The 72,089-nt window shown below is 37.5% G+C and overlaps 5 protein-coding genes across 8 annotated transcripts; 2 read left to right on the forward strand and 3 right to left on the reverse strand.

Moving 5' to 3' along the window:
• The first annotated feature begins 24,754 nt into the window (after nt 1-24,754).
• On the forward strand, nt 24,755-28,244 carry LOC113303178 (protein REVEILLE 7-like). 2 transcript variants are annotated; one of them, XM_026552201.1, is made up of 6 exons: nt 24,755-25,077; nt 25,667-25,801; nt 25,903-26,014; nt 26,130-26,191; nt 26,358-26,771; nt 27,141-28,244. In XM_026552201.1, exons 1-6 carry the CDS (start codon nt 25,066-25,068, stop codon nt 27,915-27,917), a joined length of 1,512 nt encoding a protein of 503 aa, XP_026407986.1. In that variant the 5' UTR covers nt 24,755-25,065; the 3' UTR covers nt 27,918-28,244. The 2 variants fall into 2 exon arrangements, with proteins under 2 accessions (XP_026407986.1, XP_026407988.1); XM_026552203.1 differs by lacking the exons at nt 24,755-25,077; nt 25,667-25,801 and having other exon boundaries at nt 26,130-26,255.
• Nucleotides 28,245-39,014: 10,770 nt separating this feature from the next.
• Nucleotides 39,015-40,820, reverse strand: LOC113306988 (organelle RRM domain-containing protein 6, chloroplastic-like). Of its 3 annotated transcripts, none has more exons than XM_026555925.1 (4): nt 40,698-40,820; nt 40,270-40,338; nt 40,010-40,116; nt 39,015-39,425 (listed from the first exon to the last, which is right to left on the reverse strand). In XM_026555925.1, the coding sequence occupies exons 1-4, from the start codon at nt 40,804-40,806 to the stop codon at nt 39,405-39,407; spliced, it is 306 nt and encodes a 101-aa protein (XP_026411710.1). In that variant the 5' UTR covers nt 40,807-40,820; the 3' UTR covers nt 39,015-39,404. The 3 variants fall into 3 exon arrangements, with proteins under 3 accessions (XP_026411710.1, XP_026411712.1, XP_026411709.1); XM_026555927.1 differs by having other exon boundaries at nt 39,015-39,587; XM_026555924.1 differs by having other exon boundaries at nt 39,015-40,116.
• A 290-nt stretch (nt 40,821-41,110) lies between these two features.
• On the forward strand, nt 41,111-44,094 carry LOC113303179 (expansin-A13-like). The gene is made up of 2 exons (XM_026552204.1): nt 41,111-41,785; nt 43,425-44,094. Exons 1-2 carry the CDS (start codon nt 41,181-41,183, stop codon nt 43,732-43,734), a joined length of 915 nt encoding a protein of 304 aa, XP_026407989.1. The 5' UTR covers nt 41,111-41,180; the 3' UTR covers nt 43,735-44,094.
• A 3,396-nt stretch (nt 44,095-47,490) lies between these two features.
• On the reverse strand, nt 47,491-48,264 carry LOC113306089. Its single transcript, XM_026555071.1, has one exon. It carries the CDS (start codon nt 48,262-48,264, stop codon nt 47,491-47,493), a length of 774 nt encoding a protein of 257 aa, XP_026410856.1.
• Nucleotides 48,265-53,527: 5,263 nt separating this feature from the next.
• On the reverse strand, nt 53,528-58,152 carry LOC113303546. The gene is made up of 7 exons (XM_026552577.1): nt 57,500-58,152; nt 56,327-57,318; nt 55,544-56,254; nt 55,014-55,456; nt 54,431-54,927; nt 54,236-54,335; nt 53,528-54,040 (listed from the first exon to the last, which is right to left on the reverse strand). The coding sequence occupies exons 1-7, from the start codon at nt 57,535-57,537 to the stop codon at nt 53,558-53,560; spliced, it is 3,264 nt and encodes a 1,087-aa protein (XP_026408362.1). The 5' UTR covers nt 57,538-58,152; the 3' UTR covers nt 53,528-53,557.
• Nucleotides 58,153-72,089: the final 13,937 nt, after the last annotated feature.

Here is a 72,089-nt window from a genome sequence, read left to right on the forward strand (position 1 = left end):
TAGTAAAATAAAACCTTACCATTGAAGCCCATAACTCAAACACCTTCATCACTGCAGGGAGGTGGGCAAAGAGAAAGAAGTAAAGTCTTCTTGGTCCATATGCTTCTTGATAGTAAAGAAATTCCTTCTTCTACATATGAAGCTAAGAAATCCATCGATATGTTAGGGTTGAACTATGCGAAGATACATGTATGTCCTAATGATTGCATACTATACAGGAAAGAGCATGAAAAGAAAGAAATATGTCCAACATGTGGGGAATCAAGGAGCGCAAGGGGGTGCCTGTAAAGGTTTTGTGGTATTTCCCGATCATTCCACGACTGAAACGTTTATTTTCGGTGAAGTACATAGCAAGAAAATTGATATGGCATGATCGTGATAGAAACAAATATGGGTTGCTGCGTCATCTAGTAGATGTTGAAGCATGGAAGGCGATTGATGAAAGATACCCTGATTTTGCTGAGGATCCTAGAAATATTCGCTTAGGAGTGTCAGCTGATGGAGTGAATCCATTTCGTGGTAAGAAGAAAAATTATAGTTGTTGGCCTATCTTACAGTGGTTTACAACCTTCCTCCATGGTTATGCATGAAGAGAAAATTCATGATGCTCAAGGACCGAAAGAACACCACTACAAGAGATCGCTGCTTTGTAAACATCATCACCACATGGTAAAATACGAGGGTTAAGGATTTCATCATCACCACATGGTAAAATAGGAGGGTTGGGGATTTCATTATCCGCGGTTAATCCGCATCCGGAACGTACAATCCGTCGATCCGTAGAGGTCAAATCCGCGGGTGATTGGGATGGTCACGGTTCAATTTTCTTGTATGTACACCTTTCATCATCCACCACGTGTACAGAAAGAGACACGTGGAAGGCATGCAAAACATGATAACAAGCATCTCATCAGAAGATGCCACCGGTCAGCAGATCTGACGGTCAGGGACAGAGGATCACAGAGGTATGATGGCTTAGAGGAGCACCAGATAATACCCCTTGGGTGTTAATACACCCAATCCCGAGGAAGATCCCAGATCAACGGCTGAGAGGAAGTTTGACTGACACAGATGTGACCAGACAAAGAGACACTTGTCTGACACGAACAAACATCCATCTACCCGCATTAAATACCAATGAGATATACACGTGTCAATCAGCTCGTGGAAGAGGCGAGGATAACCCTTCGTATTCAAGCTTAGGCCGCAGCATATGCCGAAGACCTCTGCGTAATGGGCACAAAGCACAAGAAGATAAGATTACAACGGCACCTCAGAAGTAGGACCCACGTTCCAACCCTATAAATACCCCTCTCCACTAAGAGAGAAGGGGTCGACCGATCCAGAGAAAAGATAGGAGAATATAGGAGAGAGAAATATGAAGAGTAAGTGATCCCCCTACTTCCACAGACCTATGTGTACTCTAAAGTCATTTGACTATCTTTGTAATCATTCAATACATAGTGAAACACCAACCCCGTGGATGTAGGCCTTAGTGCCGAACCACGTAAATTTTTGTCTCATTTATATTTCAGCACTTTACATTCAGCATTGAACGTCATGTGCTTTACATTTATGTTTGATTCTCTGTTTACCCCTTTTTATACGAACATTATTCATGATAATATTCGACTAGACAATGACAAGCCCGAAGGCTTAGAGTCGATAAATCGATATAATCATCCCCTTTACATATACGATGTGTGATTTCAGAATTAGAATGTATGCGAATATTGTTTGTGAACACGTGGATGGCTTCGAGATTTATGTGTTCACAATCTGGCGCTAGAAACAGGGACTTTGTCCCGGTAAAAGATTTATCTTATCCTGTGATTTCACCTTAAACGCGCATTATGGTTGTTCCCTATTCTGGGTTCAGCGTGCTTTCAAAACATTTTTTATTCTGGGTTCATGGTCTTCATTTTCACAAACACCATTTCAAAGCAGACAAATCCACGGCTATCTATCACAGATTTGCACGTGAGGCGTTTTTCTTTTAAAACTAAGACTTAATAATCCAGATTCATGAGTTCTCGCTACGGATCTGCCTTTTCAAGAGTTTTCCTTTTCAAAATTAGTCTGAAAACAGGGTCCATGATTGTTTATTAGAGGATTTGTATTGCGAAAACTAGACCGATGGAGTCTTTATGTTTCTCTTTTATTAAGGCCCTTGGGCAGCTCATTTCCTTTTATTCCACAAATTTTGCGGATATGAATGGCACTAACCCGATCCTCGTGGATATCTTTGGTTCTCATCAAAGGAGACACTGAGGATTACCCCGGTCATGACCCGAAGCAAGCAGAAAGGAGACAAAGCTAAAACAGCTACTCATAGGCAGGATGCTGCGGAAATCACCTCACCTATGAACACTAACTCCATTGCAGCCGCGGCTCTCAAAGCAGCAGCCACAAAGAACAATGCAACTGTTGCGGCCCTCCAGGCTACAGAAGCTAACAAGACTTTGGTTTCAAACCAAATCCATCAACAAAGAGAAGGGGTGGCAGAATCTATGACACATCAACCCGCACATCCACCAGTCTTCGGAATGCCGTCAACCAACGGTCAGAATCAAACCATACCAGTGGTTTTAGTACCGCGGGTGGAAGCTCAACCGAGGGGACCAAACTTGGAGATACCAAAAATTGAAGCTGATCCTCTACCATCCTTAATACACATAGTAGACGAAGGGGGAACTATGGCCGTAGGGGTACAAGCCGGAACTCCCAATCAGGGATCAAACCAGTCCCACCGACTGATGGTAGAGCTCGAAGAATTGAAAAAGAGCCAGCAGGTCTACGCAGATGCCGTAGCTCTTCTGTCCAGAGAGAACCAAGACTTGAAAGATAGGATTGCCCAAAGCACGAAGACTATCCAACAACTGGACGAAGCAAATTCTAAGGGACCAGAGCCTGATCCAGACCGAAGAATCATCCTAGAAAACGCCGCTAGGGGAAGCAGTGCATCCGATCCGGAATATGCCGCCGAAGACTTAGACTATTATGACAGTGAAGATCGAAGAAAGAAACGCTCAACTGAGCATGAGAACGTGGGACATTACCGCGCAATGGAAGAGCTGCGTGATAAGATGATGGCTGAGATCAGGAAGTTAAAAGCCAGACAAGGAGGAGGAAGGATTGAAGAGGTGATGAAAGAAGCTAACTCCACGCCCCTAACTCATCGCCTGGAAAATACCCCCATTCCGTTAAAGTGCCCTGTCCCAACTTTTGAATGCTATGACGGATCCAGTGATCCCGCAGCACATATCCGGTATTATAATCGTATCTTATCCCGATGGAGTCAAAACGACGCCGTCCTCTGTAGGTATTTCCCATCAAGTCTGAAGGGATTGGCTTTGTCTTGGTTTGACAACCTGCCACCTGATTCCATCAACTCCTACGATCAACTTGCAGAGAAATTCTTGAGAACCTACATGTACAACAAAGCTGTCAACACCGGAATGGATAAACTTTTTTCTCTGGCAATTGGTTACAAGGAGAACACGAGGGAATACACCAACAGATGACACAAGATCTGCCAAGCCATAGGGAGTGTGGATCCCGTAGTAAGCATCAACTGCTACAAGTGGGGATTAGACCGAATGAGTCCACTATTTGTTGAGATCCACGGAAGCGTACCTAAGACAGAAGGAGATCTTCGAATAATTATTGAGAAGTATGCTCGTCTTGAAGAAATCCAGCGTGAGAACCCGAGGGCACAAACGCAGAGGTCTCACCGTACCAATTCCGCAGAACAAACCAGCGGGGCCAAAAGAAATAGCTCAGTGGAACGACCGCACGAAGATAGGAAGGAACGAAGAGATGAACGACAAAAAGACGATCGAAAATTCGAAGATCAGGTTTACACGAAGCTCAATGCTAGCTACGCTCGGATCTTGCGAGAGATCAAAGGAAGGGAAAATTTGGAGTGGCCGTGGTCTAAGGGAAAACACCCCTAAGGACCGAGAAGTCTAAAGATTACTGTGAGTATCATTGCTTCAATGGACACCAGACCGAGAAATGCAAAAACCTCAAAATAATGATCCAAAAATTGATTGATGCTGGCGAACTCAAGCAATACATACGAAAGGAGTCACCGAGGACAGATCCAAACGAACCAAGCAAGTCCAACTTCCAGAGGGAAACCGCACAATCAACACCATCTCGTGTTCCGAAGCCGCAGGGCCCTCACTTACAGCGCAGATAGGAAAGAGGCTACGAAAGCAATTCGAAGACCACTGCGAATTATATAAGATTGATGGCGTAGAGGTGGACGAGCACGAAGAGTGGATGGACGCACCTATCATCTTCGATACTGAAGATATCGAAGAAGATATGGAAGACCATAACGATCCCTTGGTCCTCACACTACCAGTGGCCGGATGTAACCTCAAAAAGATCCTCATCGACGGGGGAAGCTCAGTGAACGTTCTATTCTACGACGCCTTCAAACGGATGAAGCTCCATGATGAACAGCTGATGACCTCTTATTACACCATCTACGGGTTCAACGGAGCGCCCACAAAGCCATTGGGAGACATCGTGTTGCAGGTGAACGCCGGGCCCATGAAAGTAGAAACACGATTCAGCGTGGTAGACGCCCCATCCCCCTATAACGCCATTATTGGACGAAAGTGGGTACATAAACTCAAGGGAGTGGCAGCAACTTACTACCAATATCTCAGGTTCCCTACACCCGAGGGAGTAATGGAAATCAAGGGAGATCGGGTCTCTGCAAAAGAGTGCCAGGCCACTCAGGATCGTATCAACAACGAACAGGAAGAGCAGCGAAAAACCCGAAGGATCAAAAATAAAGAAGCTGCGAAAGAAAAGGCCATAGACCTGTTCCTCAAGGAAACCGCAGGGAAGGGCTTGACAAAAGATGATAATGTCCTTAACACAGAGGCAAGTACTTCAGCAGCCAACGAAGGAAGAAACATACCAAATAGCAATTAAAGAACGTCCCAGTCCTTGGGGACCCGAAGCCGGTGTTCACACCAGTGGAGCCCGTAAAAGAAATCAACATAGGAACGGAAGAAAACCCGAAGATGATCAAAGTAGGGACCATAATGGACGAAAAAGAGAAGATTCCTTAACCAAATTACTTAAAGAATACGCGGATGTATTCGCCTGGAAGTTAGGAGACATGCCGGGGATTGATCCAAAATAATCCAACACGAGCTGCGCATCAAACCAGGCACGCCACCTTTCAGGCAGAAAATAAGAAAAGTTGCACCAGAGTATCATAAGGCAAGTAGAAAAAGAACTTCGGAAACTACTAGAAGCAGGCTTCATCAAGGAAGTCAAATACCCTACATGGATCTCCAACATGGTCGTCGTTCCTAAGAAAAATGGAGGGGTTAGGATATGCATCGACTTTACTAACCTCAACAAGGCATGTCCAAAAGACAGCTATCCCCTACCGAGCATAGATCAACTGGTTGAAGCAGTGGAAGGGTACGAAGAGCTGTCATTCATGGACGGATATTCTGGTTACAACCAAGTAGCCCTGGCAGAAGAAGATCAACTACACACAGCATTCTACACCCCGCATGGCCTTTATTGCTACACTAGAATGCCCTTTGGACTTCGAAACGCAGGGGCAACTTACCAGAGAATGGTCGATGCTATCTTCAGCCATGGATTGGTAGTACCCTAGAAGTCTACGTTGATGACATGCTCGTCAAAAGTAGGCTGCGCAAAGATCACCACCAGGACCTGAGAGATTTTCGAAGCAATGAGGAAACATCACATGAAAGTAAATCCAGAAAAATGCACTTCGGTGTCACCTCAGGGAAATTCCTCGGATATCTGGTAACAAAAAGGGGTATTGAGGTAGACCCCGCGAAGATTCAGGCCATAGTGGAAATGCCATCTCCGAAGAATTTAAAAGAAGTGCAAAAGCTCAATGGGTCCTTAGCAGCCTTGGGCAGATTTATTGCCCGATCCTCGGACAAATGCAAACATTTTTTCAATATTCTCAAAAAAGGGAGTAAGTTTGAATGGACCGCAGAATGCGAAGAAGCCTTCCAAAGAATCAAGGAATACCTGGCTTCAATTCCAATCCTGCAGAAGCCTGATCCTGATGAGGTTTTGGCATTGTACATAGCAGCGACAGAAGACGCAGTTAGCGCAGTGTTGGTCAAAACCAATACGAAGATAGAACACCTATCTATTATGTCAGCAAGACCCTCAATTCTGCGGAAAGGAATTACACGAAGATCGAACAACTCATCCTGGCATTAGTATGGGCTACTCAAAAGCTGAGAACCTATTTCCTAACTCACTTCATCCGCGTCCCATGCAAAGCACCACTGGAAGCAGTCCTCAAAAGCGCGGGAAAAGTAGGTAGAATAGCCAAGTGGAACACCCACCTGGACCAATTCAACATCATTCATGAAATTCAACATTCCCAAAAATCCCAAGTTTGGCGGATTTCTTAGCAGACCTCCCCCTGGACAACGATGAAGAGATTAGGGGAATACCAGAAGCCGACGAGGAAAGCAAGGATCCAGTTGATGTCCTCGAACCCGCGAGTCAAAGACAATGGGAAGTCTTCGTTGATGGTTCCAAAAATAAGGAAGGGGCAGGAATAGGCATTGTCATCACCACCCCAACTGGAGAAAGGATCGTACAGGCACTCAGGTTAGAATTCAAAGAGCATACTAACAACATCGTCGAATACGAGGCAGTCGTACATGCCCTCCGCTTAATAATAGAGATGGGGGTAACTGATGTAAGACTGACAAGTGATTCGCAGCTTGTCATACGGCAAATAGGGCTCGAATACAATGTGTACGACGACACCCTCTCAGCTTACATGGCCTTGGTCCAAACATTGGCATCACAAATTCCGAACATCAAGTTCCCGGCACTTATGCAGAAGGGATCTCAGGCACGCGGATGCCCTAGCATATATATCATCCATGCTGAAGGACAAGAGTATCGAAGCTATCAAAATAACAAGGGTATACGAGCCTTCGATTGCATCACAATTTTCCTTTGCTACAAATCAAGATACAGTGGAAGAAAATATCGAAGATCAGGTGGGAGAAGACATCCGTGACGATTTTGACGAAGAAGATATCCTGTCAAGAGCAAATCAAGACGAAGATTTCAACAACGAAGATGATTGGAGAATGATGATCCATGCGTTTCTCAAGGATGGAACCTTACCCGCGGATCACAAACAAACCAGGAAAATACTCTCCAAAGTAGGAAGATATGATCTTCGGGATGGGTCCTGTACAAGAAATCTTTCCTCGGACCGTTACTACGTTGCTTATCCAGGAAAGAGGGGCATCGAATTCTAAACGACATCCATTATGGTGACGCAGGAATCATAGCGGCATGAGATCACTAGCCGACAAAGCAAAAATGCAAGGATATTACTGGCCCACAATGATACAAGATGCTGCAAGAATGTCCCGACGATGTGAAGAATGTCAGCGTTTCGCCAAAAAGATACACGCACCAGCAACAACGTTGAATTCTGTGGATACGTGGCCATTTGCAAAATGGGGCATAGATATCGTTGGGCCTTTCATCGAAGGATCAGGGAAAAGACGATTTTTGAGTAGCCACGGACTACTTCAGTAAATGGGTGGAAGCCAAAGCCTTAGCCAGGATCAGAGACGTGGACGTGTTTACTTTCATATTCCAAAACATTATTGCAGGTTCGGCATACCAGCGGAAATCGTGTCCGATAATGGTAAACAATTACAGGGGAAAAAACATAGACATGCTCTTCGACACTTTCAAAATAAGGAAAAAACAAGTCCACCCCCCTCAAAGCAACGGACAAGCGGAAGCTACTAACAAGACCCTCGCCCTTATCCTCAAAAAGCAATTAGACGAACACAAGGGGCGATGGTGTGAACAGCTACACAATGTATTATGGGCATACAGGACAACACGAAGATCTTCCACTGGGGAGTCCCCATTTCTACTCACTTATGGAGATGAAGCAGTCATCCCAACAGAGATCCTCATGCAAACCACAAAGACCGAAGCATGGGAGAAAAATCTCACAACAGACATGATGTTAGAGAGACTGGACGACCTGGAAGGAAGGAGGGAAGCAACATTGCAAAAGATGGAAAATTATCAACGGAGACTAGCGAGAGAGTACAACAAAAAGGTTAAGCTTCGAAATTTTGTAGAAGGGCGGTATGTGCTAAGAACAATCCCGCAGTATCAACGAGAGAAGAAATGGGAAAGTTATCACCTACATAGGGAGGACCTTTTATAATACGCGACATTGCGGGAAACGGTTCCTACTATCTTCGCAATCTGAAAGGCGAGGTCCTCCGTCACCCTTGGAATGCTAAATGGCTCAAACCGTACTACCCATAGGAGCACCGCAGCTTTGCATCTGCGTGGAGAATACCAGAAGAAGAAGGCAGCGTAACCGCTTTACATGTTTCTATCGCTGGACGAGGAGTAGCAGGCCTCAACCTATCAATCAAACAAAATTTTTGGGAAATCTTCAAGCAAACGAAATGGTCAAAAGGCCCGCTGGGTGAACGCATGTACATTACATAATAAATTAACAATATTGGGGAAAGTAGTTAATCTACAATCTCTCAGGGCTCCCCTATCAGTGTCTATGAGTGTAAGACCAGGGGGAAGGCACCCAGCAGAAAGAGATACCCAACCAATTTTAAGGCAGCGGGTCGACGGAATGGGTGCATGTAAATATTTCAAATAAGCATTCCATATCCTAGAACGCTGCCTCGGCCCCCACCGTTTGGGAATCCTCTGGCCCAGGATTCGCCAGCGGGGTGACAGGTCTCAAGACGATCACGAAGGTATTTACCTTCGGTGTCGCACCCAAACACTCTCAACTTTTTACAAAGCAAGTTATTTCTAGTTTAACACTTCACAATACTTAAAATAAAAATGAATTGATAACGCAGGTATGCCAAAAGGATGATCCATTTCATAAAGAGTTGATTACAAGTTCAGCAAATAAGATAAAGCAGGAAACACATCAAAAAATGATCCGAAATTATATAATCAACAAGGATCAACTTTCTATGACTAATAAAAGAAATCTACTTGGACGATACAGCTCCATCAACAGGGTTGTCTCTGCGAGATGAAGGTACGCTACCACCTGAAGAAGGCCCAGAAGAACCAGGCAAGGGCGCGGGAAGGGGACGACGCGGATAATTCTTGACAAGACCATGTTCGACTTTAAGATCAAGTTCAATCTTATCTAGGACTTTGTTGGTCTCTTCAGCCAACTGACATCGAGCTTTATAAGTGATAACAGCGGTCCGCTGGTTGGCCTGAGACAACAATGCAGATAGGCGTTCCGCCTCTTTGGAGGCAATCTCCGCTGCTTCCTCACGAGACGCGGCCAACCCTTTGAAATAGTTGGCTTGTCCTTCCTGCTGCACTAAGGCAGATTGAGTTTTTTAAGCTCATCATTTGCTGCGTGAAGCTGTCCCTCGAGTGCTGAAAACAAGAAATACCAAGGGGTTAAAACGAAGAAATAACAGAATCACACTCGATAAAACGAGGTTATACCTTCGACATTAGCCGAAGCCTCTTCATACTCATTAACAACTGCGTCCCGAGCCTCATCAAGAAAGTCATATTCGTCGGATAGTTTCTTATAATCCGTTTGAAGGTTCGTAAGAGCAAATTGACTCGCGTCTAAGTCTACCTGCTTCATTGAATCCAAGTGACGAAGATGGTTGACTTCGTCATTCATCTCCCCCATCCTTTTATGGAGTCGATACACATTCACTTCAAGATCTCTTTCAGATCCACTTGGCGAGCAACATCAGCTCGAGACGCTGCTAGGGCTTTACTAAGAGCACCAACCTCAGCCCTAGCATTATCTCTTTCCTCGGAAAGATGCAGCATACTATCCCTAACCCCGGGGCCTAAGAAAGAACGAGCCTGTTGTAACTCTCCTTCCAAAAAGCGCACTCTAGCCTCTAAGTCCGAAGCATGTCCTCGAGCATCACGCAGGTTGTCACGCGTCCATAGCAGCGTACCATTAAACAGACACGGTCATGATTGTACTTATTTGCATATCAACCATCAGTGTTCGCTTTTCACGCCACTCAGCTGCTAAGGCGTTGTGCTCATCAGCACGAGCATTCCACTTTACGGCTTCGCTTTTCAACTTACCCACCAACTCTGCAATGCGGGATTTCTGTCGTTCCCTTTCTTTCCGAAGCCATATGAGCTCGGGGACTCCACCCACTGAAGATAGGGTGGGGAGACTGAGACAGAACACCAAAGTACAAATAGGGAATCACGAGGAGTAAAAGACCAATAAAAAATACGAACCTGTGAGGGACGATACATTTCTACGAGCTTGCTCCAATTCGTTGCGGACTATAGCAAGTTCCGAACGGAGACTCTCCTCAGCATTACCAGCCGCTCCTTTTCCTTCAGGCGACCCTTCAGTTCACTTATTTCCATCTCGGCCGCAGATAGTTCTTCTTCTCTATGACGAAGCTTAGCCTCCAACTTTAAAGACTTTGCTTTAAAGAATTGGTATAGAACATGGTTACAATGTTCGCTCCTCATCATCTATGTCACAAACAACAAACATTATTATACCCAAGGGATCGGATATCGCGAAGAATACAATGTTCGTATATCATGAGGGAATCAGTACAAGGATTTACCTCTAAGACACGCTGCTGGGGAAAACCGTATTGGTACCCATCAGCTATGGCCATCATATCAGCAACAGAGGAGGGAGGGTCAACCACTAGGTTAGCTTCTGAAGCTCTCAGATTCTTCTCCCACATCTCAGCAACGCGGACTTCAGAAGACACTTGCATCATCTGACGAGTATAAGCGTCAGAATTCTTCTCACCAGGGACCACTGGGGCAGGGTTGGGGACGAACATCATATTTTTCTTCTTAAGCCAAGCCAAAATGGCATCTTCGCCTTCAGGCATTAGCGAGTAAGGGAAATCCTCTGAAGGAGATTCAACCGCAGACTTCCCTTTGGCTGTTCTCCCCTCACTCGCGCAAGTCTCGACATCACCAGCCTCAGTATGACCACCGGCGTTTTCATCTGGGTGGTGCATCTTCTTTACCAATATCCCCAAGCACATCCCAATCATCATTTGGGGAAAGCAATGAGAAGTCTTCGGCAAGACCCATGGAAGCATTCACATCAAAGGATTCCCCCGCGGAATATATCCTACCAAAAGAAAATTCAGGGGAAATAACGGGAAGAGTACCCACACCAACAATATTATCGCCAACATGGGAAGATCCACCCCCACCAGTACCACCAACGGTAACATTACCCTCAGACTCACCATCACCACACGCGGAAATTTCTTCTTCACCATCACCATACCGGCAACTTCTTCTTCACCATTACCACCTTCTTCATCAGGGTGAGAAGTATCGGTACGCTCTTCTCCATCGGACATTTCTTCATCCTTAGCATACCCTTCGTTTACAGGACTCGTAACCTCCTCATAAACCTCAGCCTCACCGGTAACCACAGTAGAAGATTGTTTGGTCCAAGTTTCTTCTTCTTCGACACCTAAAAACCAGTACACATCCCCACAAAGGCTCATTTTTTCCCTCACTTCAAAAATGAAAATTATTTCAAGCAAGGAAAAAGGGGCAAATAGAATAGAGAATATAAGAAGAAACTATACCTTGGCAGCAGCAGCACTCTTCGGTGGATGGGTAGTACCAGAACCCTCCTTCTCATCTCCATCAATGACATCAAGAGCGTAAGGAAAATTCATGCCCGCGAAATTCGGACGCCAAGGACAGAAATCTCCATAACGAGCAGGAGGAGTTTCACGAGGCTTGCTGTTTTCAGAAGGACGCCAACCGCGCGGACCAGGAATCCAACCATAAGCCCAAGGACCAACTACCTCAATAACAGTAGCATGCCATTCATAATCATGGTCACGCTTAATCCTTTCACGAGCAGGAAAGAGTTTCCGTTTAGCAGATCCCTCAGTACCAGGAACATACTTCAGCTTGGCATCACTCACCTCACTCAAAAGACGAATTTCACCACGGGAGAGCAGCAATTACGAAGACTAACACTCCACGGCTTACGGTTTCTACTGTTGACATAATCCCCAAAGGAACTGTTAAAATTCTGAGGAGTGTACCACTCTCTCTCAGCAGGATTTGGAACATAGCAGGTCATCATAGTCTCTCCCTTGCTTCGCAGGTAACATTCCTTCAGTGAACGAAGATAATTCCCAGATAGTTGTGACACGGAACGATTATGAGTGTTTGTGGAAGAGCCTTCGCGACTAGCCACACGTCATAATAAAAGGAGTCACCCGACTTATATAGGGGCAACATGAGACCCGCCTCGAAGGCTCCAACCGTAGTCAATAGATGAAACTCGTCAAACTGATACTTAGCAAGGAGCTCGTAAGTGATATCATCGTCAGGGGCATAGAAGCGAACCTCAAAAGCTTGAAGCTCATGTTTTTCCTTGAACATCTCAAGATCAATATGCTTGAAAGTGACCTTCTTCTTACCAACTGAAATGCTGCGTATCACGGGGACAGTTTCTTCTTCGTCTGCGGAATCAGAAGTAGGACTCAATTCCGAAGCTTTCCTTTTAGAAGGAAGATTTTTGGACGGATCAGCTCTCGACATAGTACCCTTGGAGTACTTCCCTTTGAAAGAAACCGTGGGAGGAGGCGGCAAAGATTTCTGCGGAGGCACTGAAGGAGGAGCCATAGAACGAAGGGGTTGAACATCCAATGTTTCATTACGAGGAGGAGGAGCCCGCGTACTCCTAGAGTCATCACGAGGGGGAGCCTGCGTACTCCTAGAATCTTCACGAGGACAAGAAGGGGAACGGTTAACAGCATACCTAGACCCAGAAGGACCCGTCGGCACATCCCTTTTCTTAGTAGGAACAACCTTCGCACCAGAGGAAGATGAAACCCTATGACCCCGAGGATCCGATTGCGAAGACTTGTAAGGACCTTCCCCAAGTGGAGATCTGTCAGAATCTCGACGCGGAGGGGATCTTGGCGGACTAGACGGCGGGGTTTGGTAAGGATCCCGCGGACGATCAGACATATCTACAAGGAGACACAAAAACAGTTTAGATAAGAATACGAGGAGATCACTAAAGATCAAAAAACCCATAATTGATGGTTCATCCGGATAAACATTAAAAACCCTAAGAACTAAAAATAACCAGAAATACTCCATCAAACTCCAGGGATAATACTTAGATACAGACTCACAGACTTTGTAACAAAGAACAGGGGCAAGCATATATGCTTCGACATGTGTGTTCTTCATCACAAATCCAAGAATACAACAGCAGGAAACAAACGGGTAGATACATAGATAAATCAATGATGAGCAGCTAATGAAAAGCCCCATACCTGTATAGAAGAGGACGAAAAGCACCAACCACAGTCGAAGAAAGGAGGATCGGAGATATCAAAAGCTAGTTGTATGCGATACAGGGGCAACAACAGTCGAGAGCGAAAGAGACAGAAAATTGAATGCTGTTATCTTCCTCACAAGAATGACGATAATAAATGACTAAAGAACAAGAATAGAAAACAAAGAAAGGATGAATACTGACAAGAAGAGGATGAACACTGACAAGAAGAGGATAAAAGTTTTTTTTTCACATTCTCTTTCCTATTTATAAATCTAGAGAAGACAATAACTGTCCCTCGTACCAAGGAGCAGTTATAGGGAATGTTAATGCAAAGTGGGAAACGTGCCCGTATTTATAGGGGAAGTTATTTCAGGAGAGATAAAATGGGTAGGACGACCTTTCTTCTTCTAAATTGCAAAATGCGCCCAAGTCAGAAGAAGAGGGGCAAATTGTATGTACACCTTTCATCATCCACCACGTGTACATAAAGAGACACGTGGAAGGCATGCAAAACAAGATATCAAAACATGATAACAAGCATCTCATCAGAAGATGCCACCGGTCAGCAGATCTGACGGTCAGGGACAGAGGATCACAGAGGTATGATGGCTTAGAGGAGCACCAGATAATACCCCTTGGGTGTTAATACACCCAATCCCGAGGAAGATCCCAGATCAACGGCTGAGAGGAAGTTTGACTGACACAGATGTGACTAGACAAAGAGACACTTGTCTGACACGAGCAGACATCCATCTACCCGCATTAAATACCAAAGAGATATACACGTGTCAATCAGCTCGTGGAAGAGGCGAGGATAACCCTTCGTATTCAAGCTTAGGCCGCAGCATATGCCGAAGACCTCTGCGTAATGGGCACAAAGCATAAGAAGATAAGATTACAACGGCACCTCAGAACTAGGACCCACGTTCCAACCCTATAAATACCCCTCTCCACTAACAGAGAAGGGGTCGACCGATCCAGAGAAAAGATAGGAGAATATAGGAGAGAGAAATAGGAAGAGTAAGTGATCCCCCTACGTCCACAGACCTATGTGTACTCTAAAGTCATTTGACTATCTTTGTAATCATTCAATACATAGTGAAACACCAACCCCGTGGATGTAGGCCTTAGTGCCGAACCACGTAAATCTTTGTCTCATTTATATTTCAGCACTTTACATTCAGCATTGAACGTCATGTGCTTTACATTTATGTTTGATTCTCTGTTTACCCCTTTTTATACGAACATTATTCATGATAATATTCGACTAGACAATGACAAGCCCGAAGGCTTAGAGTCGATGAATCGATATAATCATCCCCTTTACATATACGATGTGCGATTTCAGAATTAGAATGTATGCGAATATTGTTTGTGAACACGTGGATGACTTCGAGATTTATGTGTTCACATTTCTAAATCCGAAACTTTGACGGTTTGGTTGCGGGTGACCCCTAATCCGCAACCGTCCGTCCGTTGCACACCCCTAACCCTTATACACATAGGAATAGTTCTCGCTATATCTATCGGCTCGTTGTGTGAATAAAAATCCTTTGGATACTGAGATTTTTCCATTGTTTTTTGTCATAGGGATTGCCTTAAGCGAGAAGAAATAAGAAGCAATTTTAGCAAAAATTATGGGTGGCTAACGAAAAACATAAAATTTGCATCTAGCTACCGTACTTTGTGACAAATAAAACTGCACCGCAGCTTGAGAAAACATGGCATGGGCCAGAGAAAAATATCTAATGTTTCTTGGCTTGGAACAAAAAAGACGATCGATCACACTCCCAAAGTATTTTTTTTTGAAGCAAAAGATGAATTTATTCAAGAATAACTCATGACAAAACATGAGAGGAGTCTACAGAGATTATTGGGTATATTCTTGTATATTTGCATATATTCACTTACTTGTCTTAAGAAGATATTCACCTCTTTTAGAATATCTTTAGAATATTGTTGTAACCCTAACTCCTTTATATAGGAGTCTTTGTTATCAATGAAAACACAATTGAATCCTTTCTCGTTTTGTTCTTTAAGTTATCTCGTCTTGTCTTAGGTTATAGAAACCTTCATGGTATCATGAGTCCGGTAACAATGTCTAGTATTTTAACTTCAACTTCCTCTTCACCAAACAAACAATCCTCTATATATGCTCTCGCTTCCAATGATGGACCAGGAACTATCATCACACATGTAGTTCTCAAAGGATCAAACTATGAAGAATGGGCTAAAGGGTTTCGTATTTCTTTGGGTGCGAAAGGCAAGCTGGGTTTCATTAACGGTAAACTCTCGAAACCTTCTGATGATTCTTCTGACCTGGATGACTGGTGGACTATTAACTACATGATCGTTGCCTGGATTTTTAACACCATTGATCCAGTTCTTCGTTCCTCAATTTCTTATCGTGACACCGCCTTTGATTTATGGGAAGATATCAGGCTTTGTTTTTCTCTTGGGAATGGAATAAAAAATTTTCAGCTTAAATCTGATGTCGCCGGTTGCAAACAAAAAGATGGAGAGTCTATCCAAGACTATTATGGGAGGTTGAAGAAACTCTGGGATGACATCAATGACTTTGATGCCTTACCTTCGTGTAAGTGCTCAGGTTGTACCTGTGATCTTAATCTCACTCTACGTACTCGACGTAACAATGATCAGGTACGTGAATTTTTAATGGGTATTATACCCTATTATGCTAATGTTCGTTCTAGTATTTTGGGCACCGAACCACTTCCGTCTCTGCACACTGTGTATTATCGTCTCATTCAAGAGGAAGAGGTTCGATCTTATACTCATCCGAAGGAGGATATCGTTTCTCAAATGGCTTTTCTTGCTCACGGCAATAAGCCACAAGGATCGAAATCAGGAGCTGTTAAAACTCAGTTGAAGTGCACCTATTGTGGTCATAATGGAAATCTTGAGGATCGATGTTGGGAGAAGCATGGGTATCCAGATGGTCGCCATCCCAGACGTCCACCTGCAGCTTATCTCAAAACCGAGTCACCAGTTCAACGTACTCAACCAGCAGCTAAGGCAAACGCTGTCGTTGGTGAGATGCCAACTACAAATCCTGTTCGTCTCTCTGGTAAGCGTAGTCACATATGGATTGTTGACACAGGAGCCTCCAATCATGTTTGTTGTGATGACACTGTGTTTGAATCTTGTCATAATATTAGTCCTCTTCAGGTTGTCCTGCCTAATGGTGTCAGCATACAAGCAACCAAAATTGGCATTGTGCAGTTAAATGATTTTCTTATATTGCACAATGTGCTGTTTGTTCCTCAATTCACATGCAATCTTCTCTCAGTTTCTCAACTTTTATCTTCATCGCATGCTACTCATGCACAGAAGAATAATATAAGTGTTCAATTCACTAACTCTGAATGTGTTATACAGGACCATACTTTGAGGACGAGGATTGGTATGGGTAAGCTCATGGATGGGATGTATTGCTTGATGGGGAAACCAGCTCGTGTCAACGTTGTGTTAGAGAAGACTGCAACAGAATTATGGCACAAACGGCTTGGTCATCCTTCTATCCAAGCCTTGAAGTCTCTACCTCAAATTGGTTGTGTTGATAGTCAGTTAGATTTTCATGCTTGCGATATCTGTCATAGAGCCAAGCAAACTCGTACTTCGTTTCCATTGAGTAATAGTAGGGCAGTTGATTTATTTGAGTTAATTCATTGCGACGTTTGGGGGCCTTATCATCCAAATCGTGCCTGTAACTCAAGATATTTTTTAACCATTGTTGATGATTTTTCTAGATGTGTTTGGGTGTATTTGATGAAAACCAAAGATGAGGTACCTACCTTGTTAACAAACTTCTTCGCACTAGTTGAAAGACAGTTTACTCGAAAGGTTAAGACTTTACGCAGTGATAATGGAACTGAGTTCAAAGGTCTCGTTTCTTATTTTCGAAACAATGGCATTATTCATCAAACCTCTGTCGTTTAAGACACCACAGCAAAATGCTAGGGTGGAAAGAAAGCATCGTCACATTCTTAATGTGCTCGTGGGCTACGTTTTCAAGCATCCTTACCAATCGACTTTTGGGGAGAATGTGTTCTTACTGCTGCCTACTAATTAATCGAACCCCTTCTCGTGTTCTTCACTTCAAGACGCCTTATGATCTTCTTATGGTTCGGCTCCATCTATTCACTCTCTCAGGGTTTTTGGATGTCTCTGTTACGCAAAAAACCTCAATCCTGGTGATAAATTTGACAGTCGCAGTCGTCGTTGCATATTTTCGGCTATCCATTTGGAAAGAAGGCCTGGCATCTATTTGATCTTGACACAGGTCATTACTTTCAGTCTCGAGACGTACATTTATTGAAGATACTTTCCCGTTGGCAGATAATGATGAGCTTCTGAAACTGCACTCACTGTATTCTGATGCGGTCAGTGATTCAGTTACTAGAAATTTCTCTGACGATCATTTGAAGCTGACTCCAAATGCACATGTATCTGGTGGTTCTTCTTCCGCTGCTACTCTCTCGCCTGTTGACATGCATCTCCACAGACTAGTTCTCATATTCGTCAGTCTTCTTGGATGATGCACAACACACAGCACATATGCTGAGAATGATGCACATATTGATTCAGCACCTGTTCTTCTTCTGCGTCTGGTACAGAAGTTGTTACTCCTTCTCTCACGGAAAATACGGATAGTCGAGATCATCGTAATATAGTTGCAGACGAGGAACTTGGCGGGGTAAACGTACAAAATTTGAGAACGTAGGCACAAGGATTTTGTCCAATGCAGGGTGTTTCAAAACAATCTAACACGACCTTGTCCCCTGCAGTCACCTATACCAGTCAAGTCCTCAGGTACTCCCTATCCTATAACTCATTTTGTGAATTGTGATGCATTTTCTACTGCACATCGTTTTTTTGTTGCAGCTATTTCAAATGATGTTGAACCCAAATCATTTAAAGAGGCAATGGCTGATCCACGATGGCGTCAGGCAATGCAGGATGAAATTGCTGCACTTATTTCCAATGGTACATGGACAATTGAAGATTTGCCTGCCAACAAGTCTGCAATTGGTTGCATGTGGGTTTTTCGCATTAAGCGAAAATCTGATGGCTCTGTTGAGCGTTACAAAGCCAGATTAGTTGTTTTTGGAAATCATCAACAGGAAGGAATTAATTTCACTGAAACTTTTGCTCCCACAGTAAAGATGGTAACTGTACGAACTCTTCTTGCGGTTGCTGCAATAAACAACTGGGAGTTAGTTCAGATGGATGTGCACAATGCTTTTCTTCATGGGGATTTAAATGAAGAAGTCTATATGCGACTTCCTCCTGGTTTTAGTAAGGGATTATCTGGCAAAGTTTGTAGACTTCGTAAGTCATTGTATGGTCTACGCCAGGCTCCACGGTGTTGGTATGCTAAGCTAGCAGCTGCTTTGCGTACATATGGGTTTTCTACCAGTGCTTCTGATCACTCGTTATTTCTTTATCGTCATGGGAATATTATCATGTATATTCTTGTATATGTGGACGATCTTGTTATTGCTGGTAACAACACAGCTGCTATTCGAAATTTCAGGAATATCTAGGCAGATGTTTTCACATGAAGAATTTGGGAAAATTAAAATACTTTCTAGGCATTGAGGTAGCTAGAAGTTCCAAAGGAATTTTCCTTTGTCAGCGCAAATATGCTCTAGATATATTGACAGAAACAGGTCTTCTTGGTTCAAAACCAGCTAATACTCCCATGGAAGAATCATAGGCTGGCTCTTGCCTCAGACCAACCTATGACTGATCCTGCTCGTTACAGAAGGTTGGTAGGGAAACTGATTTATCTTAATCTTACACGGCCGGATCTGTGTTATTCTGTTCATATTCTTTCCCAGTTTTTACAACATCCAACTCAATCACATTGGGATGCTGCACTTCGAGTTGTGCGTTATTTGAAATCTAGCCCGGGGCAAGGTATTTTACTTCGTGCTGATTCCAAGTTAGTTCTTGATGCTTATTGTGATGCAGATTGGGCTAGCTGTCCACTTAGTCGACGTTCACTCACGGCACACTTTATCTTTCTCGGGGGTTCTCCTATATCTTGGAAAACGAAGAAACAAACCACAGTTTCTCGTTCTTCAGCCGAAGCAGAATATCGTGCTTTGGCTTCCACAACTTGTGAAATCATTTGGTTAAAAGAGTTATTACAGAATTTTGGTATAGGACATACAAAACCAGTCTTGATTCATTGTGATAGTCAAGCAGCGTTACATATTGCTAATAATCCTGTCTTTCATGAACGAACAAAGCATATCGAGATTGACTGTCACTTTGTGCGTGACGAAATACTTCGAGGTACTATTCGTCCATCTTATATTCATACTACCTCTCAACTAGCTGATATTCTGACTAAAGCCTTGGGACGTCAGCAGTTTCAAACTCTTCTTCTCAAGATGGGCATTTCGACTCTTCATGCTCCAACTTGAGGGGGGGTATTGGGTATATTCTTGTATATTTGCATATATTCACTTACTTGTCTTAAGAAGATATTCACCTCTTTTAGAATATCTTTAGAATATTGTTGTAACCCTAACTCCTTTATATAGGAGTCTTTGTTATCAATGAAAACACAATTGAATCATCTTTCTCGTTTTGTTCTTTAAGTTATCTCGTCTTGTCTTAGGTTATAGAAACCTTCAGAGATTAAATTAGATATTACAGGAGGGGATAAGTAACCCCAAGAATTTGAAAATTTATCAGTTCTAGCCATATTAGCTAGAGCATCAGCTACTTTCTATCTTTTCTTAGGAACATAATCTAGCTTCCAGGAAGTAAATGCAGAAAAAACTTGCTTAATCTCCAGGATAGTGTATTGGAGTCTCCAGTCAATAGTGCTTTTTTCATTGTTGTCGGCATCTGCAACAACTTTGGCATCCATCTCAAAGAAAACTTGAGATCTTTAGCCCATTGCACCGCGTACCACAAGCCCATACATCCCAAAGTACATTTAATAGCTGGCAATAACGAATATCAAATTTGGTAAGCCTGGGCATAGTAAGAGCCGGCCAAATATAATCTCGAAAAGATCTCCTTCTTCTGTAAAACAAGATGGGGTTGGTCCCAGTATGACTTAACCACCACAACCACAACCCACAAAAAATTGAAAGATAACGTTAATTAATTGAAATTTGTAGATAGAAAAGATCTAGCCACTTATTTTCTTTTAAACAAAAATCGACTTGAACCTCCAAAAGAATTTCGACACCTGTTTTCTCTTTATTGAAAATCCAGCACATAGAAAACCCTAGAGAAACAAACTTGTGGCCTCTGAATTTTCTTCATTTTTCTAATCTTAAAAAACCTACTCCTTTCTTATGGTTGAGAATCTTTTCATATCTCTCCCTCTTAAAATCTCCCTTGTTTTTGTTCTCTTTCACTAACGTACGCGTGTCGCGCTCGTTAAGCAATATCGATAGTTTAGTGTGCTGATGTGGCGAAAAGTGCAGAAACCTTCCTTTGCGCTTTTCATCCACATCTCTTGGTTATCCTATTATCTGTCTCCTTCTCTCTAAAATTGTGGCTATCGAGATATTTGTCATTTGCTTTCGTTTTTTCCTCGTCACAAATTATTATATTTATTGCGTTTAAATTCCAAACCGTTGGATTATTCCATATATTGCGGTTTGTGTCACTAAAGCTGACTCGATATATGACAACAGCATTTGTGAACCTCATGTTTCTCTTTTGTTGTCACGTTATTTTTCTATTATAACAACGTACAGACACTTATCTTCTTCATGCATATCTGAAGCATTGCCTCATATATATTATTTTTTTTTGGACTATGTGCCCCTTCAGTAGTAAAGTAGGCAAATCCAAGCCGGTTTTCATTTAACTAAGGTTTGAAGAGGTTCCATTTCTTATCTCTTACAGTACTTTTTGTCTGTTGATTAAACTAAGAGGAAATTACTAGTAAGCAATCACCATCAGCCATGATAATAATACTACGAGATCTCCTTAATATCTTCAAAAATTTAATTTTGGGAGCATTTAAACAAAAATATCTTAAAAATCCAAAAGAATCTAGTCCAAAAGAAAGAAAACATAATTCTTAGGCACTGACCAACTGGGAATTGTACACGTTAACATAACGAATGGTCATGCCACCCATTTGTACGATATCAGTCACACCTCACAAGGTCACTATCACAAGAATTATTTTGAGGTACAAATTTATATATCAGAAACTCGGAATATATCGTTCAAAAATTATTTGAGGTACAGATTCACGTATCAAAAAATCTGCTAACTCGGGTGGGCAGGGAGGGCGATTTTTTTGGACAGTTTTTTCAACGGCATCAGACTATCATAATATATGATAAAAACTAAATCAATATAATGGATTTAGCTTTACATATATAATAGCAGTAATTGAATATGAGAAATAAAATCGGGCTCTACATGAGATTAAGCTCTAGATCAATGTAGTGAATTCTTAACCGAGACACCTTGATAGTTATATTCTGGTGAAATCTCATATATCTTATTCTCAGATTTTATACTCGTAACATTCATACCAAGCATTTTGCACAACTTGAATATGTTAAACTTATATGTATATATGATAAAATAACACAAGCTTTTAAGAAATGTAAAAATAAACGAGTATTCAAGGGTTGGTCTTGACCTTTTTTTTTTAACAATTAGAAATTTCACCTATTAGCAATTAACAAGAAATATAATGCAAATTAGCTTGTTATCTAAGGGAGAATGCAATATCCTCCTTTCTACACCCCCGAAAAATTGACTAACTGAATGTATGAAAGCTTTAACACTTTCAGTTCAATTGCATTTGTAAAGTGAGGATCGATATTAAACTGTACCCCATCCAACATGCAACATAACGTCTTTCTTGGCCATGCGACAACAAAGAAGTTAATTTCTCTAAACGTATTCGCATAACAAAATTTCTTCATAAAAACTACAAGTAACCAACCACCTTGATCTTACAATTCAGACCACTCTACCGCAAATTCTCATACCGAGGCTTATGGAGCTTCTCAAATTCTTCCCAAGACAACTCTTCCAGTTCGCGTTCGTTGTTAATTGGGAATCACTGTGGAAAGAGATGGTGTACAGACAATTATCATCCATTTTTAAAAAGTGGAAAACAACTAATGGTTGTCCGTTCCTGGTGAGCGAACAACCTTTATCCGTTTTCAGGAAATGAAAAAGGGATAACCAGTATATCATTTTTAAAATCACACTCAAGTTACACTGATTTCCTAAATTTAGGTTTCATTAATGCTCATAATCAGACTCCCCTTACAGTACTGGTCCGAGTGATATGAAAATGATTCTCCGCATATAAATAGTTTGTAGTGAGGTGTACAAGATAACAAAATGACCATGGTGAAACTCGTGGGGAGAGTCGTTAATGATGTTTTACACAAACGAGATATTGATAACTCGTATTGTGATTGAGATATGAAAGCTTAAGCGATGAATATGAATTTCATTGGTTTAGATGATTTTATTAATTTCAAAATAACACACAAAATAACACGCCGATCGATTATCAATTGCCTAACTCACTTTCGTAAGAATTACGATTGTACTTAGCATGTGCAACAAGCATTTTTAAACCACCACGCGATCCTAGTGAACGAGTTGTGTCTCATTATTAAGGACATACTCATAAAATCAATCATCTCGGTGCAGTTGTCTTAGTCTTGCGGAGGATCACAGACTAGTTCTCCTGAATTGTAATTGGGAAGGTTGTCCTTTACAAGTAAGTAATATTCATAAAACTTGAATTTATGTCTTGATATTTCATATAAGCATTGTTTAGACAGTATTTCCTACGTGAAACTTTTGGAACTAACAATTCAAACTCTCAAAACACATCCCAATTAAAGAATTAAACGTAGTATAAAGCTTGGATTTTAGTTTTTCTTCCACTCAACCATTAAAAAAAAGGATTAAACAAGGACAATAGAGTAAGGAGAAACTGTTACTCCTGTTTAGCCTACTCTGAAAACAAAACAAAAAAAATACACTGAAAAAGGACAATGGTGGTCCAGGTCCTAGTAAGTTGACCGAGCAAGATTCGCGAAACGAATAATGAGTTCTTCGTCGAAAACAACCACTCATTATCTATCTCAAATGATGAACCACCACTGCGTCTAAGCACTCCCACTCCGGCGTTGGGAAGTGATTTGGGGAGAGCTTGAGAAGCACCATAACTCTTCTTAAGAGCAAGGACTAAATGATATATAGCATATTTCAACACTCCATCTATCTCAAAATGAAGTAGGGTAAAACCAATCATGAGAATTGGATTTATACACACTAAGTGGTTGAGTTTTGCCGTTTGAGCGAAGATATTTTCCCCCATTTATTTATTTGTTAAATCCCAAATGAACAATTTTCTATTTAGATTTCCTAAAATCCTAAGTGCCAAAATAATGTTTGCCTAAACCCACTCAATACTTCTTTTTGCTAGTATATTATTTCAATTTTAAAATAGAATGATAATTTCCAAAATCATTGCTGTTGATAACATGTAATGTAATGGTAAAATTATAGGGATACGCTACTAATGACCTAAGTTAGCAATTCATTATTCAACCAAGTCTCACTGCACATTCTAGATTTTTGATAACAACATATGCTATACCAACAAGGTCGATTCCTCCATGGCTGCTAATAGGCCAAAGATAAATATTAACTTATGTTGTACTCCCTATTATATAGGCGAAATTTTGAATTTTCTTTGTACCACTAGATAGGTGGAGTTCTATTTTGAAGATGAATTTTTTCACAAATGCCCTTATTTATTGTACATAGAAAATTGTGTTAGTAATAAGATAAAGGATTAAACAAAAAAAAAACATGAAAAATAATGAATTCAATGTTATTTTCTTAATTTAAGAGAAGTGGTCCCTCCGCCTATATATGTTGTTCGTAGGGAGTATGAAATTTGATATATCTATAAAGAAACCGGTACCTCTTATTAGCAATGTTGCATTCCTTGTCCCTGGTGAATGTGATGATTCAGGGATAAAAGTATAAGCACACTAGTAAAAGTAAACAACTAGTACCACCAGTGAAAAATGTCGCTTGAAGTAACACGTGAAGACAGCTAGAGATAGAATGTGTATCTTAAGCAAAAGTTTTATGTAGAAGCCAGGTAATTCAATGACGGAGATATATAAGAATTAAGCGACAACAATACAAAAAACTTAGAAAAAAGGATATCCATGAAAAAAACACAAATAATTCAGTAAAGTAGGAAAAACCACGTGTTGAAGTTTTCGCGCGACGCGAGCCACAAGAGTTTCTTAAGTTTCTCGAAATTTCTCTAGCACACAAAAAAAAAAAAAAAGTTAATCTAACGTGTCTTCCTTTCCGTTTTCTCACTTTGTTTGTCTTCCATAAACCAAGAGATTTCTAACACAACATACTCACTGGTCCTTCTTCTATGTTTTTCTCTCTCTGGTCTTCTCTTCTCTAGTACTCCTTCTCCTTTTGGATTAAAAGCCGAATATCTCATAAAAATCTTTGTTTCTAAAAATCAAGAGCAAGAAGAAAAATAGTATGTCCAGGAAAGGATTGTTTATTATGCTCTGATATTGTTAAAAGAAGAAAAAAGAAGAAGAAGAAGAAGAAGAAGTGATATTTTTGTCTGCAAATATTTTTGGAAGTTTTTTTTTTTTGAAGTTATGGCTAATCAGGTATGTTTTAAAAAACAAAAGCTTTTTACTCCCATTTTATTTGAGCTTAATCAGTTGCTTTAGGTTGTTATTTGGATTTTATGAATCTATAACCAGATATTTGTTGAATACTTTTTTTTTTCTTTCTAAAAATGATTTGGGTGAAATTCTTATGATTGAGATTATGATTTCAGTTTTGAATTTTGGAATATTTTTAGTAATTATTTTTATTTTAGATCTCAATATTTATTACTGTTGAACGTTAGCAACCTGAACGTGTAATCACAAATAGAATATCATCTTTTCCAAGTGATTAGAGTTGAATTATAAGAATTAGTATGAAGATGCAAAGCCAATAGACTGTTACTTACAAGTTTCATATTTTGTGTTTTCTTTGTTGAAGTTTCATGGAAAACTTGCAATTCAAAAAAACTAAAGAAATGAAAATTTATCTATTAAATATTGGTTGGACATTTCATGGATCTGTTAATTTGACTACAACCAACGTCTCCTGATTTTATGTGATTACAGCTTAATGTTTTTTCTTGATTTGGTAACTTGTGCGATGAAATCATTTCCTATGCCTAACTATGTTTCTTTTGGATTCAAGGATAAAAGTTGTGGATCGAGCTCGAATGCTACTGCCATGGATGATAGTCAGAATTATATGGAAGTTGGCTCACAGTCTGGAAATGCAATGCAATTTAAGGAGAATTATTCATCTGGAGAAGATAATTTACTTAAGGTACTGTTAGTCCCATCCCCTGTGCTTCATTTTTAATTGAGGATTCTATCCCATTTCCATAGTCTCTAACGGCAATTTATCTTGCTTTTCTGGTTTGGCAGGCCAGGAAACCTTATACCATCACAAAACAGCGTGAAAGATGGACTGAAGATGAACACAAGAAGTTTCTAGAAGCTTTAAGATTGTATGGTCGAGCTTGGCGTCGGATAGAAGGTACTGTATTAGGGTGGATATTATGATTTTATTGAGCTAAAATGGTTCTCTGTTGGTGGTTTTGCTTGTTCTTTTCTTCATGTTCTGACATTAGCGTATCTTTGTATTTATGTAGACCACATCGGTACCAAGACTGCGGTTCAGATCCGAAGCCATGCTCAGAAATTTTTCTCTAAGGTTTATTGCTAATTCAACTTCAAATGTCCTTTTTGTACAATACTATGTTCATAGGTGCACTGAAGTAAGTGCCGTTACCCATGACTTGAGGAAGCTTTAACGTTCTTCCCTGCGTTATTCTATGTGATGTTCTCTTTTATTGATCTGTTTTGACTTCTTTTTTCAGGTTGTAAGAGAATCAGGTAGTAATGATGCAGGTTCAGTGAAACCAATTGAAATTCCTCCTCCTCGCCCAAAGAGAAAGCCTATGCATCCTTATCCCCGAAAAATGGTTTCTTCAGCTAAAAAACAAACGTTGGTTTCTGAGAAGCTTGAAAGGTCGATGTCGCCGAATTTCTCAACCTCAGAACAAGAAAACCAATCACCTGCATCTGTTTTATCTGTCGTTGGATCAGATGCTATGGGATCCTCATTTTCAAATACCCAAAGCCGTTCTCAATCACCCGTGTCATCTGTTTCTGATGTGAAGCATGTTATCTCATCATCTACCAAGCAAGAAATTGGTTCGCCTTCAACTTCTTCATTAGCTGAAGAGGAGAATGGGTCTTCGTGTGGGGCAATCAAGGAGCAATCTTCAATGGTACTAACTACACCTTATTAATATCAGTTTTATTAATGAACTATAGTTGTACCTAGCATCATTTCTCTTGAATCATGGTTTTTATTAGTGTTACAATATCAGAGGTCTCACCGAGATTTAATTGGGAGGAGTCGGTTCATAATCATTGCAATTTTAAAAATCATTTGATGAGGCTAAGGAGTTTCTAAACTGATGAGGCTCATGAGTTTCTAAACTAATTGTTACGCATATCGGGGTGATCTGCTGAATGAAACAGCAGTTCGTTATGTTTATACCCTTTATAGCTTGTGCAACCATAAATGTTGGTCAGTGGTGTAGGCTGTCATGTTTTTAATCTGTTGCTGATATAGCTTTTGTTCTGATGTGCAGAAGAATGATTTTTGCTCGAAAGATGGTGAAGCATCCGGCGAAGGTGTTACAGAAGAAGCACCAGTCGTGAGTCTTAAACTCTTTGGAAGAACAGTTTTAGTTACAGACTCACGTAGACCGTCAACATCTTTGTCCAGCGGGGTTTGCAAATCATTGGTTAGTGAATTTCATCAAGAGAATTCTGATACATGTGATGGAATGGCTTTGGAAACAGCACAAAGCAATAATATGACACAACCTGATTCCTTTGTGGGGCCTTCCGGTTCTGTTTGGAGGCAGTGGCCTTCAGCTCTGTGCAATATGCAATTTCAGGGAGTGAACTCGAATGCAATGGAAGCTGCTGCTTCTGCGGCTTCTTCTCTACACTGGTGGGCTTTGTACGGAGGTTTACAGTTGCCTCTTGCATTATCCTTCTCAAATTCACTACAGGTGGCTCCAAATTCGTCACCTGAGGATGCCTTGAGGGAGATGAAAGTTCAATACGTTGAAGAAGCAGGGACTAGTTCGGCTACTGGAACCGTAGATGAAGTGGAAATTTCAGAGCAGAATGCAGTTAATTCTCGAAGAAGAGAAACTGTTGCTGACAATGACATCAAGGAAGTAGACTTGGTACTTGGTTTGAAACCAAGGGAAACATCCGAGTCATTAGCCCAAAAATCCAGTTCTGAGAGAAGGGGTTTTGTACCATATAAAAGATGTTTATCAGAGAGAAGCAGACAGTCGTCCGGAATAGCTGGTGAAGATAGAGATGGGCAAAGAATGCGGTTGTGCTTGTAATTATTTTCCCCGCAAACTACTCCTTTCGTCTATACCTCAGGCTTTTCTATGATGAGGCAGTTTTGACATCGAATCAATTGAGAGATCAAGATCGTAACCGGATGGGTCAAGCAGCTGATCTCTATTTAGTTTGCCTCCTTGTACATTTCCACAGGTGTAACCTTTTTTCTTGTTTCCTCCATTCCAACTGTTAAAGGCGATCAGTATCGTATTGGAGTTTGTTGTAATGTTATGGCTCTTTATATTTTTGATTGCAGTTCCTGCAAACCTTCTTGTAGTTTCTCAATATAAATATATTCTTTTTGCAGAATTGCAAATTTTAATCAATCTTTCTCACTACTGCAAATATGTAGTTTCATGTGCTGATTCTTTATCCAAGCTTTCTTCACAATAAAAATTTTCTTCGGGCTTACGACTGTTATTTTATTCTCTCAGTTTATCTTTTACTCCTGATATCCGTTCGGAAAACTCACAGCGAGGACCGAACAACACAACAACAAACACGTTGCCTAGATAAGCAAAAAAGTGTAAACACTCTAGTTTTATGAGTGATTGAGTTTCGATGTAATAGCAAATCAACAACATTGCTGATGGAGGTGAAATCAAGTCTATCACGGTGTTAACCGCAGCAAACGTCGTCCAATCACTAATACCACCGGACAGCATCTAGTTGTCTGAGCATATCAATTGGGACCATTCAGTGAAAAGAAGAAAGACAGACCTGGGAACAACATTGACCGGAATAGCAGAAGTTCATCACACACTAAAGTACAATCAGTAGTGCTATCCAGCCCAGTAATCTCAATGAATAGTTGTCATCCAAACTTAAATCGAAACTCAATAACTCAAAAACGAGGAGTGTTTATACTCTGCACAAGAGAAAATCAAGGGTTTGACGCTACAAATGTTACCTTGAACAGTATTCATCATATGATGAGCGATCATGCAAGGATGTGATGAGAATGAGGGGAAACATGGTTTGTAAAGAACTTTCAGATGCAGAGTAACATGTTGAGATGGGTTACAAATAAGATGGATTTTGGCACCTCTTTTGTTTCTTGAAAGAGTTTTGGCACCCCTGACTTTGTAGCTTTGGAGTTTGAAGTGATCGGTAAAGACAATGTTGTGAATGTGTATAGCCTGGTTAGCTAGGTTGGCAGTTAAATTAGACTTAATTATCAATGTACCTGAACCAAATCAAGTACTATTAATATTCGAAGTTAGAATAACCAGGTTAATTTTGTTTTCAAAGAAGACTCCGTTTCCAAATGTTACATGGGTTATGGAATCACAATGACCATAAAAATCGTTGGCATCTATCAACGGGTAGCTCTGTTCACGTTCTAGATAGAAACATAAGCTTGGAATAATTGCTTCCTTTGTGATATTTGTATTCATAAATAGTGCTGTAAATGTGAAACTGAGAAGCACATATATTGACTGCCAAGTATCAATTTCAAGAGGTACATAGATCAGAGAGAAATTTCCTGTTTAGTCCATAAAACCCGACCCGGGTTAGTCTGTAGTCCATCCAGAAAAAACATTTAATAGGAGGTCCAAAAAAGTTCTGGTCTTTGCAAAAAGACCCGAGTACCCTTTTTATTATACGTGTGAATACTAAAGAACTAACCTCTCTCTGCAATTCTTCCATTAAACAACTTTTCCCTGTTACTTCCTCTCATTTTTTTTCTACCTCATCGTATTCAAGTGATCTTCTTAATCGGTCATCAACAAACAAAAGAAAAATCAACGACAAAACCCTAGATTTGATGAAATCATTACAAAAATCCGTTCAAACCATCACAAAATCAACTGAAAAAAATCAGATCTAAGCGAAAAATCGTATAAGATTGACATAGTTGTTCCGATGGAGATTCATTTTGGATCTGATTTTATGATTCGTTTTCCTGTTACTCATAAATTCGTTTTCCTACTGAAATTCTCGAAGTATTGTGATCTGAAATTCTCGAAGTAAATGGTTAAAAAAGATTGAAAGAAACAAGTACTCCTGATTCTCAACCAGGGTCAAAGAATCAGAAGAAGAAATCTACTTGTGAAACCAAATCAAGGAAGAACAACGAATCTGTTAAGAAGGCGAAATCAAAGAAACCTGGTGTTTCTGCTAAAACAAGGTAATGCAATCCAACATGTGTACTGTATGATTTTTGATTTTTAGTAGAACCATTAAATCAAACAGTACATATTGATGGCATAACTATACGATCTTTGTTACGTAGCAGACCATCGGTATAATAAAATCTGTCATATCATTGTTGTGTTACTTGAATTACATATCAATATTACTCTTATATATATTCTTAATTCTTAATGTTTATACATATCAATATGTAGTGATTTCTTAATACTTAATGCTTAATTCTTGAGCTTAATTATGTACTAATACGTACTATATGAACCCTTAGTTCATGCTTGAAAAAGTGTGATTTTTGGATGCACCAGTTTATCATGATATGTACTTAGGGAAAGAGTAATTTTTAGATGCAGTACATACCATCATGTATGCAAAAATTCTAGTTTATGCTTACATATCTATATGTACTGGATAAACCCTTGTACGTAGATGCTTATATACCAACAAAAAACATGTTATATGTGTTTATGAAAATGAAAAGGATACTTTTATGAAAATGAAAATGTGAAGCTTTACCAACTGTTTTGTAGGTTCAGAAGTTGTGGATTTTATGTCTAGAGGACCAACACATGGAAAGAAATGAGAAACATGGTCAATCTTGAAACGTGGTACGTTTTTTCACTTTAAATTGTAATGCATCCTGTTGTTAAGTTGTGTTGTGTATATAATGCATCCTCTCGATCCTTATATTGAATCTATTTTGTTCTTCTCAGTGATTCTTCGTAATTTTGATGATTCATTGTCTGAAAATTTGTGGTGGTTTATCATTATTACTCATATGATTTTGCTGATTTATGCAGTAGTTTATTCTTAAATTTTAAGTTCATGCTATATCTGATAGATATAGGTTACTTTGTACTAGAGTTAAAACCTTGAGGACATATTAATACGAATATGTATTAGTGCAAATCAATATGCAGTGTTCTCAAATAGATTACATATATATTGTTGAAAGTACGTATTCGTCAGTACATATCACCATGTTCTTGTTACTTCGTTTTCTTATGTTATAACCTTGTTGATTATACAACCAATATGAAAGAAAAATCCATATGTACTGGTAAAAACTGCAGTACATATTTCTTTTTAATTCTTATGATTCATTGCCTGAAAATTCGTGTTGGTTTATCATTACTACTCACATCATTTTTGTTGATTGACACAGTACATATCATTATGTACTGTATAAACCCCTATATAAGCTGATATGTATTTGATGGGAGCAGTAGATACATATATGTATTGCATCAATTTGTGCACTACATGTCAATGTATACTGTATAAACCCTAGTATGAACAAATATGGACCATTATTATGATACCACAGTAGATACTGATATGTACTGGTTGAAAGCAGTAGCTATGATATGTACTACATGAAAGCAGTCAGCCATATTTCCCATGTACTGCATAACTAGTTATCTATATAGATCGACCGTTTTGTTTACGATAATATGAAATAGCAGTGCGTATTTTGTTTGATTTTACATTGCTTTGTAATTTATATGTCGTTGTTTCTCTTTTTCGCACATGTCATCAGATGATAAAACATGTCGTATGTGGGATGCTATAGGTACTCATAGTTTAGTCCACAGATTTATCTTCCAAGACCTATTGATCTTGCAGCTGGTGATTTTGTACTAGGCGCTCGGAATTGCTAACTTGGGGGATTATGCTAACTCACTGCAGGAAAAGAGCAATTTCCCCTCATCAAGCACTTTTCTGCAGAGCCATCGAATATTATGGTGTGCTTACAATGCCAACAACACTGTTTTTGTCACCAGAAAAAATTTGAATCCATTTTATGAAAACTTTCCCTAAAGTAGATTTTAGTTGGCATTACTTATAAGTTCGGAATTTTAAAATCTTATAATGAAAATGATGAAGTATGTTCATCTATCAGAATCTATTTTTTTTTTTTAAAAAAAACTTGTAATCGCTCTTTCGGATTCAATGCAAATGTCATGCTTTTTATTTGCAGTGTTTTTTTTTCTTAACCATTATTTGCAGTGTTATATTGTCGTTCTATACTGTCATTATGAAGATTGAAAAATAAGTAAGAAGCATTGAATACCTACAGTACATATTTGCATGTAATGTAAAAAATGACACACATAAGAAAATTGGAACTTTATACTCAGAATTTTTTTAGAACATAAAGGACTACAAAAAAATATCATAAACTAGGTATTGTTAAAAATGATCAGCAGTTTTTCATTAACAAAATCAAAAGATAATGCAGACAATCTGCAGCATGGAAGAGGAGAAAAAGGCATAAAATTATCCCTTATACGAGGTCTTAGCCAGACCCTGCAAAATATCTCCTTTAACAACGACTAATAGGAAGAAAATAAACAAAAATGACGATTTTACTAACAATATACATCCTCCCTGGAAACTTATCAAGTACTACAAGTTCAAGTCTATTATTAATTCTATTAAAAATAAGAAATTCCGTTGGATGAGCCTTTTTTTGGAGTGTGAGGATCTGGTTTAGCATATTCTAGAGTTATATCTTAAAATGTGGTTGCACAATTCACCTCCACGCAACACCTCTTTCTCCATAAGATGACACGCGTCAGGTGAATAGTATGCCGGGTAAGCAAGCTGTCAAGCCCGGCGTGTGATTTTCTCTGCGCAAACCCGGAGTGTGATATGTTGTCGTCAACAAAATACCTAATCTGATGAAGATTTATTTGAAAGAAACTTGTCATAAAATTCAAATAGAAACAGAAAATTGCAGTACATAGATACATGTGAAGAAAATAAGAATTGAAAGCCTAGTACATATTAATATGTACTAAGACACATTGATATGTATTAAGTAAAAACCTATAAAATAGCGATATATATTTAGCTAAAACCTACTAGTTATCAGAGTACATATACATATGTACTGTGAAAAAAATATACTGAATTGTCAAAACATAATATGTACTCTATATATGGAGATGTACTTCCAAAACCTTGCAAAGATAGTGCCTTTATCTCCATGCTTTCCCCTTCTTATGCATATTTGTTAGTCATTTCCCTGCAATCCATCAAACGCATAGTTCATTTCCATTCCGATACATCAAAATATGTACTCAATTGAAAAAACAAAAACGGCATATTAGATTTATAAACTTAGAGATCTTAGACAAAAATGGATACTATTGTAGATGCACAACAAACATATTACTTTCATTATATATCACATATGTACTGTTGGATAATGGAAAAATGAAAACTCGCTCAGTACTTTATTATGTCTCTCAACTATTCCTAGTGAAAAAATATTTTGACTAAAATTAGTCTAGCAAGCTTGCACCACTGAGCGCATCCATTTCTGTAATAGATTTGACAGGAAGCTCTTGTAAACATAGTACTAATACGTTAAATATAAAAAAAAGGGTTCAAATAACTGACTTACGGTGGACAGTACTCACATAATTGGAATGAATGTACACAAAATTCATTTTAACTTGGTACATATGCTTGAGTGCGCTACTGCATTACCATAAAATTTATGATTTAGCCATCGTTGTTCAAGAATTACGAAGGATAAAACTCAACCAAACTGATTTTCCTTAATACTAAAAGCTGCAAACATGAGACAGAGATGAATATTCCGTCATACTAAAAGCTGCAAATATGATTTTCCTTCATATTATACCAGTAGTTGAGTAACCAATAGGATCTTGATCCATTCAGTTAAATAAATTTCTTGTTTACGAGGGGGCGCTGCCCCCTCGACCCCCGTTAAGAAGTCTTAATTATATATTTACTCTTGGATACGCACCACAAATCTAGTTATGTATGATTCAGCAGTACATATTGATATGTACTGAAGGATAAAGTGTATGATCGATCCCACTGTACATACCGATATGTACTAAAACGAAACTCAGCCAACTACAATACATATTTATATGTACCAAGTGAAAACCCACTAAAAACGTAACTCAACCAACTACATTACATATTGATATGTACCAAGTGAAACCAAGTACATACCGATATGTACTGAGTGAAACCCTAGTAGATTGATCAATGTATTATTTGATCCAAATGACCTGATAATTCCCAAAAGTATGCTTCAATACTACTAGTTTGGGGTTACATATTTAATGACAAAATTTGTAGTGACAAAATACGAATATGTATTAACGAAAATGCTATGAAACTCAATTTCAGGTAAACATAACCCTAATGATATGATTTCCTATGATACAAAATGAGATGCTCTTAAAACGGAAAAATCTACCCTACAGTACAAAATGTCAAGATCAATTTGTACCTCTTGCGAGTCTCGGGTTTCCTTTGCAGCAGTACATATTGATTTGTACATAGTGAAACCCTAGAACATATTCACATGTACAGAGTGAAAACCTAGTACATATTGATATGTAGCGATTAAAAACTTAGTAAATATCCCCCGTATTGTTGGATAATCACATATTCACATGTACAAAGTGAAAACCCTAGTACATATTCACATGTACATAGTGAAAACCTAGTACATGTTGATATGTAGCGATTAGATACTTACAGGCAAAAAAAGTTTCATGTTGATATGTAGCGATTAGATACTTACAGGCAAAAAAAGTTTCATATTTTTAGCATCTTAAATCCAAAGCTACAAGGGTTCAGCCAACTGAAGAGATGCTGAAACTAAGATTAAAATCATCTGAGTTCCGTATCTTCACTAACCCATTCGATTCGTCTTCCAAAGAAGCCTCAGTTCTGAAAACCGGCAAATCAACGCATTGATATGTACTGTGTAAAAACCTAATAGGCATTGATATGTACTGCATAAAAAGCTAGCAGACATTAATATGTACTAAGTGAAAACCTAATACGTATCGATATGTACTGCATAAAAACACAAAAAATAGGTGTTAAAGCGCGAGGCGACTTTTTAAAACCATGGCTTGCACCACTAATCTAACATGCTGATTAAAGGTAATTCGAGTTAACTAGTGATTTTCCAAACAAACTAATAACAAATTCACCATATGAGACTTATAATGAGTAACATACACACGAATGTCTAAGGTATAAGTCATATTCAACCCTTTAGCCTTAAAAGCAACGCACAATTAAAATTTTGAGCCTGGTAATATCTAAGGTATACAATACCACTGCAAGAAACATCAAACGAACAGGAAAAGGTTATTGAACGCATTAAAATCTCAAAAAGGAATTCACTTGTATTCTAATATGATGATACTTCCAATTTACTTCGGTATTCCACTCAATCCTCGCAAGAGGCAGAGAAAACTAGTCTAGTGATGGTATAAAAATCAAATATTGAGCCTGGTCATGTAAACTGATCCAAATTATAATACATAACACAAACCAAAAAACTTAAAAAAGCAAAACTATTGAAGATAGTAAAAGCAGGTCACCTGAAAGATATCAGCAAAACTCTTTTGCTTACCGGCAAGTCCTTCTAACCTAGAGAACCCAATGAGTCCATTACAATCACTCCCATGGAAGAACCTTTTATCGATTTCAGTATCAAATTCATTCAAAACAAGTAGATCCAATTCAATTAAAACAAGGTATGAATCTATGAATCACAAAAAGATAGAAAAAAATCAGATCCAATTCGATTAAAACTCATAAATAAAATAGAAATTAAGAACAAAAAAATCAGATTTGATGAGATAAAACCTAACTTACCATAATAACGATTTGAAAAACCTAACGAAAATCGCCATCAACACAGAATAGATCGAAAAATCGTCATCATTAGAGAAGAGATCGAGAACTCTGTTTGTATAGAACTGAAGTATATCATCTCTATCGGTATTATACACAAAGGGTGATTTTCGGCATTTAAGAAAAGGCAGCATAACGTCTCGCACGTTTTATGGACGACCGAGTAAAGAATCTGGTCCAAAAACATGTTTTTGGACCAGCGATTAAATTTATTTTAGTACTGGACCACACACTAAGCGGTTCTTCTAAAACTGGATTAACCAGTAATTCCTAGTAGATCAGAACACCTTTGGTATAAACCACAAAACAAAAATTAGAAACCTATAAATTATCAGCATAATCCTAACACATGAAGAGTGTGGACAACACCGAAACTTACAATATCTTTCTTGTTAATATTGTCTAGGATTTTGCTTAACGCTTTGGCGGAGCTCCGACCTTGGCTTTGCCACAAATATGACCCTTCCATCTAGCAACCGAAAAAGACAAAAATGACATCGACACTTCATCAGATGTCCAAATTGTTACAAATTTGCATTACCGGAATTTCTATCTTTCAATTCACGGAGCTTAACAAGTCGAGGTTCTAAATCCAGACAAAATAACAAAACATCACCTAAATCATTTAGATTTGTTTCTAAATACTAATGTGAATCAATGAAATATGTATTCATATTTACAGTAAGTATTATAAATTTAAAAGAGATTTCGTTGGGTGTCAAGATTCGAGAAACTAACATCATAGTAAAGCATAAGTTGGATCATAAACGAGAAAGATAATACGAGCTGAGTAATAGTACTGAGAGTTTTACAGTGTTCTCACGTGTGTCTGCTTGTGTGAGAAATGTCTCTCATTGGCTGAGTGTGAGTTGTCTACAGCCTGTCCTGTTCTAACATCTCTTGTCTTAGTCAGGTCTTGTATAAATACAGGTCTGTCTTGTTTTTAGTGTGTAATGAAAATCAGTTTCTTGTTTTGATCAATTAATGAAAGTACTACTATGGTATTAGATGAATACAGCTTCCGCAATCGTCATTAATGGCATTCAACCTTTCAACCAATTTTCAGATCAAATTTCTTCAATTTAATCAAAACTTTAATCAACCATCTTACTTCAATTCAATCTTTCAATCTACTTTCATCACTTTTATACACAATTTTCTTGTTTGTTCTTTCAATGGCAGCATATGAATCAAGAATTTCTCAAGTTCCTCTTAATCAAATCTCACAAATTCTCAGTTACAAACTCAAGGATGACAACTTCCTAACCTGGAAATCACTTCTTCTACCACTCTGCGTCGATACAGAGTCAATGGTTTTCTTGATGGATCTTTACCATGTCCACCTTATCTGCTTAATAATGGTGTCAATCCTGGTTATACAACTTGGCATGATGATGATACTACTCTTGTACTCTGGATTCAGATGTCTATCTCTGAATCTGTAATTCCATATGTTGTTGGAGCTGATTCTTCAAAAGATTTATGGGACAATATTGATTCCAGGTATGCAAGAAGCTCTTCTACACATTCAATTCAGCTTCGTCTCAAACTTCAATCCACAAAACTTGGATCAGGTACTGTTTCTACTTTCCTAAGTGAAATCAAGAAGATAACAGATGAATTGTTTGCTGCTGGTTCACAAATTCGTGATGATGAATTGGTAGTTACTATACTCAATGGGTTAGGCAAAGATTATAGTTCTTTTTGTAATCTATTCGTATTCGCAATCCACCAATCTCATCAAAGGAACTTCATAATCTGCTTCTCACTGAAGAAATAGTTGTCACAAATAAGCAAAAGAACTTACTTACTGAGGCCAATTCAAAGGCTTTTGCTGCTACAAGATATTTTGTTCAAAACTATAGAGGTAGTGGTAGAGGTTATCATTACTCTTCAAGATCTGCAGTTCCTTACTCTGGATACATCAGACCACCTCCACCTTTTTATCCAAGAGGTTATTCTCAATTTCAGATGCATTCTGCTTCTTCATCAACACCATCACCTCATTTCAGTCCAAGACCTCACTATGGTTCAGCTCATTCTTCTTCTGCTCCACCACCAGTAACTGATAAGATTTGTCAGATTTGCAACAAAACTGGTCATCTTGCTTTGGAATGCAGACACAGATTGAATTTTGCCTATCAGAACAACTATACTCCTCACAATCTCAGTGCCATGCTTGCTACTGCCAATATCATGGGTGAAAATCCTTGGTATGCTGACTCTGGAGCAAATAGCCATATCACTAATGATGAATCTGAATTACCTGAAGCAACATCTTTTGAAGGAGCAGATGAGATTCAAGCTGCTAATGGAGAAGGTATGCCAATTACTCATATTGGTCATGTGTCTAAAACAGTTTCCTCTCATTCTTTTAATCTAAACAATGTGCTTCTTGTTCCAAAATCATCTCAAAACTTATTGTCAGTGCATAAATTCACTAGTGATAACAACTGTTCTATCACTTTTGATTCTATTGGTTTTGTTGTTAAGGATTACTCAACTGGGAGGATCATTTTACAAGGACCACATAAAGGAGGATTATATCCAGTAAATTTTCCAAGTCTACTAGAATAAAGCGTTCTTTAGCAACAATAATTCAGCTTCAGTTTGGCATCAAAGGTTGGCTCATCCATCTTTTCAAGTACTTCAAAAAGTGTGCAGAGATATGCAACTGTCTAGTTTAGTAAAAACACCACTATTTTGTAATGACTGTCATCTAGGGAAAAGTCATAAATTGCCTTTTACTTTGTTTTCACATAGGGCTCAATCTCCACTAGAACTAGTGCATATGGACTTATGGGGTTCTAGTCCTGTAATCTCTTCAAGTGGTTTCAGATATTATGTCAATCTCATAGATGACTATTCAAGATTTTGTTGGATATTTCCTTTGTCTGAAAAGTCTGAATTCAAAGCTATTTTTCTACATTTCAAATCTATGACTTAAAAGTTACTGCATACTTCAATTGTTAAAATCAGAACTGATGGAGGAGGGGAATTCTTAAATAATGCACTACAAAAATTTCTTAGTATACATGGAATTACTCATGAGGTTTCTTGCCCTTATACTCAAGAACAAAATGGACTGGCTGAGTCCAAACATAGACATCTTGTAGACACAGGGATAACTTTTTTAATTCAATCAGGTCTCTCAGAAAAATTTTGGGTTGATTCTTTTCATACAACCAATTATGTTATTAATAGACTGCCTGTTAGAAGTTTGGATTACCTATCTCCTTTTGAAAAGTTGTTTGGTCAGAAACCAGATTATTCCTTCTTCAGATCCTTTGGTTCATCATGCTTTCCATGGATAAGGCCTTACACTACACATAAACTCCAACCAAGGAGTGTACACTTTGTTTTTATTGGTTACAGTTCTATGCACAAAGGATACAGATGTTTAGATATTAAAACAGGGAAAGTATATATCTCCAGACATGTAGTATTTAATGAGACTTTCTTCCCATTGAGATCTTCAGATACATTACTTCCTGGCATTGCAAATTCTTCAGCACCAACTGATATTGCTTCTACAGCTCCATCTGTCAAGATTTCTGCACCAACACCTGCAACATCAACCTCACCAGCTGCATCCATTGATACTTTATCTACTGATCCTTCAAACATTGTTAAGTCATCTGATGCTTCCACTACAACAAATTCTGAACATACTTCAGCTTCTGGTATTCCTTCACTGGCTAATTCACACTCCATGGTAACAAGGGGTAAAAGAGGTATTTTTAAACCCAAAGTCTTTAATACAAAGTATGTTCTATCAGCCAATATTACTTCTGCTATTCCACCACCCACACCTACTTGTTATTCTAAGGCAATTAGAATACCTCAAACAACAAAATGACGATCATGGATTACATGCAAGAGATCATACATAGTGCCAAACAGCCCAGTAGTTCAAGAATCAAGTTCTACTGTTCTTGTAGATGCTGCAAGTATGGAGATAAAATAGGCTTGTGGACCTGTGGTTACTTCCTTATCCTAAATATTATGGGAAGTCCAAAATAGTGGAACGTAACTTCAATGTTAGATGAACAACACTGGAAATATACAAACAAACAACATGAATCTTCAAATCAAGTGGTAATTTCTAAATAGTGGAAGAATCTATTATAGTAGTTCTCTCTTTTGCTTTTGAGCACAAACTGCAATTATTTAACCATTTCATCGACAGTTTTGCTTTTCTAATTTCTTTACTAAAAATAATCAAGATACACACCTTGCCATGCATGCCTTCAATAGCTTTCTTAGATTCTTCTTCTGCTGAATAACGGAGGAAAGCAAAGCCCCTGGGCCTGTTTGCAACTTTGTCCATTACAAGGTTCACTGTAAGAGAATCGGTAATGTTTCAAATATCAAGAAGAAAGTATACCACCTATTATATGGACAAAAGCAAATATAACCAAGCAATGTAAGCCTATCCACACAGAGATATGATATAAAGGTACGTCAACAGGATATCACAACAAATATCCTCACCTTCTACAAGTTCGCCAAAATTTTGGAAAGCATTTCTCAAGCTCTCTTCAGTTGTGCGAAATGAAAGCCCTGCAAGACAATGTACAAACATAACTTTCTGTAAACAATTTCTGACAGTTATTGGAAATTTGTGTAACAATGATGCCGGCAAGTGTCAGTGTCAGACACTGGTACAATGTGCTGGACACAGCAAGCTAAAATAAGAAAAATAAACCGACACGGCCATACTGATACATATTTACTTGATTTAGATTCAGTTACTAAGTATTGTCTTAGATCATCCAAGACAGTAACTTATCACTATATATTGTGTTCAGACACAACTATGTGCAAGTACAAGAAGATATAACCACAGCGTCTAACACTAATATGAACTGTCCAGATTTAGATATTTGTAGAATACGATAAAGAGGAAGGAAAATTCATACACACAGAAGAAAAAGAGAAAGAAACTGAAGAAAAACAAGAAACATCTTTTAATCTTTCAGTAATTGATGAAGAAACAGGTAGTGCAACTGTAAGTACAGTTGCTGCCATTATCGAAACTGAAACTGAAATACGAATGAGGATTTCAATTTCTTCGATGTTACATCGGATAAAATAAGACTATACACCACAAAGAAATGTACTAAAGGCGTATCAACAAAATGATGTTTACGTCGTTTATTGTATGACGCGCGTCATCCCTTTTCGGCTCTTTGTTCATTGAAAGCCCAGTAAGACTTCTAGTTGTCCACCGACTTGGTTGGGATGTTTTTCAGAATAAAACAGAATAACGAGGGTAATTTAATAATTAATCATCCCAGTGTAGCTGCCCGTTAAAAATCCCCAAACAAGAACGACGCTTGAAAAAGCAGGGGTAGGACAAGAAGATACTCTCTGGTTCTTTTCTCTTTCTAGAAATCAAAAAAATGTTAAAACCAAATCAAAATAAAACCTTTAAATTTCTTAAGAAGCTTGTAATAGCAATTACAGTAGTGATAAGTGTCGTATCAACAACAAGAACAAGAGGAGATAGATACTATTCATCAGCATCATCGTATTCATTTACACCATCAACAACGGCAATAGGAGAATGGTCAAGAGCAAGAGCAACATATTATGCAGCAATAGATCCAAGAGATGAAATAGGAGGAGCATGTGGTTTTGGAGATTTGAAACAGAATGGTTATGGAATGGCAACCGTTGGATTAAGTAGTTCATTGTTTAACAGAGGTCAGATCTGTGGTGCTTGTTTTGAATTAAGATGTGTTAATGATCTTAAATATTGTATACCTGGTACTTCTATCATTCTCACTGCTACTAATTACTGTGCTCCTAATTATGGTTTATTTACTCCTCCTACTCCTGCTTCTGGTAATGTTGATGATGGTACTGTTGATTCTGGTTCTGGTTCGGATGCTGATAATGTTGGTGGTCTCTGTAATCCTCCTAATGAACATTTTGTATTGCCGATTGAAGCTTTTGAAAAAATTGCTATTTGGAAAGCTTCTAATATGCCTGTTCAGTATCGAAGGTACTTGCACTTTCTCTCTACTAAATTTTTATGCTATCTTGCGCCGTCTGTTTGGATTTTGTTCTTAGTTCTCTTGCTATTTTTGGATTTAGATATCAGAAGTTCAAAACATCGAACAAATAGGTAATAACAAGAGGAATATGTCTATATAATTTTTGTTTGTTTATGTTTGTATATCCTGCAACTATCTTCTTCCATTTTTATTTTCTCTGGCTAACTTACGCGAAGTGCCTGTGTTTGTTTGTTGTTATCCTACGCATCGTATTTTTTTTCTTACTTTTTATGTTTTTTATTTTTTTAATTTTTCAAAAAGTCTTGATTTAGAAAATCACCTTGACTACTTTTCTGAGTATGGGACTAACATTACAGCTCGTGTTTTCACGCTGCTTTTTCTTTTCTTTTCTAGGGAGGAGACGGTCTGTGTCTCTACTTTCTTCTCTAATCTGTACAGACTATATACTGAAGTATGAGATTGAGCTAATTAGAAATTCTTGGTCACAAGTATATTACTCAAATTCCTAGTGAACTTTCTAGCAAAATAAAAAAATTCCTAGTGAACCATGAAGTGTGAACAGAGTGTAAGTATATTTAAGGAGTTCCAGAAAAAAATGAAGCAACCTGGTGTTGAGTCCAATCCTGCGTGGTTAAAAACTTCTGTAGTCCACTAACTAAGCTTTAAGGCTTGTGAGTATACGAAATATTACATAACTTGAGATGAGTATGTAGGGAGCCAGGCAGCTTGCACAATCGACAGCTTACATTCAGACCCAATTCCCATTAGTATTGGAGTTCGTAAATCTTCTTTGAAAACTGACCAAAAAAACCAAAAAGAGTATAGCTTCTCCAAGATATATATTAAGCTGAGGCATGGGCATTGGGTCCGAGTATATTTTTAAAATTTGGGACTGATGGATGTTATGATTCATTACATTTCTGCAACATTGAATGTCTTCAAAGTAATGTTTGTCTCTCTTATTAGCTTACATATGAAATCAGTATCTAGAAGACAAGTATTAGAGGGACCCGTCCGAAAAAAGCAAGCTTATCATGCGCATAATTTGTTCTCTTTTCTCTTCAATAGGCTAACTGGCTATTAGCTACCTGTAACATATATATTGGTGATGATTACACCAGCAACCTTCATGTTTATTCTAGAACTAGCAGCTATGCTTTTCCTTCATTTATCCCTGTAGCGGAATTAAACCATTGAACTTTTGAGGCGGGCCCAAATTATTGCTAGTCGGCAGCAACTGAGTATTCTTCATCATAGCTATTGTTACATTAGATTTGATTTTATTATTAGTTTTATCAGATGATTTTGTGGTTATGAGCTTTTTTTTTTTTAATCGAGTCTTCCTTTGTAAGTATTTTCTAATTATATAGACAAGGCCTTCTATATAGTTTAATGCAATACTAATATCTATATCTGGGTTAACTGTATTACTGCATACTTTTGGGTCATAGCATACTTATTTTTTAAACAGATTCCAGTTTTCTGCACTAGTAACATTTTTTTTTGTCCAAACTTTATTTGTCGCTATTCATTCCATACCATTGTGCAGTATCCCATTTACTTATAAACAATCCTGACGAAATGATATTTTTAGACATTTCACTGACTTGGTTTGTAATTGAACAGGATCAAGTGTAGAAGGGAGGGAGGAATTCGGTATACAATTAATGGATCCGGCTTCTTTTATTCAGTTTTGATCACCAACGTTGCAGGCGTTGGCGATGTAACTGCTGTAAAAATCAAAGGTTCTAAAACAGGGTGGCTTCCGATGGGAAGGAATTGGGGCCAAAATTGGCACATAAATGCTGACTTGAAGAACCAACCTCTCTCATTTGAGGTAACTGTTAGCAACGGGGTTACAGTTACATCTTACAATGTTGCACCAAAAGATTGGCAATTAGGACAAACATTTAATGGCAAGCAATTTGACTCCTAAATTTTTCGTAAGATTATTATTCTATGGTGGTAATCGAGTCCGCTACAGTCAACTATGGTAAGTGTCTAGTATTTGGAGATACAACTAAGGATTGCTATGTTGAAACTTCATGGCGGGGCTTCTGGTTTCTCAAGAGACTTCTTTTCCAAAATGGAAGAGGATTTTGTTTTTAAATGGAAGCATCACGGAAGCAACTTTGAGTAGGCACCAAATTACGTAAGACTGGCATGTTAAATTCTAGTTAGTTAAAGAGTAAGGTGAACATTGTAAAGGGTAAACCCTATGATTATATAGACATTATATGTCTATATTAAGAACGGGAAAGCGTTTTTTTATATATATTATTATTTTATTATTTTCTTTTTAGTTTTTTTTTTTTTTTTTTTTTTTTTTTTTTTTTTTTGTTGTGGACAATCAACATATTTCAATTCATTCAATTCAAATCAGAACACCGATTACATGTTCGCTTATAAAAATAACAAAAACATCAAAATACAAGATATCACGACCCTAATACAAATAAGGACATCAATTACAAGTAGATTTTTTTTTGAAGCATGTATACATTAGAAAGGAACTAAATAGAGATTACACGGGGGAAAGTAATTCCCATAAAGTCATTTAAGAGAATTTGATTAAGAAAAGGCGGGTTTGCTTCATCCCATATCATTGTCGAATAGTTTCCTTCTTCGCTTCTATCTGCTGCAAAGTTTGCTATACCATCAGCTGCTTGGTTGCCTTCTCTATAATTGTGTTGAATGTGGCAGGAAGGTATGTGGCGCATTCTTTGTTTGATTTCTACAATCATTTGTGATATATACCAAGGAGCTTCCGCTGATGTTTTGATAAAGCGCATGAGATTCTCAGAGTCCGTTTCAATTATCACTCTTGGCCATTGTCTTTCCATCGCTATTCTGGTTGCTATTACGATTGCCCATGTCTCTGGCGTCAGCGCAGTAGTTAAACCTAGAGGTTGTGCTAGAGCCATAATGGTTTGTGCATTCGAGCCCCTGCAAATGAATCCCGCTCCCGCCACACCTGGATGGTCTCTAGCAGCCCCATCTGTGTTTATTTTTATCCAACCCGAATCTGGAATAGACCATCCAACTTGAATACTTGTAGTTGTTCTTGTGATGGTTGTTGCAATCCTTGGAGTTGGATCTCCAGGTAGCACCGGAGTGGAGATTTTTCTTGCCCATTCAAATTCTTGTTGTTGTGCTAGAGCTGTCCTCAAGATGTTTTCTTGGTGAGATTGGGATTGGTTGAAGACAAGTTCATTTCTGGTTGTCCATAGCGCCCAGAAAAGAAAACAAAAAGATGTGATGGTGGTTTTATTGGTAGAAGCTTGTAGAAGATGCAATATGGTTGCTTGAGGATTTAAGGTGATTGGTTGGTTGATGTGTTGAAGATGGTTAGTTGGTATGCGGTTTAAAAGGTTGGTCCATGCCTCTACTGCCACAAGACATTTAATAAGCATGTGCGTCACCGTTTCGGAGTCGGAGTTGCATCTGGGGCACATGTTTGAATTGGTTAGGTTGATGTGGCGTAATAAAGAGAAGGTTGGTAATCCTTCGTTGATAACTTTCCACAAGAAAAACTGAATTTTTGGAGAACATGGTAAGGTCCATAGAAATTTGGTGGTTGGGAGGGGGTTTATGGTTGTATAGTTATCTTGTTGCGCTAAACAGTTGTATCCAGAAGCAGTGGTATATTTTCCGGATTTCGAATGTGGCCAGATTATTTTATCTGGGTTGTTGTCCAGGGGAAGGTGGATATTGATAATATGTTGTATTGCATCAGGTGGAAGGTTATGTAGTTGATTATGCCTCCAATTATGAGTAAGAGGGTCAATTATATTAGCCACAGTTTGGATGGATAGCAATGAGTAGGATCAAGGTTAGGAAAATGAGGATCCGATTAGCTTGGATGGGGGTGTCTAAACCATTCCCTATGCGATGAAATAACTGTTGTTTTACAAAAGGTATAAGGGATGCCATTTGCTTCCATTGTGGGCTGGCAGTAGAAGGAAAAGTGATTGTACCTTGAAAAATTGGTTGATGTTGGAGGTACTTCTCGTTGTAGATACCGGTGCAGATGGAATGTGGTTGATCGTGAATATTCCATAGTCTTTTCATGAGCAAAGCTTTATTGTGATGGCTACTCTTCCTGATGCCGAGTCCTCCTTTTGCTATCGTTGTGTGGAGTTTGTTCCATCCCAAAGGGTGAAGTTTTCTAACATAGGAATCATTCCCCTAGAAAAAAATTCTGGTAATCCGGTCGATTTTTTGTGGACATGAGTGGGGAAAAGTTGTGTTTTCATAAGATGGTTGGAGGTTGGAGTTAATGAGGTTTTAATGAGAACTAACCTCCCAACAGGTGTAAAGCATTTTGTCATCCATCCTCGAGCTTTACAAGTTAGTCTTTGAAGCAAAGGTTCGAAGATGTGGCGGGATGTTCTCCCGTGTTTGAATTGGACTCCAAGATATATAGGAGGGTTGTAGAGGTTGGAATGCTGTAAAATTGGTGGATGATCGTATGGATGTAATCTCGGATGGTGGATGATTGTTGATTATTTGTCCTGCCGATGATCCATATGATTGAAGTATCTTTTTTAGGTGGATGTTACTATCTTGGGAGGCTCTATAGGTGATTAGGAGATCATCTGCATACATAAGATGTAATATGGGTGGTGGTTTTTGCGATATTCTGAGACCTCGAACCAGCTGTTTGGCTTCCAGTTTGGCAAGATTTGTTGATAGAATTCAGCACATATAATGAAAATGTATGAAGATATGGGATCACCTTGTCTTATGCCTCTCGTCGGTGTTTCATGAGGGGTGCCATTGATGTTGATGGAGTAGGTGACTGAGCTGATACATAACATGATATAGTCCAAAAAAATTGGCGGGAATCCTAATTTGGTGAAATCTTTTCTAATGAAACCCCAGTCAAGGCTATCATATGCCTTTTGGATATCTAGTTTAAGAGAAATATTGGGGTCTTTGCTGATGGCTGAGGTTTTGATGTAGTGGAATAGCTCTCCTGCAATTGCGATATTATCATGAATTGAGCGTTGAGGGAAGAAGGCGCTCTGATACGTGCTTATTAGAAACGGGAGAAGGGGTCGAATGCGGTTTACTAGAATTTTTGATATGATTTTGTAACATGCATTGCAGAGGCTGATAGGTCTGAATTGAGATGGTTTTGTTGGGTGGTCCACTTTTGGAATTAACGTAATGTTTGTGTGGTTCATGAGGAGGTGGATATTTAAAGAATTAAAAAAACTTCGAACCATAGCTATTATTTGTGTGTGAGTGGTATCCCAGAAAACTTTGAAAAACTTACTTGTATAATCATCCGGCCCAGGGGCACTTTCTGAATTGATGGAGAATAGAGCTTGCTTAATTTCTTATACTGTTATTTCTACCGAGAGTGAATCACATTGAGTGAATGTTAATCTTGGTGTAATTTCCTCAAATAGCTCTTCATCTATTATTGTGTTCGGAGCTGTGTATTGAGTTTTGAAATGGTCCAGAATGATCTGAATTACTTGATCTTTATCGGAAACCCAATTGTTTTGCTGATCTTGTAATTGTTGAATGTTGTTGCGAATTCAGTGTATGGTTGCTTTGGTGTGGAAGAAGGTCGTATTAGTATCTCCTGATTGGAGCCATTGTATATTGGATCTTTGTTGCCAATATGTGGCATGACATTGGAGTGAGTTTAAGTGTTGATTCCTTAGCTATTTTTCTTGATTTAACCAATATGATAATTCCTCGCCATTATGAATGGCGCACTAATGTTGTGCCCTCTGAATTTGTTTGTTGACTTCCGTATCAGTGTTGGAAGATGCCCAAAGGTGTCCTTGTTCCAATCCATAAGAGTTTGGCCAGTGGTGATTAGCTTTAGCTGAAGGTTCAGAGCAGATTCAACGTCACTTTGTTGAGTCCAGGCAGAAGTTACAACTTGGTTGAGATGAGGGTGCGTCAACCATAGATGTTCAAATTTGTAATTTTTTTGTCCCTGCCATTCAATTGCTTTGGTGCGCAAAAGGATGGGTGCATGATCGGACGCTATCCTCGGAAGACGAGTGACGACGGCATGAGGATTTGCCATGCGCCAATATGGGGTTGCAAGAGCTCTATCCAATCTTTCTAATATGTTGTCTTGACCCTGCTGATTGTTTGTCCAAGTGTATGGATCCCCACGAAATCTTAGGTTGATGAATCCCATTTGATCTATCATTGTGAGAAATGGCTGAGTCTCGCTATAGTTGACTTGTCTTCCTCCTTTCTTCTCCGATTGGTTTTTTACTTCATTAAAGTCCCCTATCAACAACCATGAGGTTGAGTTAGTTATGTTGGGGAAAATTATTGGGAAATCCTGCCAAAAATCAGATCTTGCCGCTGGATGTGGAGGACCGTAAATACCTGTGCAGAGCCATGGTTGTTCCAGAGCTGGGGGAGTGACAAGGACATGGATGAAACTCTGGGATTGAGTTAGCACTTGAATGTTTAGGTTGTTCCACATGAGACAAAGTCCTCCTCTTCAACCAACTTTAGGGACTGAGGTTAGGTTTTGGAATTGAAGGGATTGAGCAAGTCTTGACATGTGTCTTTCATTAGCTAAAGTTTTTGAAAGGAAGAGGATATTGGGCTCGTGTAAAGAGATTATATCTTTTAGGTGTTGTATTGTGGTTGGATTATTGATGCCTTAACAATTCAAGGCCAAAATGTTCATGTTTAAAAGTTGAGATTGGAACTGGATGTGGAGATGAATTAAAAAGAAGACAAGAAAATTGATGTGGCTGAGAGGTTTGGAATGATGTTAAGTAAAACCAAAGGGTGATAGAAATAGTATATAGGTGGGATTGCTAATGGACTTTAGAAAATTTCTGCTAATAGGGTCTGGGCTTGAGATATGCTTGAAAATGAAGATATCCAGAACATTTTGACTTAGCAATTTGAAGCAATCATAAACATGAAAAATTGAGAAATTACAACCTAAAAGATGTGCTTTATAAGACAGCACTTACAAAAAAAAACTTTCTATAAGATGCGATAACCTAAAAGGTGTACAATAATACAACACTTACAAAATATAGAAGGTGTGCTTTATAAAATAACACTTACAAGGACTATCACAAGAGACAGGAAGAGCATATATTGCCTGTTTGACAAAAATAAGATAACAAGAACCTCCTAACGACTTTAACCCCGAAAATTACACTAGACTGTTACAAATTTGATAGCACAAAACGAACAGATTGTAAGCAAGGCTATAACGAGCAGATTTCAAGCAAATTACAAACTAAAAGTGCAGAGAAGTTAATCGATTGATAAAGCAAAGATATCAGATTGGAATAGAGGAAACAAAACTAGTAGTTTAAGTGGACTTACCTGGGGGCTTAGACTGATCATAGAAGCTTCGGGTTGGGAACTGAAGATGAAATTTTAAATCGACACAGGAATTTGGAAGATAGAACCGACGACTCAAAAAAACATAACAGATGTTTATAAGAGGTTCTAAATTTTAACTCAAGACGAAAACATGCCTTTAACTATAACTAGTAGCCAGAATTCACAGAACATAATTAAATTTAATTTTCTTTTACAAGATTAAACTAGGGCCAAAAAAAGGTTTCTCCCTACTTCAAAAATCCCGAAAGAATGGATTAAGGAAAACACGCACGAGAGAGGAAAAGAAAATTAAGATCCAACTGAAAATTAAGCACAAATAAAACAGGCACACAACACATAGAAAATTAAGATCTAGCTGAAAATTAAGCACAAATAGAACAGGCACACAACACATCATGTTATGTTATAAATCAAAGATACCTAAACCACACAAACTTTCAAAGGATTAGATATGGAGAAAATAAGAGGAACAGTAAGAGAACATTACTATTTGCATGCGAAAGCTATCAAACCATGGCTAAAATCACACATGACATAACTACCCAACTAGCATGTCCTCACTTCGAACCACAACACAAGTGAAGCAGAAGAGATATTACATTAAAGAAAGACCAGTAGTGTACAACATCATACACAAATAAGGCAACTACTACAAATAGGAAGAACCAAAAGGAACTGGCCATACAACCACCAGAAACAACAGTCTAAGAAATCAATCAGAGACTAACAAGAAGATTTTCGAATACCTTCTTAAACTTAAAATTGATGTTATAAGAACCCATTTTAAGAAACTCCCCTTTAAAATTCCTTTTAGAAAACCCCAAATTAAACCCCATGTCCATAGAAATCATACGAAGATGCGATAAAGTTTTCAATTTTTCCTATCATTAATTCAATTTTGGATATCCAAATTTTGATCACCTCTCAACGAACAACAAAATACAGCTTGCATAAACGAGAAGCCCCAACAAAAGTTGAACACAAATTTATCAACACCCCTAGGCGAGGAGACGCGATAACGACACTAAGAAGAACGCAACAACAACAATCAACAAAAAGAAATTAAAAAAAGCAAAAAGAATAATCCTAAACGAATAATCCTAGATCTAGCGATTCAACAAAAAGAAATGACAAAATAACAATCACTGGGCAAGAATTAGAACATGCTAATCAGTAAAAAATAAACCTCTTCTAAGCATCAAAGACAACGAAACTTACCCCTATCAAGTCAGATCTAAATATAAGCTAATCAGGAATAAGATTCCCAAATACCTTTCAAAATCGTGTCTCAACAGTTCCTCAAATCCAAAATCCCCATTTCTTAATCTACCATTCAGCCTCCAGGAGTCCTAAGGTTTACTCTCGTTTAGATCTGGTCGCCATGGAAATCGATTTGGGTGATAAATTGGTTTTGCAGGAAAAAAACTCGAAGAAAGATGAGTTTAAAGTGGGAAAGCGAAAAGAGGAAAAATTGCAAAGAGAAAGAGCAATAAACTGCAAAGATATCCAATTTCTTTTTATATATAAGGGAGAGATGATGGTATATCCAGAAATGATTTCCAACCATTTAATAAGATTGTAGTCTTCTTCGATAAGAGATGCTCCTAAAACAAAAGAGTAATTTTCCCATGAATTTATCGATCCACACAAACACAGATGCTGATTAAAAGCGATGTAGTGATGAACCGACAATATTTTTGAATCGATATAAGCAAGCCACGGACCAACCATTAAAATTTAAAGAACTCCCCACAACGACGAAGAAAAATATCCCCAAAACGGCGAAGAAATATGTCAAAAGACACCAGAAACGATGTAAAAACATCTTATTCATTACCTACTACAAAAAACTTTGAAAGAATAACGAATTCTTGCTCACATCTGGTCCTTATGAGCAAGGAAGCTCAAAGTTTTTTTTTTTTACAGACAAGTTTTATATATATTACTAGAAATAACTCGTGTTGTAAGGGTACTGGTTTGATCGTGTTTTCTTTGTGTTAAAGAAGATATTTGTCGTGCAACCACCTAATTATGATACAATTACATTTTGTGTTGTGCAGATCTAATGTCCATATATACACACGCTAAAATAAACTCCTTTACATGATTGAAAAAAAGACAAACCGGTCCTTAACATATACATAAGATCGTGTGAAGTTATACAAATTACAGCTGACTGAAGAGATTTAGGTGGAAAATCCTCGACGAAACCAACAATCTAATTTTTTTTTATGATCATATTACTCCTAAATCAACCGGGAACTCACTTAAAACACCAATAACCATAAAGTATAATGCAATTATGACAAATTAGCTCAATATATGCCACAAAAAATAGACAAAGTTAATACAATGCAATTATTACAGACCCTAAGACGTATAACAACACAAAAAGAGAAAAACCTTTGATATTACTGACCAAAAATGTAAACTTGCAATCTAGTGGATGTTTTTCATCACATCATTTTTATTAACCTATAGATTAGTAGAGTCCGACCCATGATCCAAGTTTTCAACAAAGGAGGATGGATACTAAAATGAAAAGAAACTAATGGGAAGAAAATACCCGCAATTTATTTTTCAAAATGATAAGAGATTACTATCTAAAACTTCGTGCCTTCATTTATTTTTACTTTGTATATGATCCATATAGTAGACAGTGATATTCAAATCATATAAAATCAAATCTTGGTATCATCGATTGTGAAAAGCAAAAAAAGAAGTTGGTCTTATTTCGTTTTAATTAAGAACACACTTTCATTAATAATACTTAGAGAAAATGATTACCTAAGAAGCTATTAGCAAAATTAATATGCTTCGGAAAAAAACTAACAAATCAAAAAGACGAAACTCCTTTTTGGAGTTCTTGTAATATAGTTTAATGCAAAGAGACTGGTAACAAATCAGGGTTAAATCTTGCATTAGCCTTAAACACAAAAAGGTAATATTTCTTTTCAAAACCATACTCCATAACATAACCCTTTTTTTTTGTACACAGCTTGTGAGAGATGGATTATGAACAAAATACAATGAGTATAATGTCTGAGTAAGCTACCTACCCAGTAAGGAATTAATTAAAGAAAGAAAAATCATAAAAAAGAACCCGCTAATACAGAATTCAACCAAACAATAGTTGTATCATACTTCAAATCAATTCAAAAATATAATGGGGATTTTAATAAAGTGCCACACTTCCAATATGCAGTTTCTGAAAATGCCACCGTTTTTTTGAGAGTTTATTAAATGCCATACTCTTGACTTTTATCATCCCGTTTTTTTGAGATAACGGTTAACGGCTGTTAGTCTTTGTTAGTACATACGTGGCATTAAATAACCCGTCCAAAATTACATAGAAGCCCCTGAATCAGTTAACAGGGATTGAGTTAATCAGTTCACTGGGATTGAGTTAACCGGCTATAGAGTAGTGAGTTAACTCGCGACTCCGTGCACGTGAGAAAAACGTGCAAGATTTGCTAACGGTCGGAATACACGTGGGATCAATCTAAGAGAAAAAATCGACGATCCATATTTTACCTGGATTTATAACGGTCTTATTCATCATCTTGAAGCTCTATATATACTAATGAAGATCCCAAACTCTTCATTAGTCAATTTCTTCAGAAGTTCAACACATAAAAATGAGCCAAAAGGTTATAAACTCTCCAGGTAGTAACAGTTGCAGTAGTAGTAGCAAGAGCAGCAGCAGGAGCAAATTTAGACAGCAAACTACCCCAGATCTATGTCCAACATGTGAACAAGGAAGTCATGAGTCTAAGGTTTGTCCCTGGATGTACTCTAGATGCAAACATATACCTTGTAATGGTATAAGACAACTACTAAGATCCAGCACAAGAGAAACAGATGGAGAAATGTTCTTGAAGTGTTCAAATCCTACCTGCACCTACTTTGAATGGTTTGATTCTGCCAGTCATCCACTCAAATCCAAGAATATCAAGCTACCCAAAGAGAATTGTTGTTGTGCTTGTGGAGAAGAGACCCACTGTTACAAAGAATGCCCACTGCATAAGCAAGAATGCTACAAAGAGCAATGCAAGTCAATAATGCAGCTGAGAAGATGCAAAAATGAACACAATAGAAACATTGCTTACCTGATCTGCACAGATTGTGAAGCATTTAGATGGGTATCAGACCACCTTTTCATTGCAGCAAAAAATAGGGTTATCCATTCAAGTTTCAATCTCAATGCCATATGTAAGGAACTTCAAAAGACTATTAACATGTAATTAGTTCTTAACTAATATCATTTCCATTCATAAAGTAAGATTATCCATCAAAATAAAACTGAATTCAGGTACATAAAAAAAAAACAGATCTAACACTATGATATCAGTGTCTAAAGCAAAAAAAAAAGATCTAACACAACAAGAAGCACACACACACTTCTACTTCTTCTTAGCCTTGCTTTGCTTTCCCTTTGTGACAGGAATATGTTGACTAACAGATCCAATACCAGTAAAGTTCTGACTGAAATTCAGAACATCTTGTGTAGATCCATGGGTGCTAGGTTCTGTTGGTGCTCTTCCAAAGTTTTTAGGTCCTGTTGACTCACCAACAAATGAAGATGTACCTCTGGATTTGTTCACCTTTGCTTTACCCCTTGCACTGCTACTTTCAGGATGATCTCTACTAGTGAAGGTGCAGTTTGCAGCATCATACTCGGTGCTTGGCATGAATCCAGTTGGGTTTTTACCAACATCACCACCAGCACAGGTTCTCTTATTATGACCAGCAGTAGATCCACACTTTCCACATTTCCTTTTCTTCACCACAGTTTCAGGTTCATCATAGCTCCTCTTCCTCTTCTTTGCTGGTCTTCCAGTTTTTCTTTGATAAGGAGGAGGCTTTAAGTTGATGTCCATGGATGCCTGCCAATTAAGATAAGAAGAAGAGAAAAGGAATGAGAAAGTTAAAGTAAAGAAATGAAACCCTAACCCTAAAAGAAATGAGAAATAAGGATATAATAAAGTAGAGAAAAAAGTAGAGAAAAATAAGGATATAATAAAGTAGAGAAAATGTGAATGTATCACATTCAATAATATATTTAATGCTGAAAAAAGTACCTTATCTTCCCAGTTCCATTCACTTATGTCTTCTAGTGGATTTACAGCATCTGCATATATGGTCCTATAATATTCCACAGAGTAGTAAGGAGCACAATAACTGTTCAACCAATCAAACAAATGTGTCAGTTTACAGAAACAAAAGTAATAGCATATTACAACCCAAAAGTAATAGCATATTACAAAATTTCTTACTCTTTCCAGTTTGGCCTGAGCAGTTTCAATGCACATACAGCATGTTGACAAGGGAATCCCCTTAGCTGCCATTGCAAACAAGTGCATTGTTTGTCTACAATGTTCACTGTGAAAATTTTCTTGGTAGACACATTAGTTACCAAATAAACCTGTCCAACCACACTTCCTTCTGTATCAAACTTCCCAACCAAGTCAAGCATCTTATTTATCAACTTAACAGCAGCAGGGACCAAATCATTTTGATTCCACTTAGCAGATTCTTCCCTTCTCTTAAATAACAAACCCATTACTAACTGACCATACATCATGCCTAGTTGGATTATTGGTTTATCTCTCATATTAGAACTCATAGAATTAAATGATTCTGAGAAATTGTTATTCATATGCTCACAACAGCTAATGGGATCAAAATAAGCCCTAGACCAAGTACTTGGATCTTCTTTCCTAAGATATTCACCAGCAGCCGGACTTTCTTTGCATATGTTGTCAAAGTGCTCCTACATTATAGTAACCTGAGTTATTATATAACCTACTAACTATGAATCAAAAAACATAGGGATATTTAAAAAAGAGAGGCACAAACCTGAAAATGCCTCACTTTGTAAGCTTTGCATGCATTCCACAATAAGTTGTGCAAGGTTGGTGCCTTGTGGTACTTCTTGAAGTTCTTGTACAAGTGCCTGAAGCAATATCTAACTCTTGCACCAGGGAAAACCTTTGGAACAGATTCCAACAACCCTTTTTGCCTATCAGAAATAAAGGTAATTCTGCCAGCATGATGTGCATTGATTGCTGGAGCCAAATCCTTGAGGAACCCAGTCCAGCTCTCCTTGGTTTCACTCTTAGCCACCTTAATGCCTAAAGGCACCAGAGAATTCTGACCATCAATTGCTGTTGCAGCCATTAGAACACCACCACGCTTTCCAGTTAGATGGCATGCATCTAAACCTATGACTCCCCTGCAAGCTTTCTGAAATCCTCTCATTGGTGCAGCAAATGAAATAGTCATGCTCATGAATGTCTTATCTGCACATTTAGTAACCAACCATTAAATAACTGAGCACCACTTACAAATAAATGAATCAACCATGAATGTCTTAACATAATGTATACCTCTTTTCCCATAAGTGTATTTAGCAACAGACCCTGGATTAGTATGAGCCACCATTGCACAAAAGATGGGTACATCCTTGTAGCTGTCTTCATAATTACCAAACAGATCTTCTAAAAGAAGATTTCTAGCCTTCCATGCACAAATATAAGGTATATTGATGTTATGAGTTACAAAAAAGTCTCTTGCAATGTGTTTAGGCTTTGGAATTAAGGCCCCAGCTGTCTGCTTTAACTTCTCATGTACCACATCTTTTACGAACTCAGGATCCGCGGATCTGTTAAAACTCTTTGGATCCGCAACACAAGTGTGTTCTAGATTAACCTTCCTAACAATAAAAGTAGGCTCATGCCTTTTTATGCTAGCATTTACAAACCAGTTACAGCCATACTCTTCCCTAAACCTACATCTCACTCTTAATCTTGTTTTGTCACTCTTATAGACCGTATACTGATAATTATGTTTTACACAGTAACCCCTAAGATGTTTCTTATAAGCACTCTTGTTATTAAAAGCATACTTTACCTCCATCTTAGTAGGATCAACAGGAGTCACCTCTTCTTCTACAGGGAATAATGGTTCTTCTTCTTCATCACTGTGCATATTGAACATTTCTTTCCACTTCTGGTAATCAAGCTTTGGTTTGGAATATTTATCATCATTTACTTCAGGACCATCATTATCCTTATCATTATTCTTGTCATCATTAGAAACTGCAATCAACATCAAAGTGTTAGTACATGTAAAAAATAAACAAAAAATTATAAACACTAAAGGGTCCATACCTTCTTCATTGTCTTCTTCACTACTGCTTGAATCACTGCTTTCATCTCCAACTTTGTATGTCTTGACAATATCTTCATAATCAATATCATTTTCTTCATCACTGTCAAAGATTGGTGGAGCATTTGGGTCTTCAATGGGGTGACATTCATCTACAGTAGTGTTCTCTAGCACCACATTGTCCTCATCATCACCATCACTATTGTCCCCTGCATCAGTCTTATCCCCTGTATCAGTCTTATCCCCTGCATTAGCCTTATCCCCTGCATCAGTCTTATCCCCTGTATCAGTCTTATCCCCTGCATTAGCCTTATCCCCTGCATCAGTCTTATCCCCTGCATCAGTGTTATCCCCTGCAGCAGTGTTGTTTACTTCATCAACCCAGTAATCATGATTAAAGCTATCAACTGGTGTACTGCTAGAACCAACAACAGTGGCTTGACTTAGGCAAGAAAAACCCTGAGATTCCACTTCATTTAACAGATCCATGAACAACAACTTCCTAGATGCTCCTCCATTTGAGTTTTCATTCTTTGATTGAGCATGCAACCTTGGTGATCTCCTTGTAGGTGATATCTTTACTGACTTTTCCTTTGAAACTGGCTTCTTAGCAATCCTCTTAGGTGCCTTCTTAGGAGTCTCATCAATTGTTACTACTGGTTGTTCCATTGCATCCTTAATGAAGTCATTGTCATTCCTAAATTCTGAATTCATTACACTCATTTGTAAACATATGAACCCTTTATCATCAGGTACAGCATGCTCCCAAAACTTAAACAAGTCTTCATTTGTAACCAAATACTCAGGCAGACATGGGTCTATGGTCCAATATAAATTTGGAATTTCTGTTTCATCAAGATGCAACTTAACACGCAACATCTTCTCAAATTCCTTAAGGTCAATTCTATCTCTATCCATGTGAGGGAATAGCAAATTAAGTTTACTATTCACAACAAACACACTGATATCTCTATATGGATAATATGTATGGTCACTGTAAATGAACAAACAAAATAAAATTCATCAAATTCCACACTTCACACAGAAAAGCCCTAAAATAAATTCATCAATTCATCAAACACACGAAATTAGGGTTTTAAAAATTCCACACTTCACACAGAAAACTCCTAAAATAAAACTCATCAAACACACGAAATTAGGGTTTGAAATCGTACCATATCCGCTGCTTGTGCTTCCCCTTATTCTTCTTCATCTTCAGCTCCCCAACCCTTTACTCAGACACTAAACCTAAGCAAAATCCCGCTGAAAACTGACCCAAACCCTAATTTCTTCCACTAGAGAACAGAGCGGACATAGAGCAAGAGAAAAAAAGTACAAGAAAGAGAAACAAAAACCTAAGAGAAAACCCCTAATTCAACTCAGAAAAACGAAATTAGGGTTTGCAATCATACCATATCTGCTGCTTGTCCTTCCCCTTCTTTTTCTGAATCTCGATCGCTCCCCAACCCTTTACTCAGACACTAAACCTAAGCAAAATCCCGCTGAAAACTGACCCAAACCCTAATTTCTTCCACTAGAGAACAGAGCGGACAGAGAGAACGAGCAAACCCTAGAAAAAAAATGAAACGATACAAAGTTGCAAACTGTTTTCAATCCCACGAAGGATAAAATAGTCATTTAGCCTGTGCTACGTGTAATAATCTCATGCTCGACATCTTGAGCCGTCCACATAAGACACGTGTAAGTAATCTGGACAAAGTCAAAAAAGTTTGACCAATCATGTGGGTCCAAGACGTTAGTGCTAACGGTTGTGGCATTAAATAAACTCTGAAAAAAACGGTGGCAGTTTCTTGAATCGGGATTTGCAAGTGTGGCAGTTTGTTAAAATTCCCAAATATAATTAAACATCTGAAATCCTGAATCAATCTATAATATATGTCACTCCATTTTATTCAATATCAAAACCCGGCAAAAAATCTTTACCGGGATAAGTGGATTGAGATTTCTATTGATTTTTTAAGAGAACTGTTTTGTGATCATAAGAGCTAATCACTAAGAAAAAAAAAAGTCACATGTATATACTATCAAATAAATCAATAGTACGAATCCTCTAAGTACAAAGTTACTCACCTTTAGAACAACTATTGACTTCAATGAAACTTCCAATTGTCAAAAGCTTCCCGATTTGATGCATACGAATGAAAGATGTTCTCATAACATTTCGATGAAAGAGATGTGTCTTGGATATTTATGGTAGATTTCTCATTTATATTCGAAGACTCTTCATATTTTGCACCTAACAAAATATGTTTTGCTGTTTTTTTTCTTGTTGATGAAGCTGTTAAAAAGATAATTTTTTTTTACGCACAATCCTTTAATTTGTTAAGGTTTATTATTGTTATAAATTTTTTTATGTCATTGTTGGAGTTCAATAGATAAAGTCTCTGAGATTTTTTTTTTTTGCAGGATTAAAAAGTTTTTATTCCACTTGATTGATGAAGAAAATTCTTTACAGATACGTACATCATGCTTGCGAATTCCAAAAAACAAAGAATGGTCTTTAATTTTTGGATCTCTTTTACCGTTAATTTGTATTAATTGGACTTCCACTCATAACTTTTCTTTAGCATTTAATTATGAGTGAAAATTCGATTAATGCAAATTTATGATGATGGAGGTTACAACTTACAGGACCGTCAATTGTCCTAGACTGAGATGATACTAGGATAGTCAGATCATCCGTTTGTCTCTCAAAATGTTATCCGACCGTCAGTTAATCAAAAATCCATGATGTTTTGTATTATAGATTACTCATCTTATACATAAAAGTTTTGTAATGCTTTGACCAGTGTATTATGCTCAAGGAAGAAGGATCAAATGACCTATTGATTATCCCATGTGGTAAAGATCTAGGGGATGGTTTCTTATGAAGTTAATCATTCTATTTTATATTTTGTGATCAAGAAAGCATTTCTTATGAACTTGTTGCCCCTCCGAATATTTTTGCCGGGAGCATTATTTTAAAATGTATATTCTCTTTTTTGTTTCTTTACTGCCGACCCTTGTTAACTTTGGGGTGAATAGTGTATATGATGGCGTACATGTTGAGCCTTTTCTACCGGTAATTTTCCTTATGATGGTCTGACCATGTTAATCTCACAGCCATGAGCCTGTTATATAGTACTGGTTGAACAAGCAAGAGAAACTAGTGAATATAACGAACAAGCACGAGAAACCAGTAAATAGGAAAATTTTCCCAATAGACGCGAAGTTACAAATACATGTGAGTAAGCTGAAACCTGTCGCTAACCATTAATAATAAGGGGATGCTTTAAGAAAATCTTTGGTCATATAAGATCTCGAAATGTACAGTGGAAATAAGGTCGGTGACTTAATTATTGATGAGCATTGTCATTACGAATTTTATGTCTGAAAGCATAATCCAGGTGAACTAACATTTTAATATTTGTGATTGGAATTAGCGAAAATGCTTTACACCCTCAAAGTTTTGCACCTAAGTATTTTTCCCGTGACGTGTCGCCACATTATTGGCCAATCCAATGCTAATGGACCCCCTGTTTACTCCGGAACTAATGAGGGAATTCCGCATCGCGAAGGAAAATGGTGGGGGTATGTAGCACGGCCGTGGCATTAGTGTGTGAGTTAGTTAGTCCTTTAAGGAGATGTATTCGGTCTCATAGTACTTTGTTCTATGAGCTTTAATCTTTAATATATCATTTACCTATCAAAAATAAACAAACAAATAAACAAAAAAAATCTGTAGAAGCAGTGTACCCAAAATCATGAGAAATGTATAAAAGTAAGAGTCATGCTATTACACAAGCTTTCGTGTGATAAAGAAAATAAACTCGCAGTTTATGGCCCTACGATGTGAATTCTCGAAATGTTAAACTAAAGATTAGGAATATAATATGTTTATATTCTATTCTGTACTTATTTTATCTAACACACCCATATAAATCTAATCTATTTATTATATAGCCCTTTAGTCTTTTAGTATTTTTACCCAAATATCATATTACTCAACAATCGTGAACCCTTAAAATATGGTTTTCTCTGCCTGCCTCTTATACTAACACAAAAGCTAAAGTAATATAAAAACCCTATAATTTTAGGTGATAAAACCAAAGTGATCTTAAGTAGTCTTTTATGGAAAAAGTGTTTCCTTCACCTGTTAAAGTTGATGACGACGGCTTGGACGAAAGACATGACTTTTGTGATGTTTCAGAACATAAAGGTAATTGCATGTTATTGATAGTGTTACATATGAAATTCCAAAATTTTAGATAATAAAAAGGTATATGAACGTTCATCATTTGTATGCTTTGTGTTATTATAGGTAGTCAATTTTTATTTTATTTTTATGCAGGAGAAGGATATATTGAAACTAGCGAGGATGAAAACTTCATAAGCTTGGAATAACCAGTCAGAACAAGAGAGAATGTAAGGAAACATGTTAATACTTCTGCAAGCTTAGATGACCATAAATTAAATCAATATCGTCCATATGTTGGAATGGAGTTTCAGTGTCAAAAAAGATGCATATGATTTGTATGATTGTTATGCGGGAAAAGTGGGATTTAATATCCGAAGGAATATTACAAGTTTATCGCGAACTAGTATGAAGGAAAATAAGATAGTAATTGGACGTATATATTGTTATGCATGTCAAGGTCAACGTGATGCTAGAGCTAAGACCGTTGAAAAATTAAAAAGAAAGCAAGCTGATACGAGAATAGGATGCGCATATGATTATAAGAAAAAAAAAACTGAAGATGAATGAGTTGTAACCCATGTTGTGGAAGATCACAACCATCACCTTGTATCTCCAGACAAAAGGCATAATCAGAAATCATTGAGAAAAATGAGTAAAGGTCAGGAACAGATTATCGACAACCTTCGTCGAGCGAGGATAAAGACAAATCTTATAATGGACTTCTTGGAAATATCATCCGGTGGATTCCAAAATGTTGGGTTTACTACAAATGATGCAAACAATATTATTTAATGGCAAAAAGAACAATATAGCATAAAAATGGAGATGCACAAGCCGTACTCGACAATTTTGAGCGCCAACAGGAAATTAATCCATATTTATTTTATTATATTCAAGTTGATTCCAAAGGCCAAATGAATAATTTTTTTGAGAGGACGCTAGATCACGGGTGGATTACTACTATTTTGGAGATGTTGTTTGTTTCGATCCTACTTACTGCACTAACAGATACGTCATGCCATTTGTTCCTATAGTAGGGGTTAATCCCCATTATCAAACTACTTTGTATGGCGGTGCTCTGCTTCATTCCGAATCCGAAGAATCATTTGAATGAGTGGTTTAAACTTAGATGAAAGGAATACATGGAACGCAACCAAAGGTCATTTTTACAGATCAAGAATCGGCTACAGGGTCGCTATTCGAAATTTCTTGCCAGGTATGCATCATCGTTTTTGTTTGTGGCATATAAGTAGACTCGCGAATACAAATTTGTCTCATGCAATTAACAAGTACCCAGCATTTGCCGCTTATTTTAAAGAGTGTTTATATGGTAACGAGACAATAAAAGAGTTTGAGTCTGTCTGGCAATTGATGCTTAGTACATACAAGTTAACAGATAACAAGTGGCTATTGAATTTGTACAAGAAAAAGAAAAAATGGGCATCATTTTATACTCGAGAAATATTTTGTGCGGATATGTACACAACCCAGCGCGTGACCATTTTATGAAACGGGACAAATGCCTCTTTGTGAGTTCATTATGCAATATGAAATGGCTATCACTGCTAGACCTCAAGATGAAATCGATGAGGATTACGAAAGTAAGCACAAAAAATCGTTATTGAGGCTCTTTGTGAATATTGAACAAGAGGCATCCTTAATTTACACAAAGGCAGCATTCTACAAGTTCCAAGAACAATTAGCTCAAGGATTGCACTACTGTCAAAACGAAATTTCTAAAAGTGGAACAAAGTCAACTTATCAGGTATGACGATACGGGCATGAGAAAAAAACTCGAACAATTATATATGATTCTAATGACAAAACCATACAGTGTAGTTGTCTGCCTATATGAGTTCGCGGGCTACTTGTGTCGGCATATATTCAAGATTTTCTCGATTGTGAACATTCAAAGTATCCCGCATCAATATATATTTAAAATATGGATAATAAATGCAAAGCCGGAATCTGTAATTTCTGATCAAGGTGAAGAATTCGTAGAAAATCCGCGTGATACTGCTACACCCCATTACAGTAAGCTTTGCCAAGAAGCCATTAATATCGCAATTAAAGGTTCTGCATCCACTGAAATGTACAATGTTACTAAGGAAAATTTTAATAGAGCATCGAAAGAGGTCGACGAAGCTTTAAAAAATCTCACAGATAAATCCATAGATGAAGCTCAAAATGATTCAAGCCTAGTAGTTGGATGTGTTTAGAATACACTGATGCCTCAGAAAAATCCCATATTTGATCCAACCAGCACTAAAGGGTGAATAGGTAAGATGAAATCCTTTCTGGACAAAAAATACAAAAAAAAAAAAAAAATACTAATCCCAAAGCAACTAAAAGTTCCAAGAAATCTACCAGTTATACTTTATTCTCTATTTGGTTCATTTTGTTCTACTACATCATTTATATGACATATACTTGATAATTGGATTTTTCTTTATACATTTACTACTATTAGATCCAGCAAAAAGCCAAGGTCTCAAACTACAAAACTACCACATGGAAAAGCAAGTACGTATAGTTATACTCTAAAGATCAATTAAAAATAATAATTATACTCTAAAATGTGTGATCAATTTTACTTGTTCTGTCCTGTTAATAGTGTGTGATCAATTTTACTTGTTCTGTCCTGTTAATATTTTAACATATATTTTGCTTTCTTAATTAATTGTAGAACATGGTGTTCACCCTGTCAAAGTAATCCGTACTAACCATCCCATGGGTATTGCACCAGTGTATGGCCATATCAAATATGTATATATCATAATCATATATGTATATTGGTAAATATTATAGATCTCGACTACTTTTATTGGTAAATACAAATTTTAGTACTTATGCACAATCTTCAACAGTGATGATAATGAGGACAATATTGCTAACTGTGAAGAGAAGTTGAATAATTCACGTCAGGTGATTATACCCCTGCTTATATTCTAATTATTATTTATCTAATTTTTTTATTATATATAGTGCTTGATTAGGTATAATGTAAGTATATTGATTTCTGCATCCAAGATGATGAACGACGACAACAACAAAAAAGCTACTTTGATCTAAGTATTGATCCTTGTTGTTCTGAATAGGTATAAATCCTAATTTTAAATAGATCAAACTTCTCATAATTAAAATATTGATAGTAAGTAAAATCACTTAAACCGGTGGTATATTTTATGCATATCTAATATAATTGTTTTCATATTCACTTCAGCAGGCGGACAAAATTGGTGTCACAGAGAATGTTGTCGAGGAAATCTGAAAAAGACCAAAGAAACAAAGTCGATATTAAAAATATTAATTTTAATTTGTTTGATGAAGTGATATTTCCCAATTAAAGAGTTTTGGTACTGATATTATTTTTTTTTCAACTATGAATGAAGAACAATTAATTAAAACAAATCAAATTGTATTAAATTACTATAGTTTTAGAGAATCTCGCATTTTACATAACTTTATCACAATACTATTACTGCCACATAATTTTCATACACATATTTGATTTTTTTTCTTCGAAGCATCACATAACAGGGATTAGAGTGGCATGTCTTTTCTCATGCTATAAAACTTTATTAATAGTAAGGACTAGAAAATAAATACTCATATAACTCATTAGGGATCTAATAAGAAATATACTAGATTTATATGGATATATCGGTTAAAGCAAATATAAAACATAATAAAAAAAGATATTATATTCCGGATCTTAAGATTGAAATCTTGAAGATTCACATCCTACAGCCACAAGGTGCGAATTCATTTTCCTTATCACGCAAAAGCTTGCGTGATAGTAGGATCTAATTCCATATGTAATACTGTCAATAAATAAAATGCAATTACCATTATATTCCGAAACGTCACAAAAATTATGCCTTTCGTCCAAGCCGTCATCATTGTCATCATCAACTTTAACAGGTGAAGGAAACACTTCTTCCATAAAAGACTTTTTAGTTTTCTCACCTAAAATTCTAGGGTTTTTATATTACTTTAGTTTCTGTCTTAGTATGAGAGGCAGTCAAAGAAAACCATATTTTAAGGATTCACGATTGTCGAGTAATATGATATTTAGATAAAAGTACTAAAGGGCAATATGATAAATAGATTAGATTTATATGGGTGTGTTAGATAAAATAAATATAGAATAGAATATACAAATATTATATTCATTATCTTTAGCTTAACATCTCTAGAATTCACATCGTAGGGCCATAAGCTGCGAGTTCATTTTCTTGATCATACGAAAGCTTGTGTGATAGCACGATTCTACGGAATTCCAAAATTTTAGATAATAAAAAGGTATATGAACGTTTATCATTTGTATGTTTAGTGCTATTATAAGTTGTCAATTTTTATTTTATTTTTAAATATCTAAACTTATTTATATATAATTTAATAATAAAAATTACGATTGGTACACAGCTTTGGTTGGTAACCTAGCAACAAGCTGGAAATATTGAAATTAGCGAGGATGAAAACTTTATATTGTTAAAAGAAAATCAGTATAATGATTTCAGCATGGAAGAACAAGTCAGAACAAGAGAGAATGTTAGACAACATGTTAATACTCTTGCAAGCTTAGATGACCATATGTTAAATGAATATGCTCCATATGTTGGAAAGGAGTTTCAGTGTCAAGAAAATGCATATGATTTTTATAATTGTTATGCAAGGAAAGTGGGATTTAGTATTCGAAGACATACTGCAAGTTTATCGCGAACTAGTACGAAGGAAAAATAAGATAGTAATTGGACGTACATTTTGTTGTGCATGTCAAGGTCAACATGGTGCTAGCGCTAAGCCTGTTGAACAATTAAAAAGAAAGCAAGCTGATACGAGAACATGATGTAACACGCATATGATTATAAGAAAGAGAAAATTTGAAGATAAATGGGTTGTAACCCATGTTTTGGAAGATCACAACCATCACCTTATATCTCCAGACAAAAGGCATAATATCTAAGATCATTGAGAAAAATGAGTAAAGGTCACAGACAGATTATCGAAAACCTTCGTCGAGCAAGGATAAAGACAAATCTTGCAATGAACTTCTTGGCAATATCATCCGGTGGAGTCCAAAATGTTGGGTCTACTACAAAAGACGCAAGAAATTATCTAACAACAAAAAGAACAATAGAGCTTAAAAATGGAGATGCACAAGCCATACTCAATTATTTTGAGCGCAAACAGGAAATGAATCCATATTTATTTTATTCTAATCAAGTTGATTCAGAAGTAGTGTTTTAAGAACCGAAGTAGACCGGACGGTTGAACCGGTGAACCAGTGAGAAAAATGGTCTGGTTCAATACTAATCCACTAACACGTCAAAAAACCCATTAAACCAGATGAACCGGCCGGTTAAATCGGTAAACCAACTGACCCATCCGGGTTTTGTCGGTTCACCCGGATGCTTTTCCGTCAACTTTTTTTTTCCTTTATGAAGGATCGTCAAAATAAAATTAAACCAGATCTTTCATCCGTTCTGATAAATCCATATAGTTGTAAAATCTTCAATTTCCTTATCAACTACCTAAATCAAATCTCAAATCATGTTTAAAATCTAATATAATGTTAATTTAATCCAAACCTTTTTAGTCCATTTCTTCAATCTTTTTTTGGATAGGGAGTTAATAATAGATAGAATAGGGAGATAGGAGAAGATTAATGATAGATTCACAGAGAGTTCATAATAGATAGATAGGGAAAGAGGAGAAGGAATATTAGTGATAGATGCACGGAGGATTAATAATAAATAGAATAGGGAGAGAGGTATGGAGGATGAAAGTGTAACATACGAAGAACAAAAGCTTTAAACTTAGGCTAGGGTTTGAAGGGCGGAAATGGTAAATAGTTGACATAACATGTGCTAGTATGAACTAAACTAAGTTACAAAAGTGGGCCATCAGATTTAAGAGATTAAATCTCCATATTTTCGAAGTACTTATTCTCACTTTTCAAGTTAAATAAGCTTAGATAGTTGACCCAGTAAACCATTGGTTAACCTAGTAAACTCTGACCCAGTGATTTTACTGGGTCGACGGCCGGTCCGTTTTTTAAAACATTGTTCAGAAGGACAAATGACTAATTTTTTTTGGGCGGACGCTAGATCACTGGCGGATTACTACCACTTTGGAGATGTTGTTTGTTTCGATCATACTTAATGCACTAATAGATACAACATGTAATTTGTTTATATAGTAGGGGTCAATCACCATTATCAAACTACTTTGTATGGCGGTGCTCTACTTCATTCCGAATCCGAAGAATCATTTGAATGAGTGAAGAGAACACTGATGAAAGAAATGCATGGAAGGCAACCATAGGTCATTCTTACAAATCAAGAATTGGCTATAAGGGGCGCTATTCGAAATCTATTACCAGGTACGCGTTATCTTTTTTGCTTGTGTCATATAAGTAGACTCGCGATTAAAAATTTGTCTCATGTAATTAACAAGTACCCAGCATTTACCGTAGATTTTAACAAGTGTTTATATGGTAATGAGACAATAGAAGAGTTTGAGTCTGGCTGGAAATTGATGCTTAGTACATATAAGTTAACAAATAACAAATAGCTATTAAATTCGCACAAGAAAAAAGCAAAATGGGCATCATTTTATACTCGAGGTATATTTTGTGCGGATATGTACACAACCCAGCGCGCGACCATTTTATGAAGCGGGACATGCCTCTTTGTGAGTTCATTATGGAATATGAAATGGCTATCACTGCTTGACGTCAAGCTGAAATCGATGAGGATTACGAAACTAAGCACAGAAAACTGTTATTGAGGCTCTCTGTGAATATTGAACAAGAGGAATCCTTAGTCTACACAAAGGAAGTATATTACAAGTTCCAAGAACAAATAACTCAAGGATTGCACTACTGTAAAAACGAAATTTCTAAAAGTGGAACAAAGTCAACTTATCAGGTATGACGATACGGGCATGAGAAAAAGACTTGAAAAATTATATATGATTCTAATGACAAAACCATACAGTATAATTGTTTGTTATATGAGTTCATGGGTTACCTTATGTCGGCATATATTCAAGATTTTCTCGATTATGAAAATTCAAAGTATCCCGCATCAATATATATTAAAAAGATGGACAATAAATACAAAGTCGGGATCCGTAATTTCTGATCAACGTGAAGAACTCGTAGATAATCCGCGTGATACTGCTACATCCCATTACAGTAAGCTTTGCCAAGAAGCCATTAACATCACAATTAAGGGTTCTGCATTCACTGAAATGTACAATGTCACAAAGACAATTCTTGATAGAGCATCGAAAGAGGTCGATGAATCTTTAAAAAATGATTCAAGCCTAAAAGTTGGAAAGAAGAAAAGCTAATACTAATCCCAAAGCTATTAAAAGTTCCAAAGATTCTACCAGGTATACTTTATTCTCTATTTATTTTATTCTGATATGCTACATCATTTATATGACATATATGTACTTTTTTTTTAAATGATAATGTTATATATATATATATATAAAAAAAAAACAGGTACACATACAACCATTAAAATCCCATCCTCCAAAGATTTGGATTTACTACTGCAAACCAAAATGTTTGCAGACACAAAACCTACATTCCCAAGAATACCCTATGCAGAAGAGAGAGCAAAAGTCTGCATATCAAAACAATGTCTTCAACAATAAGCAGAGAGGAAGAGAGCCAAAAACTCCAACCTATAGAATGCTGCAGAAAAAAGGATAACCATTTCAGATATGCAACAACAAGTTGCAGGCGCCAAAAACTCCAAAAGCTTCACCATCTGCACATCCTGTTCCAAGAGATTGCAACTGTAGTTTCCCTTCTCTAGGAAACCTGTGTAATCGTAGATTTACTAATTATTACATACCCATAAGTATATCTTATCTACTCCATATGAGACTGGAAGTTAGATATTTAAATGTACCGATATTACACAACCACAAGATCAAAGTGTGCTTCACCAAATCAATAATTTCAGCTGCACTTTTGTGTCTTCCATCAGAAACTTGACTGTTTCTCTCCTTCCAAAGCTTCCAACAAACTGCATAAGTTAAGATTTTCCACACTTCCATACCTCTCCCTCTCATCACATTTAAAGACCAAGTCAAATAGATCCAATAGAGTTCTCTGGAGTGGCCAAGATATCTTGAATGCCTTGATAAAGTAATCCCAGATTTCAAAAGCAAAGTTGCAGTACATGAGCATGTGCTCAACTGTCTCCCTTTTGGCATTACAGAACACGCATAAGTGACTATCAATTTGCATACCTTGTTGGTACATCATAAATCTTGTTGGTAATGCATTTTGGAACCCTGCCCATAACATAAAACTAACTTTATACAGAATACTACTCTTCCAAATGTACCGCTGGAATTGACACTGCTCTAGATCTCTTAATATTCCTACATGGGCTATCAGCCATCCTAAACTTGCATTCATGACGTATACTTAATAGTTGTATTTTTCTTTATGCATGTACTACTGTTTGTTCCAGTAAAAGGCCAAGGTCTCAAACTGCGGAACTACCACATGGAAAAGCAAGTATGTATAGTTCTACTCTAAAGATCGATAAAAAATAATAATTATACTTTAAAATGTGTGATCAATTTTACTTGTTTGTCCTGTTAATGTTTTAACATATATTTTGCTTTCTTAATTAATTGTAGAACATGGTGTTCACCGGCCCTGTTAAAGTAAGCCGCACTAACCATCCCATGGGTGTTGCATCAGTGTATGTCCATATCAAGTATGTATCTATCATCTATCTTACAAAAATAAATGTGTTTTTCCTGATCTGACGGCTCTGCATGGGTCTTCTGTAGCTATTGACGGCTCTCATTCCTTTCAAAATGGAGGAAACCCAAATGAGATAAATCGTGGCTGAAATTGCACCCCCTTCTTACGCCCTCATCCGAAGTTTCAGATCCAACTGCTTCATCCGTTACACCACCCTTGCAGGATAGAGTTGCCAAAAATAAGTTTTTATTATCATGGTTTTATTGAGCTTATTCAGCTCCATCTTTTCATCCGTAACGGAAAACTAAACACCAGCATCAAACTTAAATATTTATTCTTTTGGTTCCATCGTGAAGGTATTCTCGGAAGTTTTGGATTTATTGTCTTCCGTTTTGTATTGATTGTCCTCCAGAATGGAAATGACGTGAAGTATTACTGAAAGCACAAAAGATAAATACACCTCTTTTTACGCCCCAATCCGACGTCCTAGATTCCACTTATTCATGCGTTACCAAATTATTATTGAATTGACAGAGTTATTCTCATCATTTAATCTCATGTTTCTCCTTCATTCGACGTTCTTATTACCTCATTTTACTCTTATTCAAATCCGCTCTAATTGTTCTGGCATTATACGGTTACACTCGAATGAAAATAAATTCAATATCATTCACAAGAATCACAACCCAACGAAAGAAAACAAACTGGGATTGTTCGTTGAAGGGGGTAGTATTCTTTTTCTTCTGATTCTAATTCTGTTTCAATCCCCCTCTTTGTTGTCGGAAAAAATGTAATGATCTCTGATTTTCTTATTGTTGATCTGTTTGTCCTTTTTTATATCAAATTTCCAGTGTATTTTTTTTTTGATCGATCAAAGAGAATAGATTAAAATGCACACAAGCCGTGTGCGGGCAAGTACAAAAGAAAAAAAAACCTCAAAAACAAGAAAAAAAACAAAGTAAAGAACAATCTAGGATTTCAAAGAGTGTCAACAGAAGAAGACACAACTTGTGAAACCTAAAAAACAAAGTTTCAAAGAACAACTTGCAGATGCAAAGAGGACCACTGCCTTTTGTCAATTAGTAGACTCGTCAAGATCTTCTATAATTAAATCATCGTGGTTTTTTGAAAGATCGCTAAACATTTTTTTCACGATTAGTCTTCATAGGTGGAAATTCTAAGCCCCACGAGGATCCATACTCCAAGATTTTATCTGCCGGTAAGTTGCTAGGAGCTTTAGATTTAGGAAGCTTTTTCTTTTTTAAGCTTGAAAGAGTACCATTTGGGAGCGTACTTGTTCCCTTGGGTTTACTTGTACCTTTGGGTTTGATATACTCAATTTCATATCAATTCCTATGATTTGTTTTGAAGATGATGGATTTACGATGTTTACCTTGGAATCTTTCAAAACTAATTGGGAAGTGGCTACCTCCCTTTCTTCTTCTTTTACAACTTCTTCTTCTTCTTCCTCCTCCTCTTCCAAACCATGGAATCTGTTATGAGATTCAAAACCATGGAGGATGGCGGGATCAATAGAAGAGGTGCTTGCACCTTCCACAACCGGTTTAACTGATTGAGCCTATAAATGCTTTTATTTTTTATTTTTGCCGGCGTTTTTCTTACTTTTATAAGTCCAGTTAGTGTGTAAAACCAAAAAGTTTGCCATTTTTGCACCCACTATGGAGCTGGAAAACTGGCCAACCGTCCTGGCTACCGCTCGACCAAGTCTACACCATTAGGTGTTTACTACACCACTAGCGGCTCTTATAAGACCTGCCGGTCTAGTTTACACCGCTGAGTAGAATCTAATCCAACGGCCATAAATCTTCCCCCTATAAATACCACATTCCTCTACCATTTTAACTCACACCTTCTTCTTATTTTCTTAGATTTTCCAATGGCTCAAAACATGTCTATGTCTCAATTCATAGAAGAGCAACATGCTGCCGAAAATCAAAGAGTTGCACTTCTAACTAGTGTGCAAAATGAATTAAGAAGAGAAAATAGTTGGAGAGTTGCACAGCAACGCAATTTAGCACGTTAGAAGATGAATGCATCTGCAGGAACTATGTTTTCTATACTAATCATCCAACCCATGATGGAGCATTACGGCTTATTCCATTTTAGGAACGCGTTTTAATGAAATTTGAAGAAGAAACAATGAACCTCAATAATCGCAATTCGATGGTGTTGGGTGCTCGGTTTTCCATAATTTCCAAGAATGTTAACAAGTATATTGGTATGATAAGGGAAAAGGCTTGAAACATGAGAAGTGGTGAAACCATGCTGGAGATTGATCAAAAATGTCGTGCAAAGTGGCTCCGTGACAACGGAGAGAAGTTTCAATATGCAGGTTGTTATGAAATCTTAAAAGTGTTGCCCAAATTTAATCTAGCTTATCAATTCTAAGTTCTCAATTTTAAGTTATGTAGACAACTTGAAATGAAGATTATTATTTATCAAACAAAAGTGCAATTACATTAACAATTTAAACAAACCATGATTCATGTTAACGACTAACAAAACTCTCAAACTAACGATGACCACCAAATGCATAATCCCCTAAACCTGTTGGATCTTGTGAAAACTCATTATTTGGACCCTGAGATGGTGGTTGAGTAGCAGCAGGTGATTCATAACCTTGAAATGGTACCGGAGCCATTGAAGGTGCTTGAAATTGGTGAAATGCTGAACTTGTTGGGGTATAAATTACGGATTGCCTAAATGCATCCAAATTGACGTGTCCACTACCAGGAGTAAGTACAGGACCTTGAGGAGTGAAACCAAGAGGAGACTGGAAATCCGTCTCCAAGTTTGCTGC

This window comes from Papaver somniferum, chromosome 8 (assembly GCF_003573695.1).
Source record: "Papaver somniferum cultivar HN1 chromosome 8, ASM357369v1, whole genome shotgun sequence".
Lineage (NCBI taxonomy): Eukaryota > Viridiplantae > Streptophyta > Magnoliopsida > Ranunculales > Papaveraceae > Papaver > Papaver somniferum.

Bases quoted from the DNA above. Each gene is read 5' to 3' on its own strand.
- LOC113303178 (XM_026552201.1), top strand. The intron at 26,192-26,357 runs GTTTATTGCTAA...TTCTTTTTTCAG, and splicing joins CTCAGAAATTTTTCTCTAAG to GTTGTAAGAGAATCAGGTAG. The intron at 26,772-27,140 runs GTACTAACTACA...TCTGATGTGCAG, and splicing joins TCAAGGAGCAATCTTCAATG to AAGAATGATTTTTGCTCGAA.
- LOC113306988 (XM_026555924.1), bottom strand. From the start codon at position 40,806: ATGGCAGCAACTGTACTTACAGTTGCACTACCTGTTTCTTCATCAATT. The intron at 40,339-40,697 runs GTATGAATTTTC...ATTGTCTTGCAG, and splicing joins TTTCTCTTTTTCTTCTGTGT to GGCTTTCATTTCGCACAACT. The intron at 40,117-40,269 runs GTGAGGATATTT...ATTCTCTTACAG, and splicing joins TTTTGGCGAACTTGTAGAAG to TGAACCTTGTAATGGACAAA.
- LOC113303179 (XM_026552204.1), top strand. From the start codon at position 41,181: ATGTTAAAACCAAATCAAAATAAAACCTTTAAATTTCTTAAGAAGCTT. The intron at 41,786-43,424 runs GTACTTGCACTT...GTAATTGAACAG, and splicing joins ATGCCTGTTCAGTATCGAAG to GATCAAGTGTAGAAGGGAGG.
- LOC113306089 (XM_026555071.1), bottom strand. From the start codon at position 48,264: ATGTGGAACAACCTAAACATTCAAGTGCTAACTCAATCCCAGAGTTTC.
- LOC113303546 (XM_026552577.1), bottom strand. From the start codon at position 57,537: ATGAAGAAGAATAAGGGGAAGCACAAGCAGCGGATATG. The intron at 54,928-55,013 runs GTTTGTGCCTCT...ACTATAATGTAG, and splicing joins ACAAAGTGAGGCATTTTCAG to GAGCACTTTGACAACATATG. The intron at 54,041-54,235 runs GTACTTTTTTCA...CTTAATTGGCAG, and splicing joins AATGGAACTGGGAAGATAAG to GCATCCATGGACATCAACTT.